The 68,040-nt window shown below is 49.7% G+C and overlaps 3 protein-coding genes and 1 non-coding gene across 8 annotated transcripts; 2 read left to right on the top strand and 2 right to left on the bottom strand.

The window, feature by feature from the left end:
- The first annotated feature begins 5,726 nt into the window (after window positions 1-5,726).
- Window positions 5,727-5,833, top strand: LOC121142558. Its single transcript, XR_005879592.1, has one exon. It is a non-coding gene; the product is annotated as a U6 spliceosomal RNA (small nuclear RNA).
- Window positions 5,834-10,103: 4,270 nt separating this feature from the next.
- Window positions 10,104-21,078, top strand: Adamtsl4 (ADAMTS like 4). 4 transcript variants are annotated; one of them, XM_040752219.1, is made up of 18 exons: window positions 10,104-10,306; window positions 12,692-12,768; window positions 13,129-13,186; window positions 13,450-13,787; window positions 13,922-14,537; window positions 14,723-14,825; window positions 15,659-15,795; window positions 16,148-16,352; window positions 16,561-16,733; window positions 16,859-16,970; window positions 17,060-17,245; window positions 17,413-17,542; window positions 17,793-17,997; window positions 18,231-18,407; window positions 19,372-19,575; window positions 19,674-19,853; window positions 20,077-20,221; window positions 20,339-21,078. In XM_040752219.1, the coding sequence occupies exons 2-18, from the start codon at window positions 12,749-12,751 to the stop codon at window positions 20,473-20,475; spliced, it is 3,126 nt and encodes a 1,041-aa protein (XP_040608153.1). In that variant the 5' UTR covers window positions 10,104-10,306; window positions 12,692-12,748; the 3' UTR covers window positions 20,476-21,078. The 4 variants fall into 4 exon arrangements, with proteins under 4 accessions (XP_040608153.1, XP_005084325.2, XP_021091109.2 ...); XM_005084268.4 differs by lacking the exon at window positions 10,104-10,306 and adding an exon at window positions 10,454-10,553; XM_040752218.1 differs by lacking the exon at window positions 10,104-10,306 and adding an exon at window positions 10,910-11,455.
- Window positions 21,079-32,243: 11,165 nt separating this feature from the next.
- On the bottom strand, window positions 32,244-37,035 carry Mcl1 (MCL1 apoptosis regulator, BCL2 family member). 2 transcript variants are annotated; one of them, XM_021235464.2, is made up of 3 exons: window positions 35,899-36,761; window positions 35,385-35,632; window positions 32,244-34,704 (listed from the first exon to the last, which is right to left on the bottom strand). In XM_021235464.2, exons 1-3 carry the CDS (start codon window positions 36,524-36,526, stop codon window positions 34,588-34,590), a joined length of 993 nt encoding a protein of 330 aa, XP_021091123.1. In that variant the 5' UTR covers window positions 36,527-36,761; the 3' UTR covers window positions 32,244-34,587. The 2 variants fall into 2 exon arrangements, with proteins under 2 accessions (XP_021091123.1, XP_040608155.1); XM_040752221.1 differs by lacking the exon at window positions 35,385-35,632 and having other exon boundaries at window positions 35,899-37,035.
- A 19,370-nt stretch (window positions 37,036-56,405) lies between these two features.
- Window positions 56,406-61,711, bottom strand: LOC121142402 (igE-binding protein-like). The gene is given in 5 exon segments (XM_040752222.1): window positions 56,406-56,456; window positions 56,458-56,603; window positions 56,606-56,795; window positions 59,213-59,224; window positions 60,020-61,711. Coding segments are annotated over 5 exon segments (1,815 nt in total). The 5' UTR covers window positions 61,436-61,711.
- Between the last annotated feature and the right edge of the window lie 6,329 nt (window positions 61,712-68,040).

The raw sequence follows: 68,040 nt of genomic DNA on the forward strand, positions 1-68,040 counted from the left end.
ACAATGCGTTTCTCTGTATTCTCCACGCGCTTTGAGGACGCAGCCTGATTCCCCACCTCTAGGCAAGTGTCCATCTTCCTTCTGTGGTCCTGCCTGTCTCTCAGAGCTCAAAAACCAGGGAGACTCCTCGGTCTATGGCAACCTCAGGTCCCAGGCCAGGATCCTCATGGCACAGGACAGTGGCTGAGTTGAGAAGACGTCACAGAGCTCAGTCCTGGTGCCACAACAGTTGAGGTCCTAGTTTGATGCCCCTAATCCTGGCACTCAGGAGGCAGAAGCTGGAGGAGTCTAAGGTCAGGCTGGTCTGTCTCAGAAAAATAAACAAACAAACAAAAAACCCAACAAAAACAGAAGAGGGGGTTCACCCAGATAGCCACACGCAGTTTCCTAGAGTCTTGTACAGGAGTGTGACTGTTACTGGCTAGCATGTGTGACTGTTACTGACCAGCATGGCCACCCAGCCTGGAAACGTGAATAGACGTCAGTACTAAGGCCAACAGGGTCCTACTGGACTCCAAGCATCCTCAGCCAAACCCACAGGCATGAAGACAGGTAACTTTTTTGTTTGTTTGTTTTGTTTTTCGAATCAGGGTTTCTCTGTGTAACAGTCCTGACTTTCCTGGAACTCACCCTGTAGACCAGGACGGCCTCGAACTCACAGAGATCCACCTGCCTCTGCCTCCCAAGTGCTGGTATTAAATGTGTGCACCACCACCACCAGGCATGAGACAGGTAACTTTAAGTGGCACATCAGCTAAAAATAATTCCTTTCTTTCAGCATCATTAACAATAACATCGTGCTATTTTTGTATGCGACTACAGCTTTCACACACGTGATTTCTCGTTTAGTTTTTAACAACCTATGAATAGAGAAGCTGGGTTCTGTTATTCGTCCAGACTTTGCAGAGGGGAAAGCTGAAGCTTTAATGTGCTCAAGGTTGCATGCCTCTCAGAAGGCAAAGCTGCCTCTGGTGCCCTCTCCTTGCATCTCCAGGCCCACTGTGGTCCAGCGGTAGTCTTGGGTACCACTATGGGATCCCCAGACGGATAACCACATGTGCCGCTGCTTTGTACCTTAAGACCCAAAGCATAGGGCCGGTGATGGCTTGTGTCTGAGGGAGGAGTCCCTAGCTGCTCACTCTCCTCCCTCATAGTAGGTACCATTCGACCAAATATGTAAAATTGGGGATGAGGGATGGTTCAGCAGTCAAGAGCACTTGTTCCTCTTGCAGAGGACCTGGGTTCACTTCCCAGCACCTCCATGGCGGCCAACTCCAGGGATCCTCTTCTTAACTGCCTGGCCACCAGGTACACACCCATGCAGGCAGAACATACACACTTTACTTTGTTTTGTTTTGTTTTGTTTTGTTTTCGAGACAGAGTTTCTTTGTGGCTTTGGGGGCTGTCCTGGAATTAACTCTTGTAGACCCGAGTGCTGGGATTAAAGGCGTGTGCCACCACCACCTGGAAAATACACACATTTTGAGGACTCCGCGCTGGTGGCGCATACCTTTAATCCCAGCACTGGGGAGGCAGAGGCAGGCGGATCTCTGTGAGTTTGAGACCAGCCTGGTCTACAAGAGCTAGTTCCAGGACAGCCTCCAAAACAATACAGAGAAACCCTGTCTCGAAAAACAAACAAACAAAAAAAACCCATACACATTCTAACCCAGAAGCTAGATCTAGTTGGTGGCCTTGTTTCCCAAGCAGAGATGTAAGGAGATTTATAGACATTCAAACACACTGAGCATAGTTGTCATAATACCGACGGCTGCAATACCCTACTGCCTGCCGAAGTCATGTCTGATCAATTCGTCCAGTCCTATAGGTGTGCACTTCCTGTTCAGAGATCCCAGAACAGCCAGCAGACACACTCAGCGTGGGGACCCCTGGGCCTGGCTGGGACATGAAAATACAGAGTTCAAATCAGGAAGGGTTCTGGTTTTGGAGATCCTGACTAAGTTTGGACAGAGCACTGGTCTGGGCCTCCAGCGTGCCCAGCCACACCTCAGTCCTCATCTTACCCAACAGGTCATGTCCTGTTTCTTCATTGTCTCAATACCCAAGAACCAGCTCACCCATGAGGGCATGAGGCAACAGCCAGAACGTGCTGGAATGTAGCCAGAGTTGTTCCGGCGGTGCTCACCCCACAGCACGGAATGAATACCTACTGTGTGCAAGGTAAGGTGGGTGGCCACAGAGCACGGGTGGCAGGTAAAGTCCACCTTCTGGGCACCTGGGATGAGAACCGGAGGCGGAAGCTCCCTCAGGAACAGTGAGCAACGCCAAGTCAAAGTTGAAAGGTCAGAAGGGCATCGTCAACGAGAAAGGACAGTGTGGGGCAATGTGACAGACCAGGAAATGGCGGTGTGACACCAGCCAGGCATGTGACAGTTGTGAATGGAACAGAGATGAGCAAACCGTGAATCTGAGAGGAGGAAAGACGCCACACCAGAGACAGACAGCTTCAGATTCCTTGCCGGGTTCTGCCTTCACACACTTCCTTTGAGGATAACATCTCATGGATAACTCAGTTTAACGCGTTGTGTAAGTCAACACCCAGCCACACTTAACCTTACTATGTAGCCCAGGCACGTTGGAGCCTCTCAGACCCCCTGCCTCAGTCGGGGCAGGGATTACAGGTACTCTGGGCAAGAAAGGACCTTTTGAGTAAATTGATCAGAATCTCTCAGTTGTCTGCTACCCAAGATATATAGGTAACAGTGCTGAGGTAGCCCACACCTGTAATCCCAGCACTGGGAGGGTAGAGACAAGGACATCGGGGATGTGAGGTCATTCTTGTCCACACAGCAAATGTGAGGCCGAGGAAAACACACACTCACAGATCAGCTCCTGAGTGGAAATCCAAGGGGAAGGGGCCCAGGAGACAACTCTGTGCTGAGCAGCACTGGCTGCTCTCCTGGGGGACCCAGGTTTGATTTCCAGCATCCGTGGCCACTTTCTACAACTTTGGTTCCAGGGCGTCTGTCACCCTCTTCTGGCTTCTGCAGGCACCAGGCATACACACAGTGCATAGACAGCACACATGCAGACAAAACACCCATACACAGAAAATAAAAATAAGGCCGGGCGTTGGTGGCGCACGCCTTTAATCCCAGCACTCGGGAGGCAGAGGCAGGCAGTTCTCTGTGAGTTCGAGGCCAGGCTGGACCCACAGCCTCCAAAACAGAGAAACCCTGTCTCATAAAACCAAAAAAAAAAAAAAGAAAGAAAGAAAGAAAGAAAGAAAAAAAAGAAAGTGGACAGAAAATAAAAATAAGTAAATCTTAAGAAAAAGAAACCCAGGAGGAGGGCTGCAAACTGGCTCCCTTTGTAGTGAAAGATTCGAGGGAAATCTACTGGGTTTACTTGTCTTTTCTTCTTCCTGAAATAGGGTTTCCAGTTTTTCAGGGTGTTCTCAAGCTTCTGAGCCCCAGAGAAGGAGGGCCTCAGAGGTAGAGGCACACACAGGCAATTACAGCTGGCTTTAGGACTGTCTGTCTGTGTATCTATAAATAGACTAACAGTCCCCATCGTACTCGGCTACAACAAGGACAGAGTGGCATATGTGCCCAAAACCCTCACAACCGCCCCGGGCAGAGTAAATGCTGTCTGTCACTAAATTATTGCTTAGGTGCTGGGGGTCAAACCCAGGGCTTTGATGGGGACATGCTAAGCCCCGCCACTCAGCTTGGCCACTGAGTGTACCCCAAGGGTGTGCTGCTTTTATTTTTATTTATTTTATTTATTTTGGGGGAGGTTTCTCCAGACAGGGTTTCTCTGTGGCTTTGGAGGCTGTCCTGAACTAGCTCTTGTAGACCAGGCTGGTCTTGAACTCATAGAGATCTGCCTGCCTCTGCCTCCCGAGTGCTGGGATTAAAGGTGTGCCCCTCGACAGCCCGGCCTGTTTTTAAGATGTATTTTTATATTATGTATGAGTGTTTGCCTGGATGTATGTAAGTTCACTATATGGTGTCGTGCCCAGGGAGGTCAGAAGAGGGCGTGAGATCTCCTGCCCCTGGGGTTGTAGACAGTTGTGACCACCATGTGGGACTGACCCTGGATTCGGGCAAGAGTAGCCAGGGCTCTTAACGGTCGAGCTGTCTCTGAAACTCATTATCAGACCAGTATGCTCTGGGTTTTTAAAAATCATTATTTCCAGGGCTGGAGAGATGGTTCAGTGGTTAAGAGCACTGGCTGCTCTTCTAGAGGACGCAGGGTCAGTTCCCAGCCGGGCAGTCGAGGGGCACACCTTTAATCCCAGCACTCGGGAGGCAGAAGACTATGTCCACAAAAAATAAATAAATAAATTATTTTTCTTAACCAGGTGGTAGTGGCACACATCTTTAATTCCAGCCCTCTGGAGGCAGAGGCAGGAGGATCTCTATGAGTTTGAGGCCAGCCTCGTCCACAGAGTGAGTTCCAGGACACAGAGTGAGTTCCAGGACAGTCAGGGCTACACACAGAGAATGCTGTCTCAATGGGTTTCTTCATTTCTTCGTCTTCAGATTTATTTTCTTTTTAATTGTGTTGTAGTGTGTGTCTGTGTGCGCATGTGGGTTTGTGCACGTGTGAGTATAGGTACCCTCAGCGTCCAGAAGAGGGCGCTGGATTCCTTAAAGTTCCAGGAGACTGTGAGCTGCCTGACGTGGGAGCTGCCAATTGAGCTCAGGTCCTCTGCAAGAGCAGTATTGTACTCTTCTTCTTCTGCTTTTTTTTGGGGGGGGGACAGGGGTGGTGGGGGTGGTGGGAGGGTGCTTTGAGACAGCATTTCTCTGTGTAGCCCTGGTTGTCCTGGAACTCACTCTGTAAATAAGCCTGATATCAAACTCAGAAATCTACCTGCCTTTGCCTCCTAAATCTTGGGACAAAAGGTGTGTAAGGGGTGGGGTCTGGAAAGCACACATACACACTGCACACATATACACTGCACACACATACACACTGCACACATACACACATACACACACACATACACACTGCACACATACACACTGCACACACACACTGCACACATACACATACCACACACATACACACACCACACACATGCACACATACACACTCACACATACACACACTCACACACATACACATATACACACACATACACACACCACAAGCATATACACACACATACACCACATACATATACACATGCACACACATTACACTCACACTCACACACACACACACTCACCATCTGTAGTAGAATTTTGGATGACTTCATGACTGACAGCCATGTCACACCCAGGAGGCAGCATTTCACCGCACCGCTCCCCGTCTCCTGCTTGTACTCACCTCCTGCTTGGAGGGTCGGCTTAGTAAAGATGATCCAAGCAGTGCTGAGCCCCACTCAGTCTCCTGCCCTCAGCACCTTGACCAGGTATGATCTCTGCGCTGACATCGGCCCACTGCAGCTGATCCTCTGAGGAAGGCCAAGATCAACCCAAGTCTGCATGCGAACATACAACTCCAGAGGGCAACTGACAGCGTGGCCATTCAGCAGAATGATAAGAGCAGGCTCCACAGCAGGGCCTCCTGGCTGCATGGGTTTCCCACCAGGACACTGTTATTTACCTGCCGCTGCACCTGTAGGCAGAGCTGACCTGCATGTTGATATTGTGACATCCGGAGCATGCATGCGGCACTGGGCCCACTGATGCCGTCTCTGCCCTAGAAGCCTGCGAGGCACTCTCTGAAAGCCAGCAGCAAAGAGGGCTTCTGTGCTCACTTCGGCAACACATATAGTAGAATTGGAACAATACAGGGAAGATTAGCATGGCCCCTGTGCATGAATGACCGGTAAGTTCCTGAAGCATTCCATATTTTTGAAGAATAAAAAAAGAGAGAGGATGTTCTGTTTTGAACACAAAGTCTGATCTGCTTTTGTTGTCTGTTTGGGCCTTATGGTATAGGATAGCCTTAGTTAGCCTGGTTATGTTATATTTGGATCTTCCTGACTCCAGTTTCCAAGTGCTGGGATTACAAGCACCGGACCACGCCCAGCTTGGTCAGCCCTCTTTGTCTTCCACTTTCCCCTTCCCCAGAGATGCTTTTGAGTGAACATATACTTCTTACATAATTTCCTTAGCTTGTTCTTTAAAAACAGGGTCTCATCGCTAACCCAGGATGGCCTGGAACTCACAGTGTAGCCTAAACTGGTCTTGGAGTAACCCTCTTTCTTCCAACTAACAAATACTGAGATAGTAGGCATGAACACTAGGCCCAGATCTTTTCTGTTTTCTTTTTTTGGTTTTTGGAGACAGGGTTCCTCTGTGTAACAGCTCTGGCTGTCCTGGAACTTGCTTTGTAGACCAGGCTGACCTCGTACTAATAGAAATCTACCTGGCTTTGCCTCCTGAATGCTGGGATTAAAGGAGTGCGCCATTTAGCCCCAGCCCTTATATAATCTTTCTAAAAAAAAGAAAAGAAAAGAAAAGAAAGAACCTTTCAAGATGGGATCCACAAGTTTAATCTTAGCTTCATCAGTTCCTGAGGCATTGGAAAGTTCCCTAGACCACCAAGTCCAGGGAGATGACAGCTGTGGATCTCTTTGGTGCTCGGCTATCTCCTAATGGAAAGGACTATTTGTGACCTTCAGCTCTGGCAGCTACAAATGTCAAAGGCAGACCTTCTCTCCAGCAGCGCCCCTTCAGGTGGCAAAGCCTGCCTGCCTGTCCTGCAGTTGGTGTCCTCACAGGTAAGGGGCTGGGACAGCCAGGGTCCCCACTGAAAGTGCCTGACCTCAAACCCTTTCCCCACGCTGCACCCTGAGGGGAGGCAGACCTTTGATCCTCCGCCCTTGCGCTCCAGCCCGGGCTAAGGGGCTTTCCCAGAGAAGAGAGCTCTATAAATACACCTCTAGGTCAGGACTCTGTGTCCACAGCCGTCTAGAGAGACCACGCCTCCAGAGAGAGCATTAACTGTTGTCTTCAGGAAGGGATTGGAGCAAGGTTAAGGAAAGGCCCCTCCCCCAGTGGAGGCTGTTGTCATATTTGTGATAGCTTTGTGAGTTTTTTGTTTTGTTTTTGGTAGTTTGCTTTTGGGTATTATTTCGTGGGTTTTGTTTTGTTTTCCAAGAAAGGGTTTCTCTGTGTGGCCCTAGCCATCCTGGAACTTGCTTTGTAGACCAGGCTGGCCTCGAACTCACGGTAACCTACCTGCCTTTGCCTTTGCCTCCAATTTCTGGGATTAAAGGTGTGCCCCATCACCATCCAACACACGTTATGTTTTTAAAGTATGTTTTGGGTGTTTTTAGTGACTTGTCAAAAATTCTAAATTAGAGTATTTTATAACTCAAAAAAATTAGGGTAGGGGACTTGGCTAGGGAAACAGCTACAGCTACAAGCATTGATTCACATGTGTGTGCCCATGAAGGCCTGAAGAGGGTGTGAGATCTCTTGGAATTGGAATTACAGGTAATTGTGAGTTTCATGATCTGGGAGTTGGGAACTGAACTCAGGTCCTCTGCAGAGCAACAAGCACACTTTTTATTTTTTCTTTTCTTTTTTTGTTTATTTTGACAGAGGATTTCCTCTGTGTAACAGCTCTGGCTGTCCTGGAACTCACTCTGTAGACCAGGCTGGCCTCGAGCTCACAGAGATCCACCTGCCTCTGCCTCCCAAGTGCTGGGATTAAAGGCATGCGCCACTATGCCAGCTCATAAAAGCAAGTCTTTAAAAAATGAAGTAGAACAAAGGTGTGTCCTGCAATAGCAGCTATTTTAAATTATGTTTACACGTGTGTGGGGAGGGCTTTTGCACATGAATGCAGGGCCTGCAGGAGTGGTCAGATTCCTTGGAACAAGGTTGCGAGGCCCTAGACTTGAGTGCTAGGAACAGAACTGGGTCCTCTGCCAGAGCAAGAAGTGCTTTTAACCATGAGCCACGGTCCCCGCTCCCAAGGCAAATGGCAGTATTCTCTCCCTTCCTGCTTCCCTTTTCCTCCCCATCCTGTTCCCTGTTCTCTTTTAAAGCCAAGCTTTCTGTCTCCCATCTCATTTTAAAAAGCATTTTTAGTGTGTGTAAGAGTTTCACCAATGCATATGCCTGGTGCCCCGGGAGGCCACAGGAGGGCACTGGATCTCTGGAACATTTGTGAGCCACCTTGTGGGTGCTGGGAACGGAACCAGCCTCCTTGCAAGTACTCCAAACCTCACTGTCCTCTCTTGGGACTCTTTCTCCAGGGTGGCCTTGAACCCACAATCCTCCTGTAGGCCCCAGCCTCCTTAATGCTAGGATCACACTTATTGCCACCAACTCATATATTTCTTGTAACTTTCCAAACCACATGAAAAACAAAACTGTGTGAGCAGCACTTGTCCTGAAAGAATGTAGGGATTTGTTGAGAAAACAAAATATGCATACTAAATTTAAAATAAGTTTAAAAATCCTGGCTTATCCCAATACTGTATCCCAGACTCAGCTAACTGAAGCAGAGGAGTTCCAGTTTGGGGTTAGCATGGGCTGCACAGTGAGTTTCCATCAACCTGTCCTCTTGTCACCACAGGGCCTGTCTCTATAACAAACAGTAGCATCCTGCCTTCTTCAGGGCTGGGAATGGAAACTGGGCTTCCTGTGTGGAGAGCTCACTGAGTCACATCCCCAGCCCCAAGACTGTTTTATAGACACCCCCATCATCTTTGAGATAGCTCCTGCTTCCACAGAGCCGCATGTTTCAGTGCTCACTGGCAGGTCTGCGCTATCTAGACTGAGCACCTTCCGGATGGAGATTAACTTCTATGCCCTCAGCAGGAGCTGTCCAAGAAGTGTCAGGCGGGGCACCAAGGGCCTCTGCTGTTTTGTGGGGTCACAAGACATGATACTAAAGCGTCTATATTTGCCTATTTTGACATTTTAGTTGTGAACCTGGCCTTTAATGACAGCCATCTTTAACCTTGTTTGGGTGCTTTTATTTTGTTTTATTTATTTTTTTTAGATTTTTCAAGACAGGGTTTCTCTGTGTAACAGTGTTGGCTGTCTTGGAACTTATTCTGTAGACCAGGTTGGCCTCGAACTTACAAAGATCCACCTGCCTCTATGTCCCGAGTGCTAGGATCAAAGGCATGCACCACCACTGCTCAGCTAAATAGTTTTTTTAATTTACACACACACACACACACACACACACACACACACACACACACACACACGCACCACATGAGTGCTTGTGAAGGAGAAGATGTTGGGTCCTCCCGGACCTGAAGTTACAGGCAGTTGTGAGTCACTCAGGATGAGTGCTGGGAATCAGAGCCGGGTCCTCTGTTAGAGCAGAAGAGTCGCAGTCTCGGCAGCTCCAACCACATCACCACCCACCAACCATCTTAGCAGCCCAGGTGTTTTTATTGTTGAGCCTGGGATGGTCCTGCTCTGTCACCCAGTCTACCCCAGAATTTGCTGAGTTTCCTAAGCTGGTCTTAAACTTGCAGTGGTCCTCCTGCACCCCAACAACTGAGATTAGAAGCGTGCACTACCATGCCCTATTTGTTTTCAAAGAATTCACAAGGTAGGACAGGTATGGTGGCGTTTGACTTTAATCCCAATACTTCCAGAAGCAGAGGTAGGTGAATCTCTACATAGTGAGGTGCAGGCCAGTCAGGACTTGATAGTAGGACCCTGCCTCAAAAATAAACAACCAAGCCAGGCTGTGGTGGCAACGCCTTTGATCCCAGCACTCGGGAGGCAGAGGCCAGCCTGGTCTACAAAGTGAGTTCCAGGACAGTCAGACCTGTTACACAGAGAACCCTTGTCTTGAAAAACCAAAACGAATAACAACAACAACAAAAAAAGGTAAATAAATAAATGTCTACCTACAAAAAGGCGTACAAGCAGAATATAAATTGAATGACAACCTAAAATCCTTTTTCATCCTTTCTACACTCGGGCACCCCTTTTGAGTCCACATGAAGATGGACAGACATTCCCGAGCCTAATATACACACCAAAGTCTCCCACTCTACAGACGACACTGCAGTTGAAATGCTTGTGAATGACCACAGAGCTGGCAAGCGCTTGAGCTGAAATTCAAATCCAAATTTGTCTGACTCATAATTCAACGTGCATTCCTTCCGCTAAGCTCCGGGGTGTAAAATTTTATGGATGAAGAAACCGAGGCTCACAGACGTCCTCTGCCATCAGAGCCACACGGTTCACCGCCCAGCATGGGAAAAGTGGAGGAGATGGCATGGGCTGCGTGGAGAAGAGGGCCTCGCTTGGCTTTGGTGGATCTGAGCTTGAGAAGGGCCGCATGGGTCCAGTTTGTCAATCCCCCTTCTCTGGGCTTGCGGCTTGCCCGTGTTCTTCGGGTACATGTTCCACCCGAAGGCTGATCTGCCAGGGTCGGTGGGGTCCCAACCCCGGGGGTGGGGGCGGAAACGGTGCCCGCAGGGCCTCAAGCCGTCGGGGGCGTCCGAGGTGGGTGGCTGCGGCGGGCGCGTGGCGGGCGGGGCGCGGGCGGCACGGGGAGGAGCCTGCCGCGGGCGGCGCTGTCCCGGGGCTCCCGGCCCTGGTGGCCGCCGAGGAGGGCAGCTGGAGAGAGCGGGCGCAGAGAAGGTAGAGCCTCCCCGACCCCCGCCAGGGCTCTGATGGTCACCGAACAGCGGACCCTGGGCCGAATTCCTGGGGAGGGGGTCTGGTCCCATCACCCGGGTGAGGGCTTGAGCCAAGATTCCTATTAAGTCACATAGTGAAGTTGGAAAACATACTGGACCTCCCTGCAGCCCGCGCCACCCGCTCCTCCCCGAGGGGCTTCGGGAGGATGCGCCCCGACGCCTGCACTCCGGGAACGCAGGGATAGGGTGCCCGGGAGGGATGTAGGTGGGACTCCTCGCACAGCACAGCCTGTGGGGAGAGGTTGGGGGGAAAGAAAGACACCTGTTGGGATGGAATTCTAACAGGACAGCAACTCCCCTCTGCCAGCCCAGCCCTTACTAGCGCTCCTTTTCCCCGGCAATGGCTCATTTGCCCCGGGCGAGCCCAAGGGGTTGGCTCTGTGCAGGTCACTTTCCTTGATGTCAACGGCCTAGTGTGGGGTGTGACCAGGAGCAGCCTAGGCTGGTCCTTACCAGAGTCCACCTTGACTTCAGGGTGGACACCTCCAACTTCTGTCTTCCTCACCCTTGGCACAACAAGCGTGCATTTGTGCCTGGAGGGGGAGTCTCAGGCTCCCCCTATGCAGGGGAGGGCGGGGTGGACTTTTCCAGAGAGGGAGCCAGGCCTGGCCCTGGCCCCAGGAGCTCTCGTCACCCCCCACCCCTCACTTCTCCAGAGAGCTGCCAAAGCTAGCTCAGGACAGGATTATGTGTACTGGGTAGACCACGGAGAGCAGCAGGGACAGACCTGGGGGGAGCAGAGAAAAGCAGAGGGAGGTGGAGAGGGGACCAGCATCGGAGACGAGACAGGCTGTGCCCACCACTCCTCCTTCCTTCCAACCTCAAAGGGCAGGCAGGTGGAAGGTTGGTAGTGGGCTGAACATGGCTCCTTTTCTATCAGGGCTGTTGTGAACCTCAGAGGCTGGCCCAGCTAGGGGAAGGAGAGGGCTCAGCCTCTTTGTTCCCCTCTTCAAATTCCCAAGTTCTGGGGTCCAGCGGTTGGGGGTGGTGGCTGACTTTGCTTTCCCTCTGTCCTCTGCCTGCCCCGAGCTGGCCTACGTTGACCAGCGATGCTTGGATTCCTCTGGTGGTGCCATTCAGATCCAACAGAAACACTGTTTTTCCTGGAAAGCAGAATTGAGATGGGATGAGGGGGGTGGGTGGGAAGGGCCTCAAAGAGAAGGAAGGGTCTGGAGGGCTGGGGCTAGGGAGAGACAGGCTATGGAAGCCCTCTCTACAGCGTTCAAGGCTAGACTTGAGCGTGGACTTCCCGGGTATACCAGAAGGAGCTGGTATCCTTCCTAGGTGCCCAGCCATTTTGGCTGAACATCGGAAGAAAAAATAAAAAGAAGCAAACTAGCTGTACACGAACCAGGTTGCCATGAGCCAATGCCTCGTGGATGCTGGTGCCCACAGGGAGGTTAAGTCACCGCCTCTTCTCTCAAGATGAAGCCATTAACCCACTAGTTTATCCCTTGGACAAGAAAGTGCCTGTGGCAGCCCAGATGTGCCTGGCTGTTCCTTCCTGAGGAACTTTAGCTAAGAGAGGAAGAAAGGGCAGGGAGACAGGGAGGAAACAAATACTCGGGTCTTTTTATTTTTACTTTTTTTAGAGGGGAAGGTTTTGTTTGTTTGTTTTATTTTTTGAGATAGGGGTCTCATGTCACCCAGGCTGGTCTCGAACTCCTGATCTTTCTGCTCCCCATTCCAAAGGGTGGGATTAAGGCTTTTGCCCCCCACACCTGGTGTCAAGAGCCCTCTGGCTGGCACCTCATAGGGGCACCTGGCATAGCCTGCCTCCTCTAGGTCCTTGGGCTCTGGGAGGAAGAACCTCCTGTTCTCTTTCCTACACACTGCCCCTCCTTGGCCTCCGGAGGAGCTAAGTCCATCTGGGGCCACAGGGAGGGACTAAACTGAAGGGGAAGGCTGAGGTCAGACCCCCACCCTAGCCTCAGCAGATGCCAGTGTTCCTTACTGCTCCCACCCTTAGGTCCTAGAGGGGTACACGGGTCTTCCCTCCACTCTGCTGGTGCCGTGCTGGGACAGCCCTTCAGTCTCCCGGCAAGCTGAGGGGTAACTACCGTACTTCTTCCTCTTCAGATGCCAGAGTAGCTATCCTGCCCCGCCTCCCAGCCCAGGGGCAGTCGAGGAAGAGCAATGGAGACCTGGCTGGGCAGGTAAGACCAAGGGCTATCAGTGTGGAGGGACAGCTTTATCTCTGACAGTAAGGGCAGGGAAGGGGCTGGGCAGTAGTGGCACACACTTTAGCTTGGGAGGCAGAGGCAAGTAGATCTCTGTGAGGCCAGCCTAGTCTGCAGAGAGAGAGCTCCATGACAGCCAGGGCTACCCAGAGAAACCCTGTCTTGGAAAACCAAAAGCAGAAAAAGAGAAGGTAAGGGATTGTTAGAAGGGGCCTGGCAAGTGACAACTTCTGCTTCCTGAGAAGCTGGCAACCAGGATGTGGAGAGCCTGGGTGGGGGTGGCAATGTCGTAACACTTCTGGCTCCCTCTGATGTCCCCCACCCCTTGGTGTGCAGGCTCTGGTTATGTGTAAGGCTGCTTCTGCCTCTTCTTCAGCTCTGCCGGAATCAGGAGGTGAGCCCTAGCCGAGTGAGCACTGCTACCCTGTTCGGGATCCCTCCACTCTACCCTGGCCTGCCCTATAGGGAGCTTCACATTCCCACTGGGAGACCTCAGCCCTGTTACCAGGCTTGGCCCACCTGTCTCCCTCGACAATTTCCTCTCTTTTAGTCAAATAACACAAAAAAGTTGGAGTCCGGCCCTACTGGTACATGTGACCTTGGACAACTGACAACCCTTGAACCTTGACACTAATTTTGACCTTTTCCCCTATGTAGCTGTTTGGACCTTCTCTTCAGACACCATCAGAGGAGGGCCAGGCCCCTGAGGGCCTCTGGGGACATTGGAGCCCGTGGGCCTCCTGCTCCCAGCCCTGTGGGGTCGGGGTGCAGCGCAGGAGCCGAACCTGTGAACTGCGCCCAGGCCTACCCCTCCCTCCCCGACCCCCAAGACATCCAGAAGCCCTACGGCCCCGGGGTCAGAGCTCCAGACCCCAGGTTTCCCGGGGTCCCCAGTCCCCGCACAGGCCACAGCCTCGGGGAAGGGGTGGCCCTCTTCAAGGTCCTGCCTCTCATCTGGGGAGAGAGAAGACCCAGGAGACTCAAGGGACCCAGAGGTAAGGCACTGAGGGCAGAGTGGGACAGGGTAGTGGGAAGGGGGAGGGGCCTTCGCCTCTGCGGGCTGATCTTCTAGGTCATGGACTGGGGAGACGGGCTAAGAGCCAACTCTGAGTCAGCACCCTCCTCTCAGGTCCTGGGGTCGAGACCCTATCAGGCCAGGGATGTTTGGCTACGGGAGAGCGCCTTTTGCCTTGCCACTGCACAGAAGCCGCAGGCACCCCAGCAGACCCTCGCAGCCCAAGAACTCTTCTGCAGGGGCAGAGGCCTTTCCATCCCAGCCTCCAAGCGCAGAACCGCCCTCTGCAAACCGCAGCTCTCCAGTGCAGCTTCCTGAGCTGCATGCCCGCTCCCCCCCAGCCGAAACCCCAAGGACAGGAAGTACTCAGACAGAGGTGTCCCCCAGAAGCAGTCCTGCTCACTCTGACACAGGGACACCTTCACCCATGTCCTTCTTTGGAGACAGTAGGTCTTTCCAGGGATCCCCCCGGCCACGAATGCCAGCTTCCCAGGGTTGGAACAGTCCCCAGGGAGCAGAGCGACGCCCTCATCCTTTTCCTTCTGTCCCCTGGAGTCGAGGCCAGCAGAGCAGGGGGCACGGGAGACCTCGAGAGAGTTCTCACGGGTTCCCAGATGGCTGGCTCCCCCTGACAAGAGACTCCAGCCCCCTCTGGAGCCTTTTTGCTCCCAACAGCCCTGTTCCAAATTGCTCTGGGGAAAATGAGCAGCTGAGAGCCTGCAGCCAGGAGGTGAGATGTCTGGGTCCCCGACCTGAGTCCTCAGCTTGTGCTGAGGTTGGTGGGTCTAACTTCAGGGCAGGAGCCTTGGTATTCTGTGGAGATGACCCATCACCAGTCCCTGACCCTTAGTCCAGCCCTGGGCCGCACCCCACGTTTCCTCTCCAGCGCTGATGCCTGTGTGTCTGCCTCCCCAGCCTTGCCCTCCTGAGCAGCCAGACCCCAGGGCCCTGCAATGTGCTGCCTTTGACTCCCAGGAATTCATGGGCCAGCTGTACCAGTGGGAGCCCTTCACTGAAGGTGCAGTTTCTAGTCTCCCCGCGAGGCTGACTCAGGTTTGGGTGGTCCTAATTCTCAGGTCACATCAGGGACAAAGCAGAGGCCTCAATAAAGGGAGAGCTTTCAGAAGGTGATGGGTGAGTGGTCAGGACAGGAGAGGGGCTGTCTAGAGGTGCCCTTTAGCTGTGATCCAGGAGGGCGTGTGAATGTGACTGGTTCACTAGTTCCAACAGAGAGATATCTTCATGGTATCATATCGGTTGCTCCCAAGTTACTGTCCACTTGGACTTGGGCCCATGTCAGCTTGGCACCAAGACAAACCTTCATGGGTTATGAACTCATAATCACAGGTGTCAAAAACCCTTTTGAGGAAAGGTAGGATGGCTCAGTGGGTAAAGGGGCTTGCCTCCAGCCTAATGACCCAAGTTTGGTCTCCAGACCCATAATGGAAGAAGAGAACCTACTCCTGCAAGTTGTTCTCTGATTCCCACACAAGTACCCCTGTACACTTAAAACAAGACACCAACAAACAAAAAACCCCACATACACACACACTTAAAAAAGAGAGAGAGAAACCCTGTCTCGAAATCCCTCCCCCCAAAAAACACAAAGAACAAACCGTTTTGCTGACCAAGTGCAGAACTTTCCCCTTTTTAGGAAAATAAGGTGAGAGACTCAGTACAATTCATAAGTTTGGGGCCACACGGCATAATAAAAACCCTAAGCGTGGGAAACCGCCCTTCCTCCACAGCGGTTTCAGGGTGCCCCGCGTGCAGTAAGGGCAGGACGCTGCCAGGGCTCTGGGGTGCTTCTCCTCAGGGACACAGCTAACTATCCTGTATCTCACCCCTCAGTTCAGGGTTCTCAGCGCTGTGAACTGAACTGCCGCCCCCGTGGCTTCCGATTCTACGTCCGTCACACGGAAAAGGTCCAGGATGGGACCCTGTGTCAGCCCGGATCACTAGACATTTGTGTGGCGGGACGCTGCCTGGTGAGGGAGGGCAGGGTGTTGGTTGGTACATGAGCGTGTGCAACGCGCGTGTGCAAGTGCGCGCGCGCGCACACACACACACACACACACACACACACACACACACCCTCCTTTATTTATTACAACAGTGAAGACACCAGACTGAGGAGGCCAAGGGAAGGTTCTTGCTGTCCATCAAGGGGTGTGTTGTAGGCAGGACCCCGCCAGGCGTGGCTAGGCTTGGAGGAGCTCACAGAACACACTCTCACACACAAAGAGCAGGGCAGCGGGTGAGCTGGGGGCCTGGGCGGAGTAGAGCCAAGCGTGAGGTGTGCCTGGCTTTTGTGGCCCCTGCCCACCTCGCTTTTCCCAGAGCCCCGGCTGTGATGGGATCCTTGGCTCTGGCAGGCGTCCAGATGGCTGTGGAGTCTGTGGAGGTGATGGCTCTACCTGTCGTCTCGTTTCGGGAAACCTCACTGACCGAGGGGGCCCCTTGGGTTACCAGAAGATTCTGTGGATCCCTGCGGGGGCCTCCCGCCTTCAGATCTCCCAGCTCCGACCCAGTTCCAACTACCTCGGTGAGAAACTGGACCTCAGTCCTAAGCCTCAGTCCACCCTGTCTCTTTGATCTGACTCCCACACCCTCTTCAGCACCGCCGAAGGCCAAACAGGAAGAGGCTGGTGGCCTTCTCCCAAGCCTGGTGGGTGGAGAGGGTGAGGAAGATGCATGGCTGAGGTCCCCAGGCTCTGGGCACCACTGTCACTCAGCTCAGCTCTGTCTTTCAGCACTTCGAGGGCCAGGGGGACGCTCCATAATCAACGGAAACTGGGCTGTGGATCCTCCAGGGTCCTATTCGGCCATCGGGACTGTCTTCCAGTACAACCGTCCTCCTCGGGAGGAAGGCAAGGGGGAGAGCCTGTCAGCCCAAGGCCCTACCACCCAGCCTGTGGATGTCTATGTGAGCCTGAGGCAGGAGAGGGGGCACTAGACTGTTGGGGAGGGGGCCCCTTAGGGCAGAGCAGTGGGGGTCCAGTAGGGGAGAGCCTGGTGTATGCCCAAACATTTATTATTTTCTCTACTCAGATGATCTTTCAAGAGGACAACCCAGGTGTTTTTTATCAGTATGTCATTGCCTCCCCTCCTGCAGCCCTAGAGAGCCCCTCCACGAAGCCTCCAGCCCCCCAACCTCAGCCTGGTAAAACTAGGACCCTCAGCCCAGAAGAGGAGGGGAGGTGTGGAGTGGGTAGCAGGGAGGCATCTGACCTGGCTTCCGGACCCCTGCAGGAATGCTGAGTGGGGAGCCCCTACTTGCTTCAGCTCCCCGCCCGGTTAGGGCACCAGGCACCCTCCAGCGTCAGGTGCGGATTCCCCAAGTGCCTGTTGTGACTCACTCCAGGACGTCCCTGGGGACTGCAGCTGGGTACTGGAAGCAGGTGGGGCACTCGGAATGCTCGGCATCCTGTGGCAAAGGTGAGACTTCATGCCTGTCTCGCCGCCACCTCAGCCCAAATCCCTATTCTATGTATCCATATAGCCTGCACACTGGACCGTGGGTCTGAGCTGGACCGTGTCTGGAACCCCACTGGAACGGGGCTCCGAGCTCCTGCCTCCCCTGCCAGCCCTCTTATTCCCCTCAGGTGTTTGGCGCCCCGTTTTCCTTTGCATTTCCCGTGAGTCAGGAGAGGAGTTGGATGAACAGAGTTGTGCCATGGGAGCCAGGCCCCCAGCTTCCGCTGAGCCCTGCCATGGGCCCCCGTGTCCCCCATAGTGAGTATGGGCCCCGGGGAAGGTTAGATACTTAAAGCACAATAGCCCTGACTTGTCCCCACCCTCATGCTCTTACCTGGCCTCTGTAGCAATTTCACAGTTCCTGGCTGCAGAGACGTTAGATTAGAAAGGTTGACCCCCTTCAACTGCAAGGAAGTCCCGCCAGCTTCCTTCCCAGCTAGAAATATGCCCCAGGTGTGAAGTCTGCCCCCTCCACACATCGTTCCTTCTACCCCGCCTATGCCCACAGCTGGGAGGCTGGTGAGTGGACATCCTGCAGCCGGTCTTGCGGCCCCGGCACCCAGCAGCGTCAGCTGCTCTGCAGACAAGAATTTGGAGACGGTGGCTCCTCTGTGCCCCCAGAGCGCTGTGGACATCTGCCCCGGCCCAACATCACCCAGCCTTGTCAGCTGCGCCTCTGTGGCCACTGGAAGATTAGCTCCCCCTGGGGCCAGGTGAGTGGGGGAGGCGAGCAGCACCCTTGAGAAGTGGTCTCCAAGGAGCTATCGCCGCCATTTCCTTTGTCATCAGAAGCTTTACCACCAAGACCTGCGTGGGGCCCAGCATTAGTCAGATGCTCGCGCATTGGCAGCCGGAGCCCTGTGCTCTGCTCCCTCCGTCTGCAAAGCCCCGTTTGCCGGGTGGGAGGGCTGGAGGACAATGGCCGATGCCCCCTCTCGTCCTCCAGTGCTCTGTGCGCTGCGGTCGTGGTCAGAGGAACCGGCAAGTGCGGTGCGTTGGGAGCGATGGCGATGAAGTGAGCTCACAGGAGTGTGCTTCGGGGCCCCCGCCTCCGCCCAGCCGCGAGGCCTGTGACATGGGACCCTGCACCACAGCCTGGTTCTACAGTGACTGGAGTTCCAAGGTGCGCGGGCCCCACGCGTCTTTGTGCAAGCCAGGCTTCCCTGGTGACCAGGCCCCAGGCCACCCTGTCACAGCCTGTCCAAAGCAGCTTGATAAACTTTTATTTTCCTTGACCTAGGAACTCAGAGATAAGTGGGAGAAACTTACATTCACATCTGTCATTTTAGTGCTTGGGAGGCTGGTGTGAGAAAACTGCCTTAAGTTCCGGGCCAGCCTGGGCTACATAGTAAGTTTCAGGCCAAATGAGCTGTAGTAGACCTTGTCCTTAAAACAAACAAACAAACAAACAAACAAAAAACCCAAAACCAAAACCAAACTACAGGCTGGGTAAGGCAGTGTGCACCTTTAATCCCAGCTAAGGCAGGTGGGTCTCTGTGAATCTGGGCTACAAAATGAGATCCTGTCTCAAAAACTACCACCACCACCACCACCAACAACAACAACAAAAAGCCCCAAACAAACAAACAAACAAAAACAGGCTGGAGAGAGCGCAGTAGTTTAGCCGACTCCCTGCTCTTCTGGAGGACCTGGGTTCAGTTCTCAGCACCCTTACCAAGTGGCTCACAGTCACGTGTAACTACATAAGAAGCCCTGGTTATTAAAATAATATATAATTGCATAGTGCAGCAATAATAAAGTTTTATAATTAGGTGGGGTGCAGCTAAGCTGGTAGTATGCTTGTCTAGCATGTATGAGGTCCCCCTTTTGGTCCCCAATATCACATAAACCAGGTGTAATGGGACACACCTGTAATCTCAGCACCCAGGAGGTAGAGACAAGAGGAACAGAGATTCAAGGTTGTCTCAGCTTCATACCAAGTTGGAGGACAGTCTGGAAACCCAGCTCTGTCTCCTCTTCCAGGCTGGTACCCCAGGGCATTCCTGAACTCCCTGGGTGTGGGCCCTCCCCTCCTCAGATCCAGTCACCAGCAGCCTCCCTTCACAGGCCACTCTCCCTCTCAACAGTGCTCAGCTGAGTGCGGCACAGGGATCCAGAGGCGGTCTGTGGTCTGTCTGAGGAGTGGGGAGACCCTCCAGGAGCACCAGGAGGCAGGAGCAGAGAGCGCTGAGCATGGGTGCCCCCTCAGAAGCCGCCCTCCTGACATGCGTGCCTGCAGCTTAGGGCCCTGTGAGAGGACTTGGCGCTGGTACACAGGGCCCTGGAGTGAGGTCAGCTGAGGGCTTGGAGATGCGGGACGGGAGGGAAGTCGGTCCCGGTGAGCCCCACGTCAGGAACTAAGAGTGATCTCTCCTCCCCTCCCTTACAGTGTTCCTCAGAGTGTGGATCTGGCACGCAGCACAGAGACGTCATCTGCGTGTCCAAGCTGGGAGCTGAGTTCAATGTGACGCCCCCCAGCAACTGTTCCCACCTCCCCAGGCCCCCTGCCCTGCAGCCCTGTCAGGGGCAGGCCTGTGAGGACCGATGGTTTTCCACTCTCTGGAGTCCGGTGAGTGCCTGGCTCCCTTGCCTTGCTCCACCTGAGCCTCTGACAAGAAGGGTTTTTCTCAGTGCTCTGCCCGGAACACCTCAGCCGTCCCACTTGCTGTAGACCTGGAAGACCGGTGGACCCTTTATTTGGGATTTTATAATGTCCCACCACTACCTTTCGGGGAGGGAGGAGCAGCCCTGGGAACTTCAGAGATTTGATCCGATGACTGTCTCCACTGCAGTGTTCTCGCTCCTGCCAGGGAGGCATGCAGACGAGGGAAGTCCAGTGTCTGAGTGCCAATCAGACTCTGGGCACCAGGTGTCCTCCTCGCCTGCGACCTTCCAGGAAGCGGTCCTGTAACAGCCAGCCCTGCAACCAGCGCCCTGGTAAAGAGCTTCCCGCCCCGCCCCCAGCAGGGGGGATGTAACTGGAGTGTGGGCAGATGTGAGGCGGGCTGGTGGGATGACGGCAGTGCCCTCCTGTGCCTTGACCTCTGTCTTCAGATGACCAGTGCAAGGACAGCTCTCCACACTGCCCCCTGGTGGTGCAGGCTCGGCTCTGCGTCTACCCCTACTACACAGCCACCTGCTGCCGCTCCTGCGCCCACGTCCTGGAGCGGACCCCGCTGGAGCCTGCCTGAAATGGATCCGAGAGATCCTTTCTTCATGGTTTTCTCATGCCACCACTGGTCACCCACCACTATCCCACTCTGCATCCTCTGGCTTTTCACCTGGTCTCCGTCTCTCCGGAGACGTCCTCCGCGGTGGGAGGACAGGTGACCGACGACCTGCTGTTGGGTTTGCACTGCAGTGTGACTCCGGGGATGTGCGCTTGTCTACCTGGGTGCTGGCCCCCGTGTATGTGTCACTAAGTCCAGAAGCAGACTGAGGAAGAGGCGCGCAACCACTCTTTCCCAGATGCCTTCTGGGCCGAGGAGGAACAAGGTTGTTTCCACACTGGCCTGAGCTACTTAGCACGTGCCCTGCAAGTCCCGGTTTTATGTCCCCATCCTCGTCTCCAGGCCAGGCCTCACACCACTAAGCTGCCCTGCTGCTCCTACCCCTCCATCCCGCCCTCATTAGCGACCCCTGCTACCCTACCTTGCCCGGGAAGGACCACACCTCTCCAGAGCAGGGACCAGTGTGAGGAGGATGAAAGAGACCCTGGCCCCGCCCCCACGTCACACCGGCCATGCCCATCCCAGAACTAATTTATTTTTTATTAAAGTTGATTGTGACCCTCATGAGGACCCTGCCGTGTGAGCAGCGTGCAGCAGGGTCTGGTGCGGGGAGGGGAGGAAGGGTGTTCCCGGGGCTGTGGGGTGTGGGTCCGAGGCTCGGGATCCTTTTCGGCCCCAGAACTGCAGATGGCTCACTGGCCACTAGAGGGCACTACCCCTCCCGGTTTAGGAGCTGTGGCGGGTGCTTGGGTCCCCGCAGAGTAGGCTCTTCCAGTGGGTGGCCTCTGGGAACCCAGCAGGACTTTTCAGTTCAGGGCCAAGCAGGCTGCTGGAGTCCGCGGGGTCACCTTTCAGGTCCCCTCGCCCGGGCCTCGGCTTGTCTTCTTTTACCCACTTCCCTGTTCAATGCTTGGCTTACTGCTTCCCGTGGGTGCTCGCGGCAGTGACTCGGCCCCCTCCTCTTGCTCAGCGGAATCAGAGCCCAGCTGGTTCTCGGGGACTCCAGGATGAGGGGGAGTGGCCGAGGCAGTACCGGATGTCCTGCCAGAGACGCATTCCTCAGAGCTGTCTCACGAGGTCTCCTTCCTCCTCCCCCTCCCTGTGTTTCTTTCTAAGTAAATAACTTGCTAAGGTGAGGTGAAGGGGACAGCGCTTTCCATAGTGCAAGCCGTTCCCTCACCCCTACAGTTGGGAGATCTGAGTTCTTGCTTCTGGAGGAAGTTCCATCCCGTCTCTGCCTCTCCAACATGCTGAGTTTAGCCATTTCCCCCGGTGACTACTGTTTTCTGATCATGTCTAGACTCCTAGAAGCAGGGCCTTCTACTGCAGCGAAGCCCTTTACTCCATTGCCTTGGGACTCATGCTGTCCTGGGCTGTGCGTGACTGAGCAGGAAGAAACAGCGTATCGGGAGGACAGTGGGTGCAGATGAGGGGAAGGAGTCGTAGTCACAGGGTGATCCCAGCTCTAGGACACTGAGGCAATTGGATCGCAAGACCTGCCTGGGCTACATTGTGAGACTCTGTCTCAAAAACAAAACAAAAACAAAACTGACTTCTGGCTCAAGGTAGGGCTTAAGCAAGGAGGCTACAACAATGTCCAGCCTTGGCCGGCTGGGAGGTATCGAGGCACGCCTTTAATCCTAGCACTCAGGAGAGCTATTTCCAGGACGGCTAGGGGCACACAAGGAAACCCTGTCGGGAAAACAAAACAAAAACAAAAGAATGTCCTGCTCTGAAGAGATGTGAGATGTTTCTCTGGTGAGTCCGGAAGGGAAGTCACAGATGCAGGGCCCGGGAACCAGGCTATAGCTCGGGCAGTGAAGGCATAGTCCAGGGCAAGGGAGGGGTGGTGTGGTCCCAGCCCTCCCTTCAGTTCCTGGAAGCAGGGCTTGCTGGGGTGGAGGCCTCGGCTCAGCTGACTTCCCCTCCCTTTTCAGGCCTCTTAGGGCTGTTGCTGGGCAGGTTCAGAGTTTGGTCTGGACTTGACAGCCAATCACAGGTGGAGAACGCAGCCACAGCCCTTTAGGGTTCCTCCAACACCCTGAACACCTCCTTTCTTTTTCTGAAAGCCCCTGAGCTAGCAGCCCCAAGGGAGGGGGGGGGTCCTGCCCTCTTCTTCCTCTGGATTGTCCTCTGGTCACCAGAGCAGCATGGGGTCAGAGCGGCCATGCCAGGGAAAAGAAACCTGACTTACAGCAACCTTTCCCCTGGCGCCTTAGAAGGAGCAGTGTGGCCAGACACTGCTTTGCTGACCTCTGAACCCTTGGAGGGTCTGAGTAAGGAAGTTAAACCCAAAGGGCGGATTGGTGTGGTGAAGCCCCTGGTCGTGATGAAGGAGGGGAATTTGGGGAAGGACTTAAGAGGAACTGGGCCTGTGAGACAAGATGGGGGTGGCGACAGAGCAAAACGACATGCACGGAGAACTCAAGCATGAAGGGCCGACACGGCGCTGGGTGTCTGCTGGGGGAGCCGGTTCTAGGACCCCCCTCTCTGCTCAGCTGTGCTGGCCATAGCTGGGTGAGAAAGTTTACTTTGTATGCATGAAGTCCTGGGTCATGCATTATTTTTTAAAAGCTCCAGTGGGTAGGGATTCCCCTTACTTCACTTCCTGGGGTAAATACCCACTCATTTAAGCTGCAGTCTTCTCCTAAACTTACCAACCAGACTCCCCCACCCTGTTAGGCCACCCTGTGAGCAGGTTTGCACAGCTGCAAAGGAGGGCCTGGAGTTTCCCTCCATGTCCAGTCATGAAGACGCCACTTTCTGGTCAGGAGGGAGGTAGAGCACAAAATATCAGGCTGCTGCCAGGGCCTCTCTCAAGAGCCCCACAGGACCACGGCTGAGGACCAAGTGGGCATGAAAGATGACGGGCGCGGAGGGAACCCAGGGGCCACAGCCGCCTCCGGGAGTCTCCCCGGCTGGTCCTCCTCCTCCTGTCTGCCCTGTGCCCATCTCCCTTTCCCGTGCCTCTAAAGCGCTGGGCATGTGCCACCGTGCCAAAGCCAACGTTTTACAGACCTTGCTTTCTCCTCCCTTACCAGGGAACGGAATGGGGGTTTCTCTTGCAGCCCTGGACCACTGTGCGAGTGGTCTGAAGTAGGGGTGTCTCTTTCCACCCCGGCGTCGCTGAAACCCACTGTCTCTGGGCTGAGTGGGGTCTTTGAGGGTTCTCGTTGCAGGAAGGTGAGGTGAGAAAAGCACCTTGGTACAGGAAGTAGAAAGTCCCCGGAAAGTACCTAAGTCTGGCAAGAGACAAATAGGTTGGGCTAACCTCAGCACCAGTCACCAATCTGAGTTTCAGCTCCTTCACCTGGGAGCTGGGGGGACTTAGGGTGTTTCGCGGCTGAGGTTGGAAGGTGGGCAGGAATTAGCTGGCAGGGACACCAGCTGTGTCTGCTTAAGATGGTGCAGAACCAGAGAGCTGGGCGTGCTGTATGACTTTGCACCAACCCTTGAGGCTGGGGATTATCAAGAGTTCCAGGTCACCCTGGGGATAGAATGAGAACTCCCCTTCACTCCACTCCCACAAGAGAAAAACGGAGCAGGGCATCCACTTCCTGTCTGAGAACCAAAACCTGCAGGTTCAGCTGTGAAGGACCCAGCGCCCCCTCCCCACCCCCCCATCCCCGTTTGTGTGTGGAAGGCGCATTGGGCGCATTCACGCCACCGCTGAAGTCAGGGATAACTTCCAGGGCTAGCTGCATTTTACCACGTGGGGCCAGGGATCCCAACTCCAGTCGTCACACTTGGCAGCCTGCCTTCCCCTGCTGAACTGAGCCGTGTTCTTGCTCACGTTAGATTCTTCTAGGCTTTGCCGTACGAGAGCAGTAGCACACTCTATGCCCGAACCCTTATGCTAAGGGGAAGGTGCCTGTCAAGGGAGGCGCTGTGCCCATCCATCTGCCTGAGCTATGTTACTCTTTCTTACAGCTCAGCTGCCCCGCTCTCCCTAGGACTGATGGTTGCTGCTCACCTGTTTTTTGTTGGTTTTTTCTTATGTGCACTGGCGTTTGCCTGCATGTGTGCCTATGTAAGGTTACTGGATCCCTGGATTGGATTGTGAGTTACAGACAGTTGTCAACTGCCAAGTGGGTGCTGCGAGTTGAACTTTGGAAGACAGCCAGCGCTCTCCATTTATGTTTGTTTGTTTTTTTTTTTCAAGACAGGGTTTCTCAGCCGGGCGTTGGTGGCGCACGCCTTTAATCCCAGCACTCGGGAGGCAGAGGCAGGCGGATCTCTGTGAGTTCGAGGCCAGCCTGGTCTACAAAGTGAGTTCCAGGACAGCCTCCAAAGCTACAGAGAAACCCTGTCTCGAAAAAACCAAAAAAAAAAAAAAAAAAAAAAAAAGACAGGGTTTCTCTGTATTGTTTTGAAGGCTGTCCTGGAATTCGATCTGTAGACCCAGCTGGCCTCGAACTCATAGAGATCCACCTGCCTCTGCCTCTTGAGTGCTGGGATTAAAGGCATGCGCCACCAAGGTGTCTTAAGCTTAAGCAGTGCGTAACTCTAGACCCTGCTCCACCTCCCGAGTGCTGAGATTACAGACACGGGCCACCATACTTAGCCTTTCTGTGAAGATGAGACTTGTTTTCAGTGCAGCCCACGGCTGAGCCGCCTTTTCCCTATCCAGCTAGATGGTCAATCTGTGTGCAGGCTACACCACCTGTGCTGCAGCTACGACCTTTGTGTTGCACTACAAGAGTGACAGACAGAGCTGTGGTCCCATTACAACTCTGTAACTTCCAATTTCTTAGTATTTCCACACATCACAAAACACTGCTCAGACTTTTATTAATCATTTAGAAATGCAAGTCAGGCTATCAAGTTGGCTGAGTAGGCCCTGGCACTGGTGACCAAGTTGGACCCCTGGCATCAGCACCTACAAGTCATCCTGACCTTCACACACCTGCGCCTCTCCACTGCCTCCGTGTGCCTAGCCGGACGGTCTGGTGAGTGAAGCTGCTGCCCCGCATGACTGCTGGAGTGTGATTCCTGGATCCCACGGGGTTAGGAGAGAAGTGACTCCTGAAGGCTGACCTCTGTTCTCTACCTGTGTGGTGTGGCACATAGGTGTCCCACTAATGTACTACTTATTTAATGTAAGAAGACTTTAAACGCAAGCCAGGTGCTGAGGGTGCATGCTGCATGCCTGTGGTCCCAGGGTTTGGGAGATGGGGCAGGGTAAAGAGCAGAATTCAGGGTTATTGTTATTATTGTAAGCAGTAAGAAGTATGGACTCAAGCCAGGGAGGTGGTGGAGGCGGTACACGCCTTTAATCCCATTACTTAGGAGGCAGAGGCAGGTGGATCTCTGTAAGTTAGAGGCCAGCCTGGTCTACACAGGGAGTTCCAGGACAGCTACAGCTGAACCCTGTCTCAAAAAACAAACAACAACGACAAAAAGATTTCCCCCCCCCTACAAATTCACTGCTGAGTTACCTTAGTATGCAGTTTTAAAAGCAATAAAATGAAATTTCTTTTGAAAATAACCTTCATCCGGGACTTTTAGTCAAATTCTTATGCTACAAGTTTTTATTCCATTCAGCACTGATACATTCTTCTTTTAATTCTCTTGAAGTTTACTTTTTTAAATTTATGTATGCCATGTGTGTATACGTGTGTGTATACATGTATGTATACAAGCAACTGCAGAGACCCGGGTGAGAGCATTGCCTCCCCTGAAGCCGCTCTGTGATGGGAACTAAGCTACAGGCCTCTGCAGATCAGCTAACACTCTCAACACACTGACCTCTCCAGCTCTTTTTTAAAGACAGGGTCTCACTATGTAGACCAGGCTGGCCTCCAAGTCAGAGCCTCACCTGCCTGTGCCTCCCCAGTGCTGAGACTGTGTGTGCCACCACTCCTGGCTTTAGTTCTCTTATGCAGGTTTACACCCCCACACCTGGATGAACACAGAGAGGAAGAGAGGCATCCATTCTATTTCAGACCAGACTTGAACCACCAAAGAGAGATGGGGGAGGGGACAGACAACACCCAGCACCACCACGGTGTTCTGCAGAGTGGCTGTTCGCAGCTGATGATGGATCAGGGCTGGGGTGCACCTCGGTGAAGAGAGTTTGTCTAGTGTGTCCAAGGATCCCAACTGGATCCCGAGCACACAAACACAAACCTTCAAAACAAGCCACATCATCTGCACACACACACACACACACTCACGCATTCACATTCTCACTCTCGCGCACACACACACACATTCACACACACACACACCCTCATTTCAACACAGTTGTTTCCCTGTTTCTGTTTCACTGCCTCATGAGGGATTTCTGAGAAATGACAAAACTTCACTTCCCACAGCCGCTGTCTGCAGGTTGTTTTTTACTTTCCTTATAGCCCATGCTGGCCTGTCTCTGCCTCTCATCTGCTGGACTATTGGCATAACTTAGGGCTTTTTCTTTTAAATCAAGAGACGGCAGAGGGAGGGGCAAGAGGGTGCATCCCAAGCCTCTACTATCAACCCGGAACTTTACACACTGGGAGAAACACCATCTGTGCAGCCTTCACCTGTGGGCTGCACTTCTCAGATCTGGGTTCTCAGGGTCAAACGGAAATAAACAAGACTATCACCCTCAGGAAGCGTGAACAACAAACCTAACAGCTGCTTCTTTGCAGCAGCCCAGCTGTCCCATCCCCCTCCACCCCATTTCCAAGGCAGACTGGAGATATGAGCTGAGCATGCATGACAGACCTCGGTAGAGGAGGTTTAGGAGTGACATGCATAGGACGCCAGGCAGGGTGGCGGTTCATGCTGTAATTCTAGCACGCAATGGGGACAGGAGACTGCTACAGGTTTGAGTCCTACACAGCAAACCATGCTCTCCAAAAACAGCTGCAAACCTCTCCCAGGATAATACTAACAGCTAAGCTTTTCCCGTGACTATTTTCTTGGTCTCTTTCCCAGCACACCTTGTCCCAGGCTAACCTGAATAAACAAACATACACATGTGACCAAATCAAGTGGGGGTGGTGAAATTCTGAATGGAATGCGGCCCCAGCCAGTCAGGGGACCAGAAGCTGAGATCTCCCCTACAGTCTGGGTGGATTTATACCAGCAAAGGAGCCAAAACAATGAGCTCATGGGCAAGAAAAATGCAGTCTGTGGGGAAGTCTGGGCAGCCAGAGCAAACTGGTTTTCTGAATCGGGATGGGAAGAGCAGCAATTGAGTCTCCCACGGGAACAAGATTAAGAGTAGAGACACCATGCATTTAGTAACTTTCAAGGGTTGTTCTTACTAAATTTTGTTCTGCAGAGTGTAGCTCCCAGTCCTGTGATCAAAAACAGGACTTGCTTTCCCTGGCTGTGAGTCTGGAAGGTGAGGAACTAGTTAGCTGTAAGGTTCGAGCTCTAGTATAATAGGTTATTCATGAGGGAATTTAGGTAAGGACATGGCAATAATCCCAACATTTGGAAGACTGAGGCCATGGAATAAGGATGTCTCAAGTAAGACAAGGTACTTAATATGCCTTTCCTATGTAATATTGCACTCCCGCAGTCCATCGAGTAGGCCATGGGGTCATACTGTTACCCTCCTGAAGTGCAGACTAGACTCCGATAATAGTTCTTGTAGAAATCCAGAGTCTGGTTCACAGAATTTATAACCAGTGGCTTGCAAATGTGTAATTCCATCTCCTAGGGAGCCAACCCACTTACATGTACATAACCCCTCCCATATACAGGTAATTAAAAATAAATAAAACCAGGCTGGGCTACAAACCTTCGATCCCTTTAAAGTTGGGAGGCAGATCTCTGGGAGTTTGAGGCCAGCAAGTTCCAAAACAGCTAAGGCTATAAGGTTTCAAAAATAGAGTGGGATAGCCAGGGTGGGGTGGGGTGGGGAGTGGGGATGGGGGTGCACTCCTTTAATCCCAGCACTCGGGAGGCAGAGGCAGGCGGATCTGTGAGTTTGAGGCCAGCCTGGTCTACAAAGTGAGTTCCAGGACAGCCTCCAAAACAATACAGAGAGTCTCGAAAAACCAAAAAAAAAAAAAAAAAAAAAAAAGAATTAATTAACCAGGCTGGGTGCTGGTGGTGCATATGCCTTTAATTCCAGCACAGCACTTGAAGACAGAGGTAGGCAGATCTCTGTGAGTTTGAGACCAGCCTGGTCTACAGAGTAAGTTCTAGAACAGGTTCCACAGCTACACAGAGAAACCCTGTCTCTAAAAAAAACAAAAACAAAACTATTAACCAGAAGTCAGTTCCTTCTCCTGTCAGGTATGGAGTTACTGGAGTCCAGGTTTCACCTGGACAACACACAGTGACTCCTAGTCTCAAAACAAAACAAAACAAAAAAGCTTGGGTGTGGTAGTGCACTCCATTCGGGAGGTAGGGGCAGGTGGATCTCTAAGTTCAAGGCTAGCCTGATCTACAGAAGGAATTCCAGGGCAGCCAGGTCTGTTACACAGAGAAACCCAGTCTCGGAACCCTACCTCCTACCCCCAATGGAGAGAAACCCCACTCAATTGTCAAGTTGTATGAGTCATCAGCCTCCCCGGCAGATGCCCCTCCCCCTCCCAGATGCTTCACATAACTGAGATAAGCTAAACTAACACAGCATACTGTGAACTAAGACAGAACCAAGTTTTCAAATCTCCAGAAGCCTCTGGAGTAGGTAGGGGTGGGGAGCCGGGGTCCGAGACGCCTCTGCAAATGATTCTTCTGCTTTGGGTATCTAGCTGGCTGCAGCCATGCTACACACTAATGGCACTTTTTTCACTCTGATTTTTGTAAAATTCTTTAGTTACCAAAACTTGTTTTAGGCTGGCCTTATGGCCACCTCATACCAGGACTTTTCGAGGCTAAGTCAAAACTATCATCCCAAGCTCCATGCCAGCCTGGGCTAGAATGCCACCAAGTTTCACGAAAAGGGGAGCAGGGTGGCCGTGAGACGAGACTGAACCCAGGACTTGCAGAGGTTAAATACACACCCTAATGAATGAGTGACACCCCGACCTTGAAAAGTATTCTTAGGCAGCAGAATGACCTGGTCCTCGAGTTACTCGACAGGGAAGGTCAGCAGCTCTGGTCTAAACTCCAGCACCCTTACAGCACAATCAGGAAAAAAAAATGGAAAATCACAAAACAAGAATTGAAAATGAAAGGGCTGGTGGCTGTTTGACAGTTTGCCTGGTATTCAGAAGGCCTGGGTTCTGAAGCTGGCACAGGCATACATCTGTCTGGCACTTGAGGGAGCAGAGGGAGGAGGCCAGAACTTGGGCCTCCACAGCACGGCTGTAGAAAACTGAACATTAGTTGTGTCAGACACCAGGTGGGGTGGGTTGTCTCCTTAAGGGACTCAGGTTACTCTTTGAGTAAGAGTCCTGGTTGGCCTTAAAGTCTTCCTAAATGTCAGTGAAATTAAGATATGTGCCACCACACCCACTTCTTATTGTTTCCCCCAAACAAGCTCTCAGTCAGCCTAAACTGGCTTCAAAATCTTGTAGCAAAGGCTGACCTTTAATACCTGATCCTTAAGCTGCCATCTACAGTCTTAGGCGTCCTAAGGGTGTACCACCACCACTCCCAGCCTTAACATCCACTTTGAAGGTATTTTCTTGGAAATAGAAAACCTTGTGATGACCTTGACTGACCTCTAAGTCACAGCATCGCCTAGGACTCCCCCAGGCTGAGATTACAAGTGTGCTGCTGTAGACAAACTGGCTTGATTAAGTTTTTAAGGTAAAGTAACGGACTGTGCACAAACAGCTTCATGTCCTAAAGCATCAATGGGGCCCATCATGGTGACATAAAAGGCCAAGGCAGGAGCATCCAAAGTTCAATGCAAGCCTAGGCCCTGTATCAAAAGTAACTAAAAGCCCCTAAACATCATTAACTGAAACTTAACCCAGGCCAAGAATTAGGGTCCTGTCTCTATCCAGTGACGTGTTATGTAGCACAGGCTTGCTTTGGACCTGATGTAATCCTGCTGGGATCTCAGGTGTGTGCCAAGCAAGATTTAGCATGTTAAGTGTTACCCTTTCTTGGGTACCATTGTCCCAGCATGTCTCTGTACAGCTATTGAACACTCCCAACAAATGGATACCTTTCTTTTCCTTTGTGTCCATGTAAGCAGGGCTCAAGACAGAAGAGGGGATCAGATCTCCTGGCACTGAAGTTACTTAGGTGGCTTTTTGAGTTCTTACATGGAAGCTGGGAACTAAATCTAGGCTCTCTGGAAGACCAGTTAGTGCTACCAAATCTGAGCCAACTTCCAACCCTCCCCCACACCTTTAAATCTAGTCTCTATGCGGCCATGTTGGCTTTCAACTCCAGGCAGTACTTCTGCCTCAGCCTAACGGGGTGATGGGCATGGCTACGGGTGCTGGGGCTACAGGCATGAGCCACTATGCCCAGTACAAAGTGGCTTTACAAGTTACTGCCTGTTGTTGGCGGCACATGCCTTTAATCCTACCACTCAGAGGGCAGGTACAGGTGTTCTGAGTTCGAAGTCAGTCTGGTCTAGAGTTCTAAGACCACCAGGGCTACACAGTGAAACCAATAAAATTTACTGTCATCTGGTAATGAAATTCATGAAGATGGGACAGACGATCAAACACACAAAACTGAGTGGAGAAGGTGCCAGATGCTGTTTGCATGATTAGTGTTTGGTGTTTGTGGCTGAAAACCAGTTATGCAAACCTCAAATTTGCACATTTCCATGGTGATCCGGCTCCCTTTCAAGGTATTTGACAACAAAGGCAGGATAGTTCTTCAAACTGGCTTAGCCTCACCTCCTTCTTGGAAGGAGAGGCCCTGACAAATACCAAGAACTACTAAAACCTCAGGTGACTAATCTTTTTCATCTCAGAAGTGCGGTGGAGTCAGTCATTGCTTTGTGAACCCTTTTACATTAAAAAACAAGTGAACAACACAGCAGCCTATCAAATAGGGCTAGTGAGATGGCTCAGTGGTTAAGAGCCACAAGCCTGAGTTTGATCCCCAGGTCCCACAGTAGGAGGAGAGAACCTTGACTTCCAAGTTGAACTGACCTCCACATACAACTCAGGAGATAAAAATGTTTTCATGAACAGGCGCGTCTGATTTCCGCATTAAGAAGGACTGGTGGGCAGCGCCTGTACCTCAGCTGGAGAGCACCTACCTATGGAGCTTGCACCAAATCCGACTAGGCACAGAGCAGCATCCTAAGATAGAGTGTGGGTCAGTGAAGAGCCTGCCCACTACACACAAGGTCCTGGGTCTGACTCCCAGCATTTGGGGGGGAGGGGATTGGGGGAAGGAAAACTCCTTTTCCAAGTACACTCCTTACAGGGGCAGGTTGGGACAACACACTCCAAGGAAGCATAAACCCATCTCAGCTAAAGCAGAGGCCCACCAGAGGTGTAGGCAGGAGCAAGAAAAATTCAAGGTCAGCCTTGGCTAGTGAACTTAAGACACAAGAACCCTTTCAGCAACAAAGGCAGGTGTGGCGCTAAGAGACCAGAGTTTAAGATCATCCAGCCTGGGCTATTTTGAGACTGTCTCAAAGGAAACCAAAAAGCATTCTCTTCCACCACCCAAAAAAGTGAAGAACTAGTTTAAGTGGTAATACGCTAAACACAAGACTTCACATTTACATTGCACACTCTTATCACTTTGCTGCAAGGCAAATCAACTTCTACTTCACTTACACGCACTTGCCCAGCTGACTTCCCTAAAAAGACTTGCATAAGGGGGAAGGAAGGCGATAAAAGACCCATACCACACCTTACTTTGGAGAAAAAAAAAAAGGTTTTATTTTTTTTCCTTAGGAGAAGAAACAGAAGTTAGGGAAACACATTTTTTTTTTTACAACCCACATTAACTTGCAGTTGGTCCTAACCCTTTCGGGAACAGATGTTAAAAATGCTGGTTCTACCAGAATGAAGGTATTCACCACCCCAGGTAGAATGTACATGGATGCTTGAAGACTGTATGGTGTTATTCCCTGAGAGAAGTGTAAGACAAACAGAATTTGCTGAGAGCCATCTCCAAACTGCCCCTCCCTCTTCGCTTCAGAGGATGTCTCAACTATTCTGCTAGTGAGTACTCAGATCACGTGCCTCATCTCTAAATAAAAACCCCTTTTCTCACCCACTTGGGCTCTGCAAGCCTTCATGGCCCTGGAACTAAAATACCTGTCTGTATAAACACAAACTCACACAACTGAATATGGGACACTAGCCTTTTAGTCACCTTAACCTGTAGGGTTAATTAAACTACATAAAGTGCTTATAAGTCAAGAGATAAACATAAATAAGCAATTTATAACCAAGGATAAATCTAGGTACAAATAGCTCCAGCAAGACGACCTGTGGCTGAGATGGGCAGGCCGGGCATGTCTTCCCCCTTACATTCTTAGTCATCTGATTCAGGACTATTTTTATCTGTAGTCCTGACGAAAGGTCACATTCTGAGGCAAGCTTTCAAAATGACCGTAGCTCAAACAAACTCCTCAGTTTACCAGTGGCTATTATAGAACTGAGGCTCAACAAAACACACCTTTTTAAAAATTTAAGTGAGCATATCCATACTAGGAGCAAACTGTATAGAAACTTATGTATGATGCAGCTCACTCCAACTTCTCAAATTCCCAAGGGGACTTTTGATCAATAGGATAAACAGTGGAAAAGGGAGTTTCACCCCCATACCCGTTACTGTTGGTCATAGGGCTCAAAGAGGAAGTGTCACTTCACTGCCCTCTAAGGAGACAAAGTTCTGCTGACTCTGATAGGATGGGAGGGAGATCACTTAGGTTCTTAGTTGGAGGGTGAGGGTTCCAGGGAGGAAATGTAGACTTCGATTATATTTGTAGAGGGACCAGAAGATCTTAACAAGCCAGTATGTAAAGAAAGGAGAGGAAGTAAAGGTTAATACAACAGGTGGGACATTTAGAGACTAATACAGAAATTCAAAACAAAGCTTGGCAATCATTAGTAGAAAAGAAATACATATTTGTTTTATTGACACCACCAGGCTTAAACTTGTGTCAAACAAGTAAACCTTGTGAATAGCACCATGGTTATGAGTCTAGCCTGTGATACCAAACCACTTTACAATTTAAAGTCAACAGGGGGCCATATGCCTCACATCTACCTGTGATCCTTACATACAAAATCAGACTGGAAAATTAAGCCTGCATAGTTATGAATCCCATTTGTTCCACTATAACCAGTCCACACACACAACTGGTTCTGTATATACTCTAGAGCTGATCATGACAACGTTTTAAAAAGCTGTAAGAAATAGATTTCTAACTAGAGAAGTTGCAAGTTTCAAAAGGGTATGGAAAAATTAAATCTGAGTCATCCCTCCTTTTCTATTCAAAGAAATAGACTTTCTGTAAAAATATATACAATTTTTACAGACAAATACAATTTATATGCTGTTTTCCTTAAAAATTGAGGCTTTTCAGTTTTGTAACTAATTAGTGAACCTTAAGTCAAGTACTTTTGGCCATTACTAGGCTAATAAACTTAAGATTATCATCAAAACCAAGCCCAAGTAGACAGGACTACGTCCTGAGCACTTGGACTTCGTCAAGAAGTACTCCTGGGAAAGCTCAGAGAGCCTTTCACATTCTTGTACAGTACTGCGGCTTCCTAGTCATGGTCTGGTTACTTGCAGCTTAAATCCAACTTACACAGATCACCGCCATTGTTAGTGCTTCTCTTTCAACACTACAGGAGTGGAGTGACGGACTGCACATTTAGTGAGTTCTATGACTAGCCTGAGGACTGGCCACTCTTCTAGACAACGAAATCAAGTCTGTTCACCTACCCACTTCCATTCATTCAATCTACAAGTCCTCCTCCATGGCCTCCCAAAGTTTGCTGAGTGAAAACTTGGCTTCTTTCAGATAGTAACTCTTCAAGAGGGAGCACTTCCCCATGTATTTATTCTTGTTAGCCACAATCCTGTAGCCACTTGCTTGCTTTCTGGCTATGTTGCTAGAGTAGAACTCCTGGATTGTTAAAGCCCGGGCAGCTTCAAGTCCAACTTCATAAATACATTTGTTTTCACAGAAGCAGGTGGTTTGGTGGCTGGAGTTAAGAGTCCCCTACTGCACTCATAAGGCTATCTTATTAGATATGCCAGGCCAGCCCCTACTCCAGCCACACCCGCAAAAGCCAGCAGCACATTTCTGATGCCGCCTTCTAGGTCCTGTACGTGGAAGAACTCCACAAACCCATCCTAGAAAACAAAAAAGAAAAGCACATTTTTCAAGTATGGGTTTCTGCTGTTGTAACACTAAATACAGAGAAAGGGTGAATTAAAATATCCTCCAAAACAATGGGGAACCAATTATTATATACTCCCGGGATGCAAGAGAAACATCTCTTTTCAGTAGTTACACTAACTCACAGCAGTTGAATTGCACAATCTGAATGGAAGAATTATGAGGGCCCCCACGACATGGTAGAAGACAGAAACTCTCTTCGGATCCCCCTGCAGTATTTCTCCCGTGGGTCAGTAATGAGGCTGAGAACACCTCACAGCAGAGCTCTTTGGGTATTAAAACTTCTAAAATGCAGGCTCTACCCCGTTCTCCATTTGATTACAATTGCCCACGGGGAAGGCTACCGAGTCATCACAGGTGACTCGTACTTCTTCACGGTTTGAATGAATCCACTGCTCTGAAGATTATCCAACTGAATTAGAAGAACAACCTACAGAACACAAGACCTTTTGGTACAATTCAAGACCGTCACAGCACTTTTTCTCTGGACCTGCCACTTACAACGTCCAACATCCAGCCACCAGAGATACGTAAATGAGATCTGGACCGGGAAGGAGCTCTAGTAGCCTCCACCTTCACAAAATCCTGCACCCCATTTCCACTCCAGTCACTGTAAACCGTAAGGCAAACTTACCCAGCCTCTTTGTTTGACCAGCCAGTCACGTTTTGTCCTGACAAGAACGTCTGTGATACTCTCTGCTAATGGTTCGATGCAGCTTTCCTGGTTTATGCTCTTCAAGTGTTTGGCCACATAGGCACCAAAAGAAATAAGAGTCACAATCCTGCCCCAGTTTGTTACGCCATCTTTGAAAACATGGACCATCACTCGAGAAAAAGATTTGACATCGTCTTCGTTTTTAATGTCCATTTTCCGAAGCATGCCTGAGAAGGAGAAAAGCATGCAACCTCATGGCCTCCTTTGTCCGACGCGGGGCACGGCCCCCTTGCCCACCCACGGCGAGGGGACTTGGCTCTGGGGCTCTCGGGCCGACCCCACGCCGACACTGACATCCCACCCTTTCCGGCTTTTGAACCCGACTGCCAGATGGGCGGAAACAATGACTCACGGCCAGAACATTCTGGTTGCGGAGAGCCAGGCTCGGGCTCTCCCCGCACGGCCGGCCCGCCCCGCCCCGGGCGCCGCTTACCCTGGAAGGCCGTCTCGTGGTTGCGCTGCACCCCGTCGCCCACGCGCCGCAGGGTCTCCAGCGCCCTCCGGCCCGCCGGGCCCGCCTCGCCCAGCGGCTTCGCGTCCTTGACGCCGGCCGCCTGCTCGCGCAGGTAGCGCGAGATGATCTCGAGCGACTGGCGGTACAGCTCGTCGTCCTCCTCCTCGGCCGGCGGCGGCGTGGAGGGCAGCGAGCCGTCGGCGCCCGTGCTCTTCGCCGCCTCGCTCACGCGCTCCAGCAGGGGCAGCGCGGCCGGCCGCTTGCCGAGCGCCTCCGGCTCGTAGCCGTCCAGCTCGTCCTCGGGAGATATGATGGCGGCGGCCGGCGCGGCCATCTCCTCGGGCGGCACGGCGAGGAGGCCGGGCGACCGGAGCAGCCGCCTCTCTGCCGACGCGGTGACGTCGGGGTCCTCCGCGCCCACGGGAGGCGGCCGCACGACCACCCGCGCGCCGGGCAGCAGGCCGGCCTCCCCTCCCCCCTCGCGCCGCGCCTTGGCCTCCTCGGCCGTGAGGCGCGCCCCGGCCGGAGAGCCGCCGCCCGCGCCCAGGCTGGCGCCGCCGCAGTACAGGTTCAGGCCGATCACCGCGTTTCTCCGCAGGCCAAACATGGTCGGACGCCGCAGGCTGGGGGGGACGAGCGCTGGGAAGGCCGCGACTCCGGACTCGAGGCAGGCGGAAGTCGGGAGTGGGGCAGGCTGTAACCGGCCGCCGCCTTGGGGCCGCTCTGACGCAAGCGAGGACTTCCCGTAAAAGGGAAGGGGGCGTGATTTCCGGAGAGCCGGCCGGACGTGCAGCGCCGGCTCTCCCGACTGTGGCCGGTTACATAACGAAACGGCTGGCGGCGCGCGCGTTCCTTCCGCCCTCTGCGCCTCTGGCCCAGCTGGCCGAACGCTTTTGGCGTCCCTACTCGGGAGCGCCTGCGTTGGGCCAATTTTTGAGTTCCAGGTGGAACTCCCTGTGTAACCTGTGCTGGCCCTCACATTAAGTAGCCCTGACTTAGCCTTTCCCGAGCTGGCAGGACAGGCTTGCTTTACCCGTCGCGTTTTCATACCATATTACCGGTTTGTTTGTTTTTCGAGGCAGGGTTTCTCTGTGGCTTTGGAGGCTGTCCTGGAACTCGCTCTGTAGACCAGGCTGGCCTCGAACTCACAGAGATCCTCCTGCCTCTGCCTCCCGAGTGCTGAGATTAAAGGTGTGAGCTACCAACGCCCGGCTACCATACCACTTTTTAAAATGTATCATTATCATTATTACTATCATTTGCAGTTCTGTGCCTCCATGTGGGTGCTGGGAGTCGAGCCCGAGTCCTCTGGAAGAGCAGCCAGGAGTCTTAACCGCCCAGGCATCTCTCCAACCCCCTGTACTAGCCCACTCATAACCACTAACTCGCTTAGAAATTGAGGGGGAAAGGGGAGTGGCAGTAGAAGATTTGAGTAAATAGGGGCGCGCTGTTGGGAACTGGTGTCATCTTTCTACTATGTTTCAAAATGAGGATGCTTCGTGGACCACTATTAAAGAGTGGAGACGGTGGAAAGGTTCAACTGGCAAAAGGCTTCTGCCACTGAAACCCAAACCCGAAGACCTGAGTTTGATACCCAGAACCCACCTAGAGGTGGAAGGAGGGAGCCAGCTTCACAGAGTTACCCAAGGACTGCCACGAGAGCCCAGCTCCTCACCCCCACACACAAATAATAAAGTCTAAAAATGAATCATGGTGCCTGGGCCTGTGGCTCAGTCGGTAGAGTGCTTACCTAGTCCTGGGGAGGTTGAGGCAGGGAACTCAGAAGTTAAGATCATCCTTGCCTACATAATGAGCCTGCTGAATGAAAACAGTAATTTATAATGGCTTGCCTACCCTGTAGAAGTCCTGGGTTGATCCCCAGCACCTCATCAAAAGGTAGGGATCTCCGTTTGAGGCTAGACCAGTGTGCTGGCTAGTCTTATGTCAACTTGTCACAAGCTAGAGTTATCTGAAAGGAGGGAACCTCAAGTGAGAAAATGTCGACGTAAAATCCAGCAGTAGTAAGGCATTTCTTAGCTAGTGATGGATTGTGGGTGGTGCCATCCCTGGGCTGACAGTCCTGGGTTCTCTAAGAAAGCAGGCTGAGCAAGCCAGGGGAGGCCAGCAAGAAAGCAGTGCCTCTTTATGGCCTCTGCATCAACGCCTGCCTCCAGGTTCCTGGTGTGTTAATAAACACTGGTGTAGCAGCATAAGCCAAGCAAACCCTTCCCTTCCCGAGTTGCTTCTGGGTCATAGTGTTTCATCACAGCAATAGAAACTCCAACTAAGACACCTTATCTCCATAGCAAGTTCCCAGCCAGCTAGAGTTACATAGCGAGATCCTATCTCAAACAAACAAACAAATACAACAAAAATTTCAGGCTGGGACTATGGCTTAACTGGTAAAGTGCTTGCCTAACATAGAATCCTGGGTTCAAACCCCTATAAAATGACTGCACACCTTTAATTTCAGAACTTGGGAGGCACAAAAATTAGGACCTGGGAGATGGCCCAGTGAGTGAAGGCAGTTGCTACCAAACCTGAGGACCAGAGTTCTATCCATGGTGAGAGAACTGACCCGAGAGAGGGTTGGCCTCTGGCCTCCACACAAATGCACTAAATATGTAAATATTAAGTCACAGTTTAATAAGGAGACAGAGCCAGATGAGTGAAGGCAGGATCTACAGTCCCAGTTGTTTTTCTGTTGTTTTTGTTTTTTTGAGACAGGGTTTCCTCTGCATAGCCCTAACTGTCCTGGACCTAGCTCTTGTAGACCAGACTAGCCTTAAAGTCACAGAGATCTGCCTGCCTCTGCCTCCCAAACACTGCATGTGCGCCACCACCACCCGGCTTGGAGCCCCAGTTTTATAGAATGCGGCAGGCAGTGTGGACAGAAGCATTTTGTAATTGTAGTGACTAAGGAATATTTTTGTAAGAAACTCTAATCATGCACAACAACTAATCACAGTGTGAAGTGAGGTATACAGGAGGCATCAACTAATCACAGTGTGAAGTGAGTATACAGGAGGCATCAACTAGTCACAGTGTGATCAGTGAGGTATACAGGAGGCATCAACTAGTCACAGTGTGAAGTGAGTATACAGGAGGCATCAACTAGTCACAGTGTGAAGTGAGTATACAGGAGGCATCAACTAATCACAATGTGAAGTGAGTATACAGGAAGTATCAACTAGTCACAGTGTGATCAGTGAGGTATACAGGAGGCATCAACTAGTCACAGTGTGAAGTAAGTATACAGGAGGCATCAACTAGTCACAGTGTGAAGTGAGGTATACAGGAGGCATCAACTAGTCACAGTGTGAAGTGAGTATACAGGAGGCATCAACTAATCACAGTGTGAAGTGAGGTATACAGGAGGTATCAACTAGTCACAGTGTGAAGTGAGGTATACAGGAGGCATCAACTAGTCACAGTGTGAAGTAAGTATACAGGAGGCATCAACTAGTCACAGTGTGAAGTGAGTATACAGGAGGCATCAACTAGTCACAGTGTGAAGTAAGTATACAGGAGGCATCAACTAGTCACAGTGTGAAGTAAGTATACAGGAGGCATCAACTAGTCACAGTGTGAAGTGAGGTATACAGGAGGCATCAACTAGTCACAGTGTGAAGTAAGTATACAGGAGGCATCAACTAGTCACAGTGTGAAGTGAGTATGCAGGAGGCATCAACTAGTCACAGTGTGAAGTGAGTATACAGGAGGCATCAACTAGTCACAGTGTGAAGTGAGTATGCAGGAGGCATCAACAACTTAAATGAGGGAATTAGAGAAATTCATTGAGCTGGGTGAAGGACAGCTTTAGGGAAGAGAGAGTTTTCCAGGTTGTTCTCCAACTGTCTCAGACGGCTACATTCTGGGAGTGCAGCCACAATATGAGCTGCCACATCGGCCTGAACTTAAGGACACATACTTATTATTTTTAAGGATGTGTGTGCACCTGTGTGAAGGTGGCTGGTCAGTCAGGGGCATGACAGGTTTGTGAGCCACCAAGCTTCAACTTGCTGTGTAGCTCGGGATAGCTTTGAGCTAATTAATTCTCCTGCTTCTGCCTCCACGGCTGCACCACAGGACTCTTTTGGCAGTTGGGACACGTGACGCTAAACACCATAGTTAGTGTGCTCTGACTCTGACTCAGCCTCACTGCTCTAATGTGGGTTAGGATGGGTGGACAGGAGGAGGTGGAGGCAAAGGGACAAATGAGGACCCTGCTGCGACACAGCAGACAAGCACTAGTGTTCTGGACGGCTGTGGCTGAGGCGGCACACCTGTGAGCAGGATTCTGACGATGATTCTACAGCCAAACCTAGCCTACGCTACACAGAAAGGCCTGTCGCTCAGAAACAAAACAACAAACCAAAACAAGTGCTTGTGCTAGGAGTGGTGACTTGTGCCTGTAATCCCAGCTCATCAGGCAGAGGCAGGAAGATCAGCAGTCAAAGGTCGTCTTGTTATATAATGACTCTGAGGCCAGTCTGGCCTCCATGAGATCCTATCTCAAACACCAAAATAACCAAACAAATTCAAAACAAAACAAAAGCAGAAAGAGAAACACCAGGGACCTGTCATGAGAGGTGGAAGTGGAAAGACACATTTAGGACCACTGGACCATGGTTTTGGTCAAGTGCTTGGCTGACGATGAGTCCGAGGATCTGTACTTGATCCCAGGGACCACCTGGACACGGAGAGAACCGAGTTCCTGGAGTTGTTCTCCAAACTTCACTGGGTGCCATGTCATACAGCCCACACAGGAAAGAAACTGTGGATTACACATGTGGGACACCATGCCTGGCTTATTTTATCTTTTTTTTTATTTTGGTTTTTCAAGACAGGGCTTCTCTGTCCAACAGTCCTTGCTGTCCTGGAACTTGCTTTGTAGTCCAGGTTGATCTCAAACTCACAAAGAATCCTGGCTTTATTTCATTTTTTAGGGATTCTTACTTTTTAAAATTAACTTTTTGAGACAGGTAGTGGTGGCACACACGTTTTATCCCAGCACTAGGGAGGCAAAACCAGGTGGATCTCTGAATTTGAGACCAGCTTGGTCTATAGAGGGAGTTCCAGGACAGCCAGGACTACATAGAGAAACCCTGTCTTGAAAAAAAAAAGAAAGGAAGGAAGAAAGAAAAAAGAAAAATTAACTTTTTGGACAACATTCAAAGAAATGGTTTCCATTGTAACACTTCTATATATATGTATTATATTTATTCTTTTTAAAACATTTTATTGGTGGGTGGTGGTAGCATTTGCCTTTAATCCCAGCACTTGGGAGGCAGAGGCAGGCAGATCTCTGAGACCAGCCTGATCTATAGAGCTAGTTCCAGGATAGCCTCCAAAGCCACAGAGAAACCCTGTCTCGAAAAACCCAAAAAAATATTATTTTATGTGTATGAATTCTGTCTACATGCCTGTCTGTGCATCATGCATGCAGTGCCCAAGGAGGCCAGTAGACAACATCAGATCCCCTGGAGTTACAGACAGTTGTGAGCTGCCACGTGGGTGCTGAGAATTGAACCCAGGTCCTGTGGAAGAGCAGCCAGTGCTCTTAACCACTGAGCCATCTCTCCAACCCATCATTCTATTTATCCCCCCATTCCTTCTCTCCCACTTTGCTGGTCCCCTTTACCTGACTTCATATAGTGTCATCCAACTTTCTTGTTTGGGTTTTTGATTTTGGGACAAGGCTGGTCTTGAATTCATATTATAGATCAAGGAGACTTTGAACTTTCCATCATCTTGTCTCAGACACTATACTATAGTCCTGGGCTCACAGGCCTGCAGCACCAGGCCTAGCTCCTACAGCATTCAAACTAGATGGACGGGAGTATGAGTTACATTAGGACAATCTTCAATATGTTAAAATTCTAAGTGTATAGCCAGGCATAGTAGCACACACCTGTAATCCCAGTTCTTGAGAAGTGGAGGCAGGGGGATCGGGAGTTTAAGGTCATCTTCAGCAACAACGCAAATGTAAGGTCAGCCTCTGTTTTTTTTAATAATAAAGATCATGCCTTTAATCCCAGCAACTGGGAGACAGGGGTGGGTGGGTACCAGTGAGTTCAAGTCCAGCCTGGTCTACACCATCTGAATGGAGGTACAAGACAGTGATGGTTTAGCACTACTTGGCCTGCTTAGGCCACAGCTGGACCACACTTTAGTGTCTAGAGATGAGTGAGAGGGCACCAGGTTTCCGTTTGGTCTGGAGTAGCGGAAGGAAGTGCTTTATCAAGATGGGAAGCTGAGGGAAGTGGTCCTTCAACTCCTGGAGGTATAATGAAGAGAGTATAAGGTGCTGGTGAGAGGACATGACCACCTGACGTGGGTGCTGTGGGAAGAAAGACTCACTGAGACACACGGCATCCACAACCTTCCAGACTGCTGTGGACCGCATCCTCCAGCTGTGCTGAAGACGGGACACTCAGGTCAGTGATCAAGGCTATCCAAGCAATAATGATGATGATAGTTCTCCAGCATACTGAGTAAATGGAATTTTTTTTTTTTTTTTTGGTTTTTCGAGACAGGGTTTCTCTGTGGCTTTGGAGGCTGTCCTGGAACTAGCTCTTGTAGACCAGGCTGGCCTCGAACTCACAGAGATCAGCCTGCCTCTACCTCCCAAGTGCTGGGATTAAAGGCGTGAGCCACCAACACCCAGCTTGTAAATGTAATTTTCAAAGAGCTAGATTGTTCCAAAGCCTTTCTGAGGAGACCCCCAGCAAGCTTGCTGTTGTCCTTGAAGAAGGCACATTACTTCAATGTTTCCTCCATCGACATCCCACAAATCATCATGCAAACACTCAAGCCTCCAGATGAAGCGGCTTTCCTCGTTTAAATAATGTCACTATCCACTCAGGGCCCCACCTAACGGTAGGAGTCTGTTTTCAGTTCCCTAGGCCTCAGCCGTATTTGACAAGTCCTAACTCTCTAAAATGCCTCTTTTCAGCTGTTTTATTTAGGAGGCAGATATAACCAAATGGTGTCTTGGATCTCATGGGATTCAAATGCCAAGAAGATAAGTAAACTGCAGGAAAAACTGTGGGGATGCTGGTTGGTGAAATCTCATAAAGCTGTCTTCCTGGGGGGGAAGAACTGGGGTGGGGGCTGCCAGCACATATCCTTCAAGGCTCTGACTAAGAATGCCTAAGTGTTGACTCAGTGACACCACAGGAATCAGGCTATAGTCTTGTCCTTCCCTGGCTCTGTGAACTTCACCCCAGTGGCCGAGGACTGTCCTCAGACGGATGTACGCTTGGCATAGGCCCTCTAACTTTTGGCACAATCTTGTTGTAGGGCGGGCTCTGCATTCGCTCTGCAGGCAAGGATGCTTTCTACTTCCTGATTCCCTTAGGCCTCATGCTTAGGGGCAGCACTCTGCCAGCTGAGGTCCGTTCCCAGACTCTGGTTTGTTACGTACACTCGGCTGCTATCCAGCCTTACTTTGGATTATTTCCCATACTCTTATTCTTTTAGAAAGTCTCAGCCATTGTTCTGTGCTGCTCCTAGGGATTAGATGACACTAAGTGTATAAGGGTAGTTTTTGTTGTCTCTAAAGGGAACGTGTGTGTGTGTGTGTGTGTGTGTGTGTGTGCATGCATATGTACCTGTGTGCATGATGGAAGTTGACCCCAGAGATTTAAACATGCTAGGCAAGAGCTCTACCACTAAGCCTACACTCTCAACCCTTGAGCTTTTTGTTTTGTTTTCATTTAGGAGCTGGACGTTATGTAGCACAGGCTGGCCCTGAATCATTTGCCTTAGTCTCCCAAAAGTGCTAGGGTTACAGGCTTGTAACACAAGACCCAAGCTTGGTGGCTGGCTCTTCTCTATAATCTCAGCTCTCAGGAGGCTCAAGCAATGGAATCACAGAACATTCAAGGCTAGCCTGGGCTACATTTGAGTTCCATGCCAGCGTGAGCACAGAGTGAGAGGCTGTCTCAAGAGGAAAAAAAATGAAAACCGAATCCTTTGAAGTGGATGAAGGGCTCAGGAGCTATGGAACTAGATCTTGACAATTTGTCTTAAAAATCTTCATCGTTGTTGCTGTTTCCCACTAGAATTCGTGTCTATGTCTTGGCAACACAGCCGCAACAGCCAGCTTAACTTTTAAGTTTATTACACTATGTATGAATGTACGGGGGCTGTGCACAGAGGCCAACTAGTGGGTGTTGGTTCTTGATTTCCACCATGTGGGTCCCAGGGCTCAAACCAGGTTGTTAGGCTTGGCAGCAATCGTTTTTACATGCTGAGGGCGCCACTGGCTCCAGGTGAACACTTACATGTGAAACAGTCTCCCTTACCAAGCCTACCTCCTGCCCTTCCCCGGTTCCTTCATCTGGTGTCCATATGCTTTACAGACCAAGCCATTAGAATGGTCATCAAATTGAAGAAGAGACCATCTTACCTACTTTTGGGGTGGAATTACCTATCCTCTGAGATTATGAAATACAAGGGCTGGGGTACAGTGCAGTCCATGGGCAGAGTGTGCGCACTCAGCATTCAGCAAGCCCTGGGTTAGACCTGTAGCGTTCCATAGACGAGGTATGGAAGCGCAAGTCTGTAATCCCAGGCTCAGGGGCTCCAGGTCATTGAGTTTGTGACCAGCTTGGCCTATGTAGAATTCTGTCAAGCAGGAACAAACATCCCTGTCCGCCTCACCCCCCAAAGGAAGAAAACGTGTGTGTGATTTCCTAAGAAGTCCCATAGGTGTCACACAGACTATGCAGTCAGTAGTGGCAGTAACAACATGCTATGCATTCAGCCAGCCTCTTGAATGGTCTGTACAGTGCAAAAGGCAAACTCCAGGAGAATTATGCTTCCTTCGTCCTCTGCCATAGGCAGGCAAGTATATTTATGACTAGTTCTTTCAGACAAGGCCATGTAGTCCAGACCAGCCTCAAATTCACTATGTAGCTAAGGATGTCCTGTTAGTAGTATGTTTTATTTCTTTGTATGTGCTGGAGCGAGTGTGCTCAGAAGACAACTTCTGGGAGTTCGCATTCCGCTCTGTGGGTCCTGGGGATTGAACTTACATCCTCAGGCTTGACAAACACAAGTGTCTGTGCATGCTGAGAGATCTTGATGCCTCGACCTTGAATTTATGATCCCTTTGCGTATACCTCTAAGGGCCGGGACTGTAGGGATAAGCCACCATGTTCAGTTAATTAACGTTTTTGATTTTTAGCCAAACTTGAAGCAAACTTTATTAAATACTGGTCAGGATGATGGATACTGGTCCATCCGGGATTTCCAGCAAATGCTGTGAATTACATTAGTCAGAGGCTTATAAAGTTAAAACCACTATTAGGGAAGGCTACCTATCTCCCTAATATCTGTTTTTTGAGTTAGGGCCTCACTATGTAGCCCTGGAACTCCTTTCGTGGACTCCAACTCACAGAGATCCTCCTGCTTCTGCCTCTGGAGTGCTGGGATTAAAAGTGAATACCACAACTATTGACTAATTAACTTTTTTTTAATGAAACAAAACAAAACAGGGCTTGGCTGGCCTGAAGTTTGTTATGCAGACTGCCTCTGTGGTGCTGGGATTATAAAGAAAGGTACTGCCATAGCTAGCCCAAGTTTTTTTTGATACAGGGTCTCTCTACATAGCTCTGACTGTCCTGGAACTCGCTCTGTAAACCACACTGGCCTCTCAGAGATCCACCTGCTTCTGCCTCCCAAGTGATAAGATTAAAGGCGTGCGCCACAACCCCCAGCTTCCAGATGTTGTTTTTTAATTAGCATGCAAAGTAATGGATTTCATTGTTTCCATATATTTATTTCATTATGCTCCAAACCTCCAGTGACTCTGTTTAAACTGTGAACTCCCTAAGGAAAAGAGGAGGTTCTGATCAGCGCTAGCAAGGTGGGCACCGCACAGGGGAGCAGGAGAGCAAAGGATGAGAATGTGAAGAGGAGTTGGGTGGTGGCGCGCACACCTTTCCTCTCAGCCCTCAGGAGGCCGAGGCCGAGTCAGGCAGATCTCTAGACTTGAGGCCAGCCTAGTCTATAGACCGAGTTCCAGGACAGCCCAGACTACACAGAGAAACCGTCTCAAAACACAAAAACAAAAATCCAAAACAAAACAAAAAAGTGAGAAGAAACAGAAAAATAGAAAATTAAGAGGGGGGAAAAAGTCCAAGCAGAAAAACAAAACCTGCTCTTCAGCCTGGTGCATGTTTTAGTGTGGATTTAGACAAGTCTCTGTTTCCTGTCTTCCGGTGACTACACAGTTTGAATTGTTTAAGTGTAGTCAAGGACCTAAACAAGTATAGGCTAGGGAGAGTAAGTGGTCCCACCGAGTCAAGGATGTCATGCAGGACAAACAGTGTTTGCACCTTAGAGGAGCCTGCAGTCCTACTTTCCTCCTCTCAACCCTTAAGCTCAGACCTGAGGAGCCCTGCACGCTGCTGCACACCTTTAATCCTAGGTCTCTGGGAGTCTCAGGCCAGCCAGGGCGTCCCAGTGACATCCTGTCTCAACAACACAACAAAAATATCGCTTGGCATGGTGACATATCATCTCAAAAAGAAAAACAAAACAAAATTATACATCTATCTCCATATAACCTCCCAGTCTAAGGCAGTTTTCTTGGTCTATCCTTACTGCTTCTCGTGGCAAGAAAGTGACTTTTTAGTTTGTTTTGTTTGAGACAGGGTCTCCCTACAAAGCTCTGGCTGTCCTGGAACTCACTCTGTAGACCAGGCTGGCCTTTACTTAGCAGAGATCCTCCTGCCTCTGTCTCAGAGTACTGGGATTAAAGATGTGGGCCACCACGGCCCCAGTAAGAAAGGGCTTTGTTTTTAATTTGCTGGTTCTGAAGATCAAACCCAGCGCGTCAGGAAGACACTCTTTCATTCTTTGATTCTTTTGGAAGGTGAGGGTGGAGAGATGGCCTCTCAGGAAGCCTAAGCAGCCTTGAACTCCTGGTCGTCCTTCCACTGAGTCCTGATTGCTGGGATCATAGAGCCGATCCTGGTTTAGGCAAGCACTATTTGCTGAACTATGACCTATGTACCCTAGCCCAGAAGAGGCTCAAGGCCTTGACCTTGATTTATAGCACTCATGAGTAAAGCTAAGTTTTGCAAATATTTTGTGTTATTTTTACCAATTATGTAAACTTTTATCCAGTTGGGGGATCCCCTTGGTGAGCAAGAGGAAGAGCAGAAGCTGTGGCTTCCCATTTTCACCCCAGGTGCCACTTTCGGGGCCACCCACTGAGGGGAGGACAGGGGAGACGTCCATCTTTTCCTCTGTAAGGGTGTTTTATCTGGATGTAAGTCTGGAAGTGTGTGCTTCAGCAGCCAGAAAAGGGCATGGTGTCCCCTGGGACTAGATCACAGACATGAGCTGTCTGTCATGTGGGTGCTGGGGATTAACCCCTGACCTCTAGAAGAGCAGTCAGCACTCTTAACCAGGAAGCCATTCCCATCCGATGGTGTGGCAGCCCCTGAGGAAGTGGGAAGAGGGGCGGGCTCTCCCTCTGCAAGACAGCCCTGGGAGTTTTCACCAGGGAACTCCAGGGGGCATATGACAATGATTGGCAGCTGTTGTGGTTCTCCCTTTTCTTGAGGCAGGCTCTTGTCCTGCAGCCCTGGCTGGCTTGGTACTGTGGTAGTCCAGGCTAACCTCAAACTCAGCAATCCTCCTGCGTCTGCCTGCAGAGTATGGAGGTTGCAGGTGTGGGTGGTCACACTTGGCTAGCAATGTTAGTAAATATCTTGAAAGACACGGGGCAGCCCTCAGAACAAAAGTTACATTGCTCAAAAGACTGGCCAATCCCAGCTGGGCTCAGTTAGAGAGGCTGCCCTGGAGGCTTCTTTTCTCTCTCCCTGATTTTTTTTTTGTTGTTGAAATAGAGCCTCATAATCCAGGCTGACTTTGTAATCCTCCTGCCTCTGCATTTTGAGCAGTGTGTAGTTTATTCCTAATAAAAGCACTGTACACTGGAGCCTGGGGTATAGTGTGTGCTCTAATCGTGGTGCACTCGCTCAGAGCTGGGGTACAATGGTGGGCACCTGTGATCCCGCACCTGAGGCTGAGGCGGGAAGACTGCTGCAAGGTCAGGGCAAGGTCCTGTCTCAAAAACAAAATCAGTCAGTCAGTCAGGGACTGGAGAGATAACTCACTGGTTAAGGGTACTTCCTGCTCCCTCCAGAGGCGATGAGCTTGGTTTGAAGCACAGCGTCTGTGTGTCCCAACCACCAGCAACTCAAGTTCATGAGACCCGATGCCCTCTTCTGGCCTCCAAGGGCACCTGCACTCACGTGCTCATAAGTTAGCACAGACACACATACATACACATAACTGAAATAATAAAAATCTTTTAAAATACTTATATATTATTATGTATACAGTGTTCTGCCTCCATGTATCCCTGAAGGCCAGAAGGGGGCACCAGATCTCATTACATATTGTGAGCCAACATGTGGGTGCTGGGAATTGAACTCAGGACCTCTGGAAGAGCAACCAGTGCTCTTAACTGCTAAGCTATCTCTCCAGCCCATAAAAACCTGTTTAAAAAGTTAACTGTTGTAGGGAGAGAGTCTGGTTAGAAGAGGCGTGACAGAGGCCATGCGGCCACAAAGACGGAGTGATTTCTCAACCTTGTTTATGTCATCTGTAGTGACGACACAGAACTCTGATCCCTGACGCCCTACCAGTTCCCAAATTCTCAAAAACCCAAACTTTCAGATATTCCTTCTTCTCTCTCTTTTATTTTATTAGGCGGAGTCCCAATAGTTCAGGCAGGCCTAGAACTCACAATGTAGCTAAACTTCTGAGTTCAGCTGCACCCACTCTCTGAGTGCTGAGACTATAGTGGTGTGCCACCCATCCAGAGTATGGTGAAAGCGGTTGAAACTGGTTCTGTATGCTGGGAAAGCACTCTACCCAATGAGACACATCTCCAGCATGCCCCGGCTGTGGCAGTGGCCTCGGGACTCATTCATGCCAGGCAAGCACTGTGTCACTGAGCCATCAGTGGCTCCATTCTCCTGCCTTCTCCTCTCCTCCCCTCCCGTCCTCTTCTCGAATCTCACGGTTCAAGGCATTCCCCTGCCTCCAGCTTCTAAGTAGCTGTCCTACAGGCATGTTCCACCACACCCATCATGGGTATTTCTTGTAAGTTTTGGTCACAGAAGAGGAAGTGACTCAGAAATCCAATAGAGGAAGCTGGAGAATGACTAATACTTTCCTAATCATAAAAAGCATTTTGACATGACCCTTAATGTCAAAGTAAGACTCATGACAATTGAATTTCACCAGGACTTTCCTTTACGCAGCTGAGTTAGTATTCACATGGGGTGGCTTTAGTCACAATTTGTCTCTGCCAAAAGAACAAAACAAAACAAAACAAAACAAAGCCTCCCTCATAAGTCTGTTGCTATTTGAATTCTCTTCCCTCCAGGGTTTCATGTAGCCCAGACGGCCCTCAGACTCTGTGTAGCCAAGGATGGCTCGAATCCTTGAGTCCCTTTATACACCTCTCACGTGCTGGGATTACAGGTGTGCAGTACCTCGCCGCACTTGACATTTGAAGTCCTGTTATCTGAGTTTTGGCTCTAGTTAAAAACATAAGCATAAGCCCGCTGTTGGTGGAGAACGCCTTTAATCCCAGCACTCTGGAGGCAGAGGTAGGCGAATCTCTGTGAGTTCGAGGCCAGCCTGGTCTATAAGAGCTAGTTCCAGGACAGCCTCCAAAGCCACAGAGAAACCCTGTCTTGAAAAACAAGCAAGCAAAAACCAAAAACAAAACCCATAAGCAGAGGTCAAAATAGTTCAGGGTAAGGTACCTCCCTCCGGCTTGAAGGCTGGAGTTCCATCTCTGGGACTGAACCGGTGGAGGGAGTGAACTGACCTTCCACAGACACACAACTGTTGGAATGTGCTCCCTGCCCCACCACAAATGAATGCATACAGATGAAAAATAATTTTAAAAGTAAATGCCACCCGGGCGTTGGTGGCCCATGCCTTTAATCCCAGCACTCGGGAGGCTGATGTATCTTTGTGAGTTCAAGGCCAGCCTGGTCTACAGAGCAAGTTCTAGGACAGCCAGAACTGTTTCTTACACAGAGAAATCCTGTCTCAAAAGCAAAACAAAAAAAGTAAAAGATATAAAGAGGCTGGAGAGATGGTTCAGTGGTCAAGAGCCTTTACTGCTCCTGAGGACGTGGGTTTGGTTCCCAGCTCCCGCGTGTAACTCCAGTTTTTGGAGACCTGGCAACCTCTTCTGACCTCTATGGGCACTGGGCACACAAACATGCAGACAAAACAGCCAAACCATACAGTACAATAATAAAAAGTGAAAAGTACACAAAGTCAGGGGTTAAGGAACACGGATCCAGGAGGGGTTAGGGGAAGGGATGGGGTGAGCATGACTGAAATATATTCAAAGAGTGAGAATGAAGGCTTGGCAGAGTGGTATATGATTTTAATCCAAGCACTGGGGAGGCAGAAGTTGGTGGATCTACATAGGCTAGCCTGGCCTACAGAGCAAGTTTCAGGACAGCCAGGGTTCTGTCTCAAAAAGAAAAAAAAGTGAAAGGGGAGATGGGGTGGGGGGTGAGCACCACCATGAGGGGGTAGAATAGGGATGGATCTCTTCAGAGAGGGGCTTTCAGAGTGCCTCCCTAAGCAAAATCCCCCTCAAGTGTCTCCAAACCAAAATTCCCAGAACAAAGGTGAGATCTGAGCTTTTAAAGCCTTTCCGGAGGGATGGAAAGTTTTGCTTCACGTGATTCAATTCAGCTCAGCACAGCAGATATGATGACAAAGGGCCTGGGGGAGCCAGGTGCCTTAAAGCAAGAGCTGGCTCATCACAACACTGCGCCTTAGTTCTCTGCCCCAGACACAGCTGTGGGAAGCAAGCCCTGGTTCAGGCTGGAGGACTGGCCTAAAGGTACAGCCTCCTGTTCTAACTCCAGGAATTCAAGATCATTACTTGGGAACTTGGGATCAGCCTGAGCTACATGAGAGCCTATCTAAAAAACTAGAAGTCACCAAGTATATAAAACACAGTCATAAGCCGGGCGTTGGTGGCGCACGCCTTTAATCCCAGCACTCGGGAGGCAGAGGCAGGCGGATCTCTGTGAGTTCGAGGCCAGCCTGGTCTACAGAGCGAGTTCCAGGACAGCCTCCAAAGCCACAGTGAAACCCTGTCTCGAAAAACCAAAAAAAAAAAAAAAAACCACAGTCATTTGTGACACAAGATTGCATGTTAGTATTCAGACAATAAAAACCTAGGGTAGAAGAATCAAAAACTAAAAGGACTTTTGAAGCCACACATAATAGTTTAATGTTTGGCATTAAGAATTTAGTGTTTGGGAGCAGGAGCCATGGTTAAGAACACTGGTTACTCTTCCAGAGGACCCAGGTTCAAATCCCAGCACCCACATGGCAGCTCACAACTGTTGTAACTCCAGTTTCAATGATCTTACACCCTCACACAGACATACATGCAGGCAAAATAAAAATAAGTTACATAATGCCACAGAAAATAAAAATAAATAATTTTTAAAAAATCAACCAAATATCTAGCACTTGGGAGGCAGAGGCAGGCAGATCTCTGAGTTCGAAGCCAGCTTGGTCTACAGAGCGAGTTCCAGGATAGTGAGGCTGTTACACAGAGAAACCCTGTCTCAAACAAAATGAAAAAACCCCAAAAACAAAAACCAAACTAAAATCCCCCCCAAAAAACCCAACCAAATAAACAAACCAAAAAAGAATGTAGTGTTTGGAGCTGGAGAGATGACTCAGCTGTTAAAGAGCACTCGTTGCTCTTGCAGAGAACCCACGTTTGGTTCCCAGCACCCACATCGTGGGTCACAATCTGTCACCAGGCACACATGTGGTATATACACTGCTGCAGGCAAAACACTCATACACACAAAATAAGTAAATATAAAATAAAATTTATTTTTTATTTTTTTATTGGTTTTTCGAGACAGGGTTTCTCTGTGGCTTTGGAGGCTGTCCTGGAACTCGCTCTGTAGACCAGGCTGGCCTTGAACTCACAGAGATCCGCCTGCCTCTGCCTCCCGAGTGCTGGGATTAAAGGCATGCGCCACCAACGCCCGGCTAAAATAAAATTTAAAAATTAGTGTTTGCTGAATATTGAATAAAAGTTCTCTTCTGTTTGTTTTGGTGTGGCTAACATGTTCTTGGTACCTCCTTTTATTTTTTTATTTGTTCAAACTTCTAGTCTGTTTTCTTTTTTTCCAGCATCTTCTCAGAGGTGGGACTTAATGCTACCATTCAGCATGCTGAGAGTCAAGCGCCAAGGGGCTCCGCGGCTAATACATTTTTGAGTGTGCCCCTCCCTGCGTCCCCCCCTTTAACTGTTGTAGTAGCTGGGGTTAGTCACACACCACAGCACCCAACTGCGAGCATATTGTTGCTTGTACAGTGGGCTCCAGGCTATGCTTCTCTTAGCTCGGGGTAGAAAAGGCTGTTAGGAAGTCTAGAATTTTCCTGTGGCTGAGACGGAGGCCAGCAGTGGGCGGGGCCGAGGTCATCAATGGCTTCAGCAGGAGGAAGTTGCGACTTTACTCCCTTAGGTTTCTCATTCCACTTGTGTGGAGGCCTTTCCCCAGGCCTGCCCTGCCCCTGGCTTCTCTTCTGCTTGAAACAGTCTTACAAATTTGGGAAACTTTAGGCTAATTCAGCTCAATTTGTTCTCATCCCTGTAAGCTCTGGCAAATAGAGTTTCCTAGTCACTTGGATTTCCATTGTGACTATTTTTTAAGGTGGGTTTCATGTAACACAGGCTGACTGAAACCTGCCATGTGACTAAAGATGACCCTGACTTGCTTCCACCTTCCTTGTGTTGGACTACAGAAGCGTGTTGCCCTGGGTTCTCCCAGCACTTTTATTTGTTGATACCCTAGAGCCTGGACTCAGCCTTCCCGGGGAAAGGCTCTGCTGATGACATGCGCAGAGTTGCTCCCCTTGGGCTAAACGCCATGTTTAGTCTTGTTCCTACACTAGCACCCGCCCTGAGCTTCATCATTCTCAGACTCCCACAGTTCTGGGTTCATTTAAATATTTCACTGAGTCAATTCTCCAAGTCCCTTAACTTTTTTCTACATTAGATACTTTAATTTTCCTTTTGCAAAAAGCATGCTTGTGTTGGGAGGTAGCCTCAGTTAAGTGTGTGAGCATGCAGCCCCAGGTTCAACCCCACGCATCACGTAAACCCCCATGATTTGGCTCGCTTACATCTATCATCAAAGCACTCAGGAAAAGAGGCAGGAGATTAAGATCATCCTGGGCTACATAGTCTAGCCTGGGCTATAGAACACCCTGCTCAACAGCAGCAAAATAAAACAAAAAGTTAAAAAAGCATCTGTAATAAACTCATCCGGAGCAGTGAAATAATGGTTAGGATGAGTGGAAGAGAGAATCGGGAAGCAATAGGGTGACATGATAACCAAATGTACACGTAAGAGACAAAGTTAACCTGTAAGCCCCACTTGTCCAAGGAATGCTGGGAGCTGTAGTTCTTGGAAAACAAGTCACACGTTTCACTCACCTAAACAAGTTTGTTTGAACCAACTGTGCACCAGATGTGACTGATGGCGTGTAGGTGGAAGTGCATCAGGATGTGTGCTGCCCCACCTCCCCAATGGACCTGATGGGAAATATGGTGAATGGTGGGTTTTGCCTTTTTAAGTGTCTGCAAAATGTGACTCTTGGCCTGGGAATCCAGGGAGAGTCCTGGCCAGAGTCCATCAACCTGGCCAGTATTTAATTAAAGCTTGCTTCAAATTTGACTCAAAGTTGAACTGGTTTCTTTCAAATTTCAGGATTAATATATACGTATAAAGTGTCATAACAAAACCATTATGTATCATTAACATAAATTAATAGTAACAATAATGCGATTTAGATCCTACCTTGAAAACTACTCTATGACCCAGATGACTCCACCAGAGGCCCATGATTAGCAGGCTAATGTAGTTTCTTTCTCCGTTTTAGACATTGTCCCGCGCTCTATCTCGCCCGCAAGAATGACGCGGCACACGATCAGGATCCTTCTGCAGTAAGCTTTATTGCTCCTGAGAGGAGGAGCATAAGCTATCACAAAGCGAAGACCCCACGCCCTAACGGGACTCTCCTTATATAGAGAGTTTCTCTCGCCTCGGACGTGGCAGTTAATTACTGGTCCAATTATGTCACCCGAGGTGACGTAAGGCACAGGCACCCCCGGCCTCGTGGGCAGGGAGCTCCTGCTCATGCGCAGCAGGGTTGTCATTGCAACTGTCAGGCGGATGTCAGCGCCATCTCGCCATGGCGTGGTTCCAGGGCAGCGCCCAACATCTCCCCCTTTTTATTTTAATAAAAGCACACAAAAGTGTCCCAACTGGGCTGCATAGGCTAAAACACCCATCCTCGTGCAATGCAACAAAGTCGCTGAGGGTGCAAGGGCTGTTCTGCCGACAGCTAATGGCCACCTCGTCACCAGAGACAGAAACCAGATGAATGGCCTACATCCGTTGATCACCATCAGGCTCTGCAGCCCATCAGGGTTCGAAACAGATGAATATACCCCATATAGCACCTTTCCGCGTGCAATGAGACGAGCTCAGCGGAGTGCAAAGGCTGCAATATCAATGATCACCTTCTCTGGTGCAAATGTCCAAAACATTTCGGACTCAGAGGTGCAAAGGCTGATCTATTGAAGCAGGGGCAGAGAAATATAGCCGGAGTCTGCCAAGGTGACAGGGAAAGCCAGAATGAAATGGGGATAATCAAAGGCTATTCTCCACGCTTTAACATGGTGAGCCAGACCTCCGCCGAGGCCCCATACTCTAGAGCCGCGAGTGCCTGTGTAATCATGACTTTATCTGTTTTTGCCTTTTTGAACACTTTGCAAAACAAAAAGAATAAAATTGCCATTCCGAAGCAGAGAAACATCCCGAAGCAGAGAAACATCCCGAAGAGTCCCACCCCCACCCATTCCTTGAAATAAGAGAAGACAGAAGAGATCCATGACGACAGTCCTTCTTGTAGGGAGACATCAATTCTGGTGGATCGCTGTTCTCAAGTCCTGCAGTATCTGTTCAAATTCGAATGTCCAATTCTGTAAAATGAACTGAGAAAGACTTTTGGACAAATTAGCCGCTCTAATAAAATTTTCATATTGTATTGATGTAACACAAAGTCCAGGCATTTTATATTCACATCCTAACTGCGCCAATTGCCATAAAATATCCAATTGTTCTTGAACCAGGTCGATGCGCTGATTAACCAGCATCAACCCTCCCTGAATTTGAGTATTTGCCGAACTTTGTCGGTCGAGCGCCACTGATACTGATGATGAAAGACCATCAAGAGTATCTGCCGTTTGTACAGATGTGGATAGGGCCATTGCCGAGGCGGTCACAGAGGCAGCCACTGCTGTAGTGGCCACAATGGCTACAATTATGGCCGAGATGCCGAAATCTCTTTTTGTGCGTAGCAGAGACAAGCTACTCGGGGCTTTCACCGGCACGGGCACAAACCTCGGCATTCTAGTCACCACAGCATAAGAATATTTCGTGGCATCCCAGCATAATGTATAAAAGCAGCTCTTGGTATCACATCTTAATTCCTCATTCTCACCTATAAAATTATTGCTTACAATCCATAAAAAGGGGGGCCAAACACAAACTGGTGATGGGGCATATTCTTTTCTAATAAATTCTTTATGCTTCATATCTGAAGCTTGCCAAGTGCCGGAGCCAGATCCCCCGAAAATTTGCCCTTCCAATTGTAAGAGATTTGTCCTTTTTCCCCAGCTCCTCCTCCTATCATTACCATAGGAGTCAAATCAGTCAAAGGGATTGACCCAAGTTGTCAAGGGTGTCATATTCAAAAAATGATGCCCTAGGCTGGGTGAGAAAGTGAAGGTATTAGGGCCTACCCAGTGTTGATACCTAGATTGACATTCAGTCCAAGGCAGGATATACTCTTCTGATTGAATCCCTTTACAAAATGGGGCTAACTTTGGCTGATCATGGGGAGTAGCATTAGTACTAACCGGCAGCGCCCAACATCGGATGCATTGGCTACAATCTCTAAATCAGTTCCCCAACTAGCCTCGCCTTGCCAGGCAGCCGATTGATTCCTCAAATTAACACAGTTAATACTATTTTTATTATCATTTACTTTGGAAAAATGAAAGCATAAGCTTCCTCTTAAGGAGAGGGAGCGATTTTCTTGTACTGCATGAATCTGATTATCTTGGGGCAAATAAGCTAGCCCTAGCTCTTTATTGGTGAAAAAAATCTAGGAAACACTTGTGCATTATACATCACCGGCATGGGGAGGGGAAAGGTCGACATGATTCCCCATCTTCTTTCTCCCGTTGCCCTCCAGGCTTGAGCCATGATCATTATCATCAGGGTTCCCCATCTTACGAATGAGTCTTTCCGGAACCCAGAACGGATTGTCTTCATCCTGTGGAAAAACACAGACAGCTCCCCTGGACCTTATCAGGATAGGATCCGGGCCTTTCCATTGATTAGTTAGCACATCTTTCCATTTCACCCATTCCTTGGGCCTTTTAGGTTCTGTGCAATGTCGCTCAGCCGCACTCATCCCTGAATCATCCAAGTTCAAAAAATTCAGGGTAAAGAGTGACATGGCTATGGCCACTCTCGGTCCAGGGGGTAGCTCCATTATTGCTCCCCCTTTTGCTTTAATAAATATGATTTAAGTGTCCGATGTGCTCTCTCAATGATGCCCTGACCTTGAGGATTATAGGGCAATCCAGTAATATGAGTAACTTGCATTTGTGCACAAAATTGTTTAAATTTTTGTGAAGTATAGGCAGGCCCGTTGTCGGTTTTAAGACAGCGGGGTTTGCCCCAGGCACTCCAGGCCTCAAGACAGTGCTGAATCACATGAGAAGCCTTCTCCCCTGAAAGTGGGGTGGCAAAAAATATTCCAGAACAAGTATCAACAGAAACATGTATATATTGCAATTTACCAAAAGGGACATAATGGGTAACATCCATTTGCCAAACTTGTAAGGGGATCAAACCTCTCGGGTTAATTCCTCGATGGGGGACAGGCAAAAACTGACAGCAATTTTGACATTGTATCACTATATCTCTAGCTTCTTTTCTGGTTAAAGAAAAGCGTCTGCGTAATGTCTCTGAAGTAACATGAAATTTATTATGAAATTCTTTTGCAGCTATTATGGGTGAAGAAAGCGCAACAGCTGCAAGTCTAGTGGCTTGATCAGCGAGCGCGTTCCCTTTTGCCATGGGGCCGGGAAGACCAGAATGAGCTCTTATGTGTTCAATAAAGAAAGGATGCCGCCTTTGCAGCAGAGCAGCTCTAATGGCTTCAAATATGTGAGCCACCTTACTAGAAGGTCTAATCAACCCGGCAGTTTCAAGAATTTTAACTGCATTAACTACATATAATGAATCTGAAACAATATTAAGTGGGCCCATAAATTGTTGTAAAACTTCTAATACCACGAGGCATTCAACGACTTGTGGGGAAGATTCAGGAAAATGTTTTATATAAGTCATATCATTTACAACATAGGCCCCTTGTCCTGTTTTAGAACCATCTGTATATACTACTATCCCATTCTTAATTGGGGTATTAGAGGTAATTTTTGGGAAAACTAAAGGCTGGGCCAAAGCAAACTGTAAAAGTGGATGCCTGGGATAATGATTATCAAAGGTCCCTGAAAATGAAGCACATAGGACTGACCAGTCGCTAGAGGTGGCGGCCAAAACCTGTATTTGATCCGGAGTATAGGGGCTAACAATGATATTAGGCTCCAGACCAAAGTATTCTATTGTCATTTTAATGCCTTTTATAACCAATTGTGCAACAGCAGCTGGATACCAATCAACAATTTTAGCAGGGGAAGCTCGAGGATGGACCCAGCATAAAGGCCCTTGTTGCCAAACAACGGCGGTGGGTAGACCTTGTGTGTTCAAGACACATAACAAAATTGGCTGGGTATAATCTATCCTATCCAGCTGGGCCTGAGTTATAGCTTTCTGACTTTGCAAAGAGCCTCGCTTGCCGAGGGATCCAATTTCCTTGGGGAGGTGATATGCGGGTCCCCTTCTAAAATATCAAATAGAGGTTTTAATTCAATGGTGGGAATTTTTTTTAAAAAGGTCTTAGCCAATTAATATCACCCAATAACTTTTGAAAATCATTTAGAGTTTGTAACTTATCTTTTCTAATTTCAACCTTCTGTGGTCTAATGAAATCAGGTCGGATAACCGAGCCCAGGAATGATCCGGAGTCGGTTATTTGTACCTTTTCAGTGGCTAGGGAAAGTCCCCATTGACTTAATTGCTTTTGTAAGACAGGGAACATTTGCTGTAAAACTGTAAGATCTTGATGACATAACAGCACATCATCCATATAATGGATAGACAGGACCTGCGGGAACTGTCTTTTAACTGGGGCAAGTGCCTGATCAACAAAGAGCTGACAGATGGTTGGACTATTGGCCATTCCCTGAGGCAAAACTTTCCATTGGTATCTCTTATCTGGTTCTGCATGATTTAAAGAAGGTACCGTAAAGGCAAAACGCGGGCGATCAACGGGATGTAAGGGTATGGAGAAAAACAGTCCTTAATATCTATGATCAGAAGGGGCCACCCTTTTGGCAGGGCAGTGAGTAGAGGCAATCCTCGCTGGACCGGACCCAATAGTAACATTTGTACATTAATGGCCCTTAGGTCATGCAACAAGCGCCATTTTCCCGATTTCTTTTTGATAACAAAAATCGGAGTATTCCAAGGCGAAGTGGATGGTTCTATATGACCAAGGCAAAGCTGTTCTGTAATTATTTTCATGATGGCATTCAGTTTCTCGGAGGTTAATGGCCACTGAGGAACCCATACCGGGTCCTCCGTCTTCCATGGTATGGGTCGTGCTGCCTCAGTGGCGCTCAAGAAAAAACCCAAGCCCGTTTTACCTTCATGAGGTCGGGGTGATATAGGGCGGGGATTGCCTTGCTCAAGACGTCCCAAGCCCCGGCCTTCTTGAAACCCCATCTTTTCCATCATGTTTCTAACTGAGGGCGAATAATTATTGGTTAAGGTAAGGCCCATTTCTGTTAGGATGTCTCTACCCCATAAATTAACTGGTAAGGGTAAGACATAGGGGGTAAATTGGCCTCTCAGTCCTTCTGAGGATTCCCAAGTTAGGGCACTAGAGCTGATGTCAGGGCTGGATTGATATCCCAGCCCCTGTAGAGAATGAGAGGACTGTGTGACCGCCCAACTTTTTGGCCACCAATGTGTTGAAATAATACTTTTGTCAGCCCCTGTATCCAAAATGCCCTCAAAACTTTTGCCATTAATTCTAAGAGTTAACTTAGGCCTTGTATTTAGTGCCACAGTTAAATAGGCCGAGTCCGTCCCTGTGGATCCCATCGGACCTTTTATATCTTGTGAAATTTGATCTTTTGCTGGAAGCAATACAAGCTGAGCTATCCTATCCCCCTTATGGATGGAGAAAACACCTTGGGGGCTGGAACAAAGAATTTGAATATCTGGAATATGGTGGTTATCAATTATTCCAGGATGTACAATTAGTCCCTGCGCAGTAAGGGCACCACGGCCTATTATAAGTCCTATCATACCATCAGGCAATGGGGGATGCAAAGGTGCCGCAGGCACTGGATGGACCCCCATATGTGGCATTAGTAGGACTGAGGTGGCGGCACGCAAGTCCATCCTGACGTCTCTTGTGGAGTCGTCTCCTCCTCGGAACTGGCCTTGGCAAACTGAGTCCCGTATCTTTGCGGGCCCCGGGATCGGGGGCCCACCTGGCCGTTTTTTGGCTCTTGGTCAGCTGTACCTGGTTTACGGGGGGAAGGAGATTGCCCTTAAGGTCTCTTATGGATCTGCATTGGCTTGCCTTATGGTAGCCTTTCCCACATCTGGCACAGATAGTATCCTGACCCTTTTTAGAGCTCGACATTCTTTTTTAGGTGCCCTGGCTTTCCACAATTAAAACAGAGCCTCCGATCCTTGAAGCCCGTCGGCTTTCTTTGTGATTGAAGAATGGCAGCCGCCAAGCCTGCATTAGTAAGCGGTCCTCCGAGTTCTCTGCATACCCTGAGCCAATCATCCAAACCTTTTCCTTTCCTAGGGGCAATTGCTGTTTTACATTCTTGTGTAGCCTGCTCGAAGATGAGCTGTTCTATCAACGGCTTAACCTGCTCTGTATCTCCAAAAATTCTTCCTGCCGCTTCCGTCATCCTTGCCACAAAATCGGAAAACGGCTCCTGAGGTTGTTGTATAATCTTGGTAAGTTGTCCACCTGCCTTCCCTTTCTGCGTAAGTGACTTCCATGCCCTAATTACCAGGGTGGCTATTTGAGCATATGCGCCCCAAGGGTAATTAATTTGGTTCACAGCATAGACTCCTTGTCCTGTAAGCAGATCGAAATTCCATTCTCTCTGCTCTGGGGTGAGTGCTATGGCGTTAGCCCTCGCCTGTGACTGGGCAGCCTCATGCCATAATGCTCTCCATTCCATATATTGCCCCATATTTGGTAATACTGCCTTCACCACCATCTGCCAATCGGCAGGAGTTAGGGGATCCAAGGCAAGCCTTTCTATCTGCATAATAGTAAAGTTGGCATTAGGTCCATAATTACGAACCGATTCTGCCAATTCTTTTATCTGTTTATACTCAACCGGAGTATGTACCCGCCCTCCATTCTCTACTTCGAAAACGGGGAAGGTGAGATGGACCTTTCTTCTAATTTTTTCAGGTAAAAAGGAGAAACTATGTAAACGCCCTTCATAAGGGGGGGGAGAGAGCGGCATAGGCGGAGCAGATGGAGTTGCTATCGCTTTTGCTGAGGCCTTGCCCTTGGGTAGCAGTTTAGAGAAAAACTCCCCATCCGGGTGATATCTCTCCGCCTCGTACTTTGTAGCCTCTTCTTCTAGTTCTGTCTCATCTCCAGGGCCTAGAGAGTCTTGTTCGGAATCAGAAGACTCAGAACTGGCGGAGCTGCCGAGGTTCAGCGCCTCCAGTTCTTTAAAAGGATACATTTGACCTGTCCCTTTAGTGGAAAGGCCAGGAAGGGCATCTGGTTTTGCTATAATGTTCTCTCCTAAAACAGGAGGGCTCTTTTTCTTAGTTTTTCTTTTGTATACCTCCGTTTTCTCGCGCGCGCCTGACCTCTCACTACGTTCGGTTTCTGACATGCTATCCTGGGTTACCTCGAGAATGGCCTGACCCTCTACAACGGCCGCCTGGCAAGCTTCATCCTCAATACAGTTCTTCACTAGTTTCCATACTGCCTTGGTCCCTATCCTTAGGTCTCTTTGCTCTAGGTGTCGATCAAGATCCCTCCCCAACTTATTCCATGATGCCAGGGTGAGAGAGCCAGAAAGGGCATACCAGGGTGCCACACGATCGACCTCCTTGACAAAGCTCCGTAACGTCTTTCTGTCAACCTTGATATTCCTCTGCTTTAATACAGTCTCCAAGGTAGTTAATATGGATTGAGAGGACCCCATGGTGGCTGCAGCTTATCTACGTCTGACTAATCACCACCGTTACCAATGGTACAGATGACCGCGGCTTATCTACGTCCGTCTTACAGCAAATGGGGAAAAACGAAAGCAAAGGACAGAAGAGACTGTTCAGGCCCCTTTATCTACAGGAGGCTTAGGTGACCAGTATAAAGAAGACAAGAACAATACCAAGGAGGACGATTGCTTCAGGCAAACCCTCCCAAGGCGGAGACAACCCCAGACCAAAGTCCCAGATCAGCATACCTCTCCGAACTTACCTGCCTGCAGTTCTGAATCCTCCTCGTTTCCAAGGGGTCTTCGATGGTGCGGACGATGGCTTGGTCAGTTTCCCGGGTTTCGGCACCAGTTGTCCCGCGCTCTATCTCGCCCGCAAGAATGACGCGGCACACGATCAGGATCCTTCTGCAGTAAGCTTTATTGCTCCTGAGAGGAGGAGCATAAGCTATCACAAAGCGAAGACCCCACGCCCTAACGGGACTCTCCTTATATAGAGAGTTTCTCTCGCCTCGGACGTGGCAGTTAATTACTGGTCCAATTATGTCACCCGAGGTGACGTAAGGCACAGGCACCCCCGGCCTCGTGGGCAGGGAGCTCCTGCTCATGCGCAGCAGGGTTGTCATTGCAACTGTCAGGCGGATGTCAGCGCCATCTCGCCATGGCGTGGTTCCAGGGCAGCGCCCAACAAGACATAATGTAAAATGTAGTATTTTAACTTTGTAAAAATACTATTTTGTGTGTGAGAGCATTTGCATGTCTGTCTGTGCACCTCATGTGCCTGGTACCTTCGAACTGGATGTAGATGGTTGTGAACTGCCATGTGGGTACTGGGAATTGAACCTGGGTTCTCTGCAAGAGTCATCTCTCCAGTCCACTAATTCTTTTTAGAAATAGTGCTACACCAGGTGGTGGTGGCGCATGCCTTTACTCCCAGCATTTAGGAGGCAGAGGCAGGCAGATCTCTGAGTTCAAAGCCAGTCTGGTCTACAGAGTGAGTTCCAGGACAGCCAGGACTACAGCACAAACCCTGTTTCGAAAAACAAAAACAAACAAAAAAGGTGTCTATGCTAATTAGACATTTTTTAATGATTTATTTACTTCATGTACATTTGGTGTTTTGCCCACATGTATGTCTGTGTGAAAGTGTCAGATCCCCTAGAACTCGAATTACAGACAGTTGTGAGCTACCACGTGGGTGCTGGGAATTGAACCCCATTCTCTGGAAGAGCAGCAGTGCTCTCAACTGCTGAGCCATGTCTCCAGCCCAATTGAACATTTTACTGGTATTCTTGGGGAAGCCTGTGTCTTAGCAGTGGAGTGGGGACGGGAAGAGATCCATTCAAGGTCAATTCCTATTTAAGGAGGTCTAGGTCAACCTCAGCTTCAGGACACCCCTACTCAAAATAAACCAAGAAGACCCCATCTTCCAAAACTGACAGGACAGCCCTCGGATGCCCAAGTCCTCAGCTCCACAGCCCTTACGTGGGAAGTCCCCGAGGAGCTGGGCGTCTCCTGCACCTCAAGCTCCCAGGCCATCGACTCCTCAGCCTCAAATTCCAACACCAGTGGTGACACTTCCGGGCTACTCACTTTCGTCACTTCTGAGTCACTTATTCTTTAACCTGTAAAGGTTTCTGTGGAGCGGCTGATTACGACTTCCTAGGCGTGTCTATCCGATCAGGAGGCGTCTTCAAATGACCAGTCATGAGGACCTTCGGCCCTTGCTCCCTTACCAATCACCTTACACGTCTACACATCCTGACCAGGCCCTTCCGACACCCTGAGAGCCGTAGTACGCCCTCCGCTCCAGTCTGCTCCTTAGCCCTTGGCGTTCACGTGACAGCCCCCGCACGCAGGCTCAGTGGATACCAGGCTTGTCCTGGCTTCCTCTGTCCTTTTTCACCGAGTGTCCTTGCTTGGCCTTTCCCCCATTCCTTCTCCTTCATCTTCTCCTCTGCACCCTGCTCTGCCTGCTCTTTTTTTTTTTTTTTTTTTTTTGGTTTTTCGAGACAGGGTTTCTCTGTGGCTTTGGAGGCTGTCCTGGAACTAACTTGGTAGTCCAGGCTGGCCTCGAACTCACAGAGATCCGCCTGCCTCTGCCTCCCGAGTGCTGGGATTAAAGGCGTGCGCCACCAACGCCCGGCCTCTGCCTGCTCTTTTTAAACTCTCACCTCGATTCAACAGGGCCGGGGACGTCAGCTCAGTAGTAGAGTACTTGCCTGGATAAGTTCCATCTACGGCCTCCTTTACAAAGAAAACTGTGGTGCTAGAGACCAGCCAGCAACTGCCTACCTCCATCATAAACTGAAGTCAATCCAGGCAACTTACGGGCCACACCCTCTCCTTAAAACTAATTTCTTACTCAGCTGGCTTCCCACCCAGACTCAACTGAACATCTGGAAGAGGCTGGCAACAACTGTCTACTGAACGAGGCTGTTATGTAAACTGAGCCACGCGCACCTGGGCTCTCAGTCCACGCTCTCCTTAGAGCCAGGTTTAGTTACTATCGTTGCAGAATGAGCTTCAATGTCTACTTATCCTTTCCGCTCAACCCTTCAAATGTGTCACCCCCCACGCCCTTCCCTATATATACTAGGTCTGCAGGCTTCAAACTTGCTAAGAAGTTCAGATTGGCTTTCAGTTTGAGATCTCCCTGTTTCGGCCTCCTGGACAGAGTATCTACTTGATTTGTAACTTCTAGTCTTCCTACGATCAGTTTCAATAGACTGGCAGAGGTGAAGTCTTGCATGTGGAGCTGAGTGATACAGGATTATTTGGCAGTTAAGGAAAGAATGGTGTAGGCAGCTGGATATGTTGGTGTATGTGCTTTTGAACCCAGGTCCTTTGCTAGAGCAGCAGATGCTCTTAACTATTTCGTCTTTTTAAAGATTTATTTTTATTTTATGTACATTGGTGTTTTGCCTACATGTATGTATGTGTGAGGGTACCAGATTCCCTGGAACTGGAGTTACAGACAGTCTGAGCTGCTACGTGGGTGCTAGGAATTGAACCAAGGTCCTCTGGAAGAGCTTCCAGTACTTTCAATTGTTGAGCCTTCTCTGCAGCCCAACTATTTCATCTTCTAAACTTGACTTTAAATAATATTTCCTATGCCTTTGAGGAGTCACCCTATCAAGTCCACCCTGACCCCATTCACTCTGTAGTTTGTGCTGTGTAAATTCACTAGCCTCCTGCCTCAGCGCCTGGGATTGCAGATGTCACCACCTTGCTGGCTCTTCTTCATTGCTCTTTTCTGACAGGCTCTCAGGCAGCCCAAGGTGTCCTTGACCTCGTCTTTATCACTTTGAAGATCATTTAAGGGCTGGAGAGATGGCTCAGTGGTTAAGAGAATTCACTGCTCTTCCAGAGGCCTGAGTTCAGTCTCCAGCATGAACGTCAGGTGGCTCACCACCACTGTACTCCAGGTCTACAGGATCCAACACCTTCTTCTGGCCTCCTCCGGGCCTGTAATGCATGGGGTACACACGCGTGCGCGCGCATGCGCACACACACACACACACACACACACACACACACACACACACACACACACACACATTTAAAAAAGCATTTAAAAGTCAGGTATAGTGGTGCACACCTTAAATCCTAGCACTTGGAAGGCAGAGGCAGGCGGATCTCTGTGAGTTCAAAGCCAGCCTGGTCTACAGAGTGAGTTCCAGGCCAGCAAGTTTGAGGCCAAAAACCCAAAAGTTTTTTTGAGGTTTCAAAGAAACCAATAAATAAATAAATAAATAAATACCATTTAATAACTTGGACTGGCAAGATGGCTCACTGGAAAAGTGCTTGCTGCCAAACCTGATGATCTTAATCTGATCCCCTGAACCCAGAAATGTGGAAGGAGATCACTGACTTCTGAAAGGTGTTTGCTGACCTCCACACACAAACTGCAACATGTGTGTTAGTACTCAGGCATCTGTACTGGTCTGTCCTTGGAGTTCTGACAGGACACGCCCTCAGCAGTAGTCACTAAGACAACACCTGTGCACATTCACGATGTTCCCTTTTTTTCTTTTTTTCTTTTTGGTTTTTTTCGAGACAGGGTTTCTCTGTATTGTTTTGGAGGCTGTCCTGGAACTCACTCTGTAGACCAGGCTGGCCTCGAACTCACAGAGATCCACCTGCCTCTGCCTCCCGAGTGCTGGGATTAAAGGCGTGCGCCACCAACGCCCGGCTTAATTAACAATTAAACAAGCAAACTAGATTGTATGGTAAATTCAAAACCAACATTGTACGTACTATGTACATATGTATGGATGTATAGAAAGGGCTTCTGTAGCCCAGGTTGGTCTAGAACTCACTGTAGCTCAGAGTGGCATCTAACTTGCAGCAATGCACCTTCTTCAGTCCCCTGGGTACTGGGATAACACATGTGCACCGCCACTCTGGCCTGGATGTTTACCTTTCAAAAAAACTATCACTATTTTTACACTTTCTCAAGTTCTGAGTAGGATCACATGAAAATGTATTTTTATAAAATATATACATATGTAAGAATATATAAAAATAGGTGGTGGCAGGTTGGAGAGATGGCTCAGTGGTTAAGAGCACTGACTGCTAGCTCTTCCAAAGGTCCTGAGTTCAATTCCTAGCACCCACATGGTAGCTCACAACCATCTGTAATGAGACCTGGTGCCCTCTTCTGACCTGCAGACACACATACAGGTAGAATATTGTGTACGTAATAAATAATTCTTTAAAAAATAGGTGATGGCACACATCTTTGATCCCAACACTTGGGAGGAAGAGGCAGGTGAATCTCTGTGAGTTCAAGACCAGTCTGGTCTACAGATAAGTTCCAAGACACCCAGGGCTACACGGAGAAACTCTGTCTTGAAAAACCAAATTAAAAAGAAAAAGAAATCTGAGCCAGCTGTGGTGGTGCACACCTTTAATCCAAGCACTTGGGAGTCAGGCAGGCAAATCTCTGTGAGTTGGAGTCTAGTCTGGTCTACCAAGCAAGTTCCAGAACTGCCAAAGCTGTTACAGAGAAACCCTGTCTTGAAAAACAAAACAAAAAATACACACACACACAAACACACAAGCACGCACGCACGCTGACTCAAACCCAGGGGCTGGTGCATATAACTCCCAGGCAAACCTTTAACTCTCTGTCATTCTGTCTCACCTTTGAAAGTACTGTGATTCCACATGTGAACCACCATGCCTAGATGCTACAATTTTTTTCTTTTTTTTGAGACAGGGTCTCATGTATCCCAGGTCTGCCCTGAACTTCTGATCTGAGTATGCTCGCAAATGCTGGGATTATAGTTCCATGCCGCCACACAGGGCTTTATACAGTATTGGAGACTGAATCTAGGGCTTGTACTCTAGACACGCACTCTACCAAGTAAGCTGTATCTTCAACAGTTTAATTATGTAGCCCAGGCTGGCCTCTTTTCTTTTGGGGGGGTCGCATCGAGACAGGGTTTCTCTGTGTAGCCCTGGATGTCCAGGAACTCCCTCTGTAGACCAGGCTGGCCTTGAACTCACAGAGATCTAAGTGCCTCTGCCTCTCCAGTGCCGGGACTAGAGGTGTGCACCACCACCACCACTTGGCCTGAAGCGCTCAGAGCAAGCTGTTTTATTCAAAGCTTAGCATGGGAGCTCTGTATTCTTTTTGTATTCACGTGTACATGGTGCATGCACGTGTGGGACCCAGGGCAGGGTGCTGGGTGCCTTCCTTTTGCATTCTCTGCCTTGTTGGGTCAACATGGGGTCTCTCACTGAAACAGTGGGTGGCACTTCTGCTCTGTCTGCTGGCCAGTGAGTTCCTGGGGACTACCAATTTCAGCCCTCCAATGCTGAGGCACAGTCATGCCTGGGGATTTGAACTCAGGTTCTCATGCTTGCAGAACAAGTGCTCTTAATGACTGAGCATCTCTCCAGCCCAGCATCCCTGTATTTATTCTACCTTCCAACCTACCTACTTACCCACCTATGTGTACATGGTACTAGGGATTGAACCTAGGACTTGTATATGCTAGATTAGTACTTGACCACTGAGTTACATCACCAGCTCAGATCTGTCTGTTTACTTCCCACAGACAGTGACCCCTTGAGGACCTGAGCTACATTTGTACACTGCTATGGTCTTACGTGCTTTGTCTTATATAATTTAATCATTCGCTCCATATGACAGATACCAACATCACTATATACAATCGAGGCAGTTTAAGAAACTTGCCTAGATTAATGTAAGAGAGAACAACAACAAGTGGGCTGGTGAGATGGTAAAGGCACTTGTGGGATGAGCATCACTACCTAAGTTCGATCCCTGGTGTTCACAAGGTAGAGGGGAGAACCAACTCCCAAAGGTTGTTCTCTGACCTCCACACAAAAATAAAATGTAAAAAAAAAATAGACTCCATTCCCAGCACCCACTAGGTGGCTCATAATCAGCTGTAACTTCAGTTTCAGGGAATCTAGTGCCGTCTTCTGACCTCCTGGATATCAGGCAAAAAGTGGTGCACATACACGCATGCAGGAAAAACACTCATACACATAAAAATAAATATGTTATTAGATACAAAAACCAGCTAGGCACATGGTGCATGAAGGGTTTGCTACTC

The sequence above is a fragment of the Mesocricetus auratus genome, unplaced genomic scaffold (assembly GCF_017639785.1).
Source record: "Mesocricetus auratus isolate SY011 unplaced genomic scaffold, BCM_Maur_2.0 Super-Scaffold_100009, whole genome shotgun sequence".
Taxonomy (NCBI): Eukaryota; Metazoa; Chordata; class Mammalia; order Rodentia; family Cricetidae; genus Mesocricetus; species Mesocricetus auratus.

Coding starts and splice junctions, on each gene's coding strand:
- Adamtsl4 (XM_040752219.1), top strand. CDS start 12,749: ATGGAGACCTGGCTGGGCAG. Junction 14,826..15,658: donor GTGGGAGCCCTTCACTGAAG/GTGCAGTTTCTA, acceptor CTCACCCCTCAG/TTCAGGGTTCTCAGCGCTGT. Junction 15,796..16,147: donor GTGTGGCGGGACGCTGCCTG/GTGAGGGAGGGC, acceptor CGCTTTTCCCAG/AGCCCCGGCTGTGATGGGAT.
- Mcl1 (XM_040752221.1), bottom strand. CDS start 36,967: ATGAAAACGCGACGGGTAAAGCAAGCCTGTCCTGCCAGCTCGGGAAAG. Junction 34,705..35,898: donor CCACGAGACGGCCTTCCAGG/GTAAGCGGCGCC, acceptor TTTGTTTTCTAG/GATGGGTTTGTGGAGTTCTT.